The sequence below is a fragment of the Dermacentor andersoni genome, chromosome 1, assembly GCF_023375885.2.
Source record: "Dermacentor andersoni chromosome 1, qqDerAnde1_hic_scaffold, whole genome shotgun sequence".
Classification (NCBI taxonomy): Eukaryota; Metazoa; Arthropoda; class Arachnida; order Ixodida; family Ixodidae; genus Dermacentor; species Dermacentor andersoni.
In genome coordinates, this window is record NC_092814.1 from 131,524,604 (window position 1) to 131,589,340 (window position 64,737).

The 64,737-nt window shown below is 46.0% G+C and overlaps 1 protein-coding gene across 1 annotated transcript; it reads left to right on the forward strand.

Moving 5' to 3' along the window:
• The first annotated feature begins 356 nt into the window (after positions 1–356).
• LOC126545877 (nose resistant to fluoxetine protein 6-like) lies at positions 357–50,081 on the forward strand. The gene is made up of 15 exons (XM_050193905.2): positions 357–989; positions 18,723–18,931; positions 21,063–21,177; positions 21,293–21,377; positions 21,814–21,896; positions 27,503–27,685; positions 31,844–31,937; positions 32,867–32,953; positions 34,992–35,157; positions 37,734–37,816; positions 38,353–38,475; positions 40,822–40,942; positions 46,775–46,964; positions 48,121–48,263; positions 49,826–50,081. The coding sequence occupies exons 1-15, from the start codon at positions 683–685 to the stop codon at positions 50,078–50,080; spliced, it is 2,244 nt and encodes a 747-aa protein (XP_050049862.1). The 5' UTR covers positions 357–682; the 3' UTR covers position 50,081.
• Positions 50,082–64,737: the final 14,656 nt, after the last annotated feature.

Here is a 64,737-nt window from a genome sequence, read left to right on the forward strand (position 1 = left end):
GCCCCGCTCATATCTCTAATAAAACTGTCATGCATTGTGCCTACGCTCCAGTCACCAGCAGCCTTGGAGAGCCCATCTCATGGGGCACACCGCGGTGACGCACATCCTGCGAGTCCTCTGGCCAGAGCACTGTCGCAGCTGGTCACCCATGTCGACTCGGAAGCCGAGGAAGCCAGGCCACCGCAGTGGGGCTTCAAGGACCCTCCGGGGGAAAGAAGGGGCGAGTGCAGCTCTAGGTTTCGACGCAAATCGCCCGGGGCGTCATCATGCATGAAAAACTCTCTCTCACGCAGCTCAGTTGACATTACGCGGACAGCCGTGCCGCATTTGTTCCTGTTGCCCCAGACCTGTGTGACCCGCCCTTTTTTCATGAAGCGCTTTTCTAAGAGGCGTAAAATAACGGACACAAAGGCCGAGGAAAGGTGATGGTTTAGCTCAGTGTCAACGCCACGCCGCCGAAGCGACCACAGATATTCCGTCATCATAGCCCGCCTAAGGCCGCACTCGAAGGCTGGAGAAGGTTGGCTCTTCCCCCCTGGACGCGAGTCAGTGGGGTGCTTAGGTTTGATTCTGGCAGGCTCGTACCACGCGTAGCACAAAGCAGCGCCTAAAACAGCAGTGATAAGACACGTCACGAGAACAGGTGTATCCCATATTCAACTGCAATCGCCTTCAAGCAAAGATGCGTCCATGCCCGAGCGTCCTTATTATTCTTCTCTGCATTGCGGGGGCTACTGTCGCGGCAACATCGGCACTATCCGCGGAAGCTGCGACGTCAACGACTCGGCCCAGCGAAGAACGCCCGCCCGCGGCGCAACCTACGCCCGAGTTAGTGCAGTCACTGAAAAGCGTAGTGGACGACTTCCTGGGCAACCCGCGGAGCCCTCTGGCAAGGAGGCTGATCGGGGCGAAAGTCTCCTCCGGCTGCAGCGTGGGCCTCATGAAGCTGCTGCGGGCTCTCAGGAACATGGAGCCCTGGGCGTACAGGCGTAAGAATTCTTCCTTTTATTGCCTTTTTTTTGCTCCACCTAATGAAATCGTCATGTCGCTGTGTCCACAAAATGAATGCGACGTTGTGCACGCACATCCTTTATTTAAATTTCTATTTATTTATTCTGTGGCATCTTGATTGCGTCTACTCTGCAGATGCAGTCAAGACGCCTTGACTAGCGATGACTACCGTTGGTATTGTGCAAAATTTTCAGCTAGGCTGATCAGCTCCGTATACCGACGTTAAGCTAAGTGCAGACGAATAGACAGTGCCGCATGTACAAAAGGCTATTTGCAGAAACGTATTTTTCACAGAAAAAGAAGTCAAGTGCTAAGAAGTAATCAATAATAATTTGATGCATTAACCAAAATACACAAACTTCTAATTATGTAGATTAAAATCCATGCCAGACTTACGAACTTGTAGCCTGTCCATCTTCAGGGCCTCTCCGTGCGCTAGGAATCCCAATTAATTCCCAAATCAAGCGACGAAAAACGTCGGTCTTCTAAGTAGTATTTTTACCATACCTCTTCCTTTGGTACTGAAAGCAAAACTCTGTTATAAGGGCAATTCCGCTTGCATTGTTGTTGATTTGCGTTCCACATCACATACATAATGTTTGATGTTAGTAACGCAAGAAGTAGAGAATTAATTCGTGCTTTTCAGACCTATACCACGCGAAGAAAACGGCAAATGAACGTTGTTTTGACACTTTCTCTATGTTCAGGATTTTATTTGTTGGTTACAATTTCTTGATACGGCTGCAAGACCAGATAATACGCGAAAAGTTTATGTCAACAGCAACCTTAACTATAACTTCTTCACAGGAATGTACTGCAGAGCTTTGTTACGGTGAAGCTGACTTCGTTTTCTCCCTCCTGAGTCGTTGAACTGTGTTCACTTTGATCAAGTGTTCGTTATTGAAGTATTCCAAAAGTAGTACACTATGACTTGGTAACATTGGGCTCCCGCAAAAGCTTAGAAGGTTGACTGTGTTGGGATTTGTTTTAATTATGTCTGGGAGCCATGACTCTTCTGGTATAGTAAGGAAATTGTGGCAAATACCAAAACAGTTGGAGCTACTTGCGCGTCGAATAGCAGATGCCACACATCAGATATGAGCTACGCCATGTCATTCTTGGCCTAAATAGACATTTTTATGCTACGTTAGTGTAAAGAACACCTTCGCGTGCGCAAGAGGATTTATGAAAAGACGCAGACATGTTAAATGACCAAAGAGGCTAAGAATCTCCTACTTATGTTGCAAGTACAGGGGACGATATTAGTGATGCGAATACGGCCCGACAAGTTGACAACATCGGCAGCACAGAACAATTGTGAGCGCTGTAAAACATTTTGGAAACCAATGTAGTTAGAAATATTTCTCAGTTATTATAACTATATAACTCTTTGTCATTAACACATATGGGCGGTCGATAGGGGTTTACACTGAGGTCTTATATATCACAAATTAATGCAATTGCTAAAACATAATTGAATCAAGTATTAAGTGGGAACAACAAATTTATTAAATGGAGGTGATGCACATGCCCACTGCATACACCTCCTTCAAAATGTTGCTCATACTACGATAAGAATGCAAGATCGAAGAGTTATTAGCTGCTCATATCACGCAGAAACCAGGTAGTATGAGACTACAGAGAGAGAGGAAAGGCAGGGAGGTCAGCCAGATGAGAGTTTCTGCTTTGCTACCCTGCACTGAGCTAAACCACCACTGCATGAAGGCACTGCAAAGCAATTTGTGTTGTGTAATATGCATTGCTTTAAAGGTTATCAGGTATCTTTATCAAACAAAACTTCGACTGCGCGCGTGCTTTTAAGCGTTAGCGGGCGTAAAGCAAGACATTGAGACAGCGTGCAGCACTCATTTATTATAGTCAACAAAACATGATTTGTTCCTATAAATAAATGTTGCGTTAATGAAATCACGCAGCTTATCTGTCCGTACGTGAGTTGATAACCTCGCCAGAGTTAATAGAAAGAAGGCGGAAACATTGGCTCCAGGGGGTAGGCATACCACTTAATTGCTACATTGCTCAGCGAGCCTCGCCTTTAATGATCCTGCTGTCATAGCGAACAAAACATTTGGTAATCCGTCACTGGAACAGCGAACTGGACCTGCGCGTCGAATGAAGTTATGCTTGGCGGCCCCTGATTAGTTATGCATAACGACTCCGAGGAATCAGTGAAGCTTCCTGCTTTCTCCAGAAGGCTGGAAGCGCGTGTGACCACGTATGGCCGTTTTCTGTTTGTTTCACTGGATTGACGTAGCCTTCCTGCAACAAAGGGCCTAATAAATTAACACAAAGACACATTGTGTCGTATTTCTAATCTCGTATACACGTATACACGTATACTTACACCCATAGACGGAGAGTTCTCATTTTCCGGGGGGGGGGGGGGGGGAGGCCCGACCCCGCTTTCGATATATATATATATATATACAACATGAATACAGTAGAAGAGAGCAGCAGGCAACATGTCTCAACCAGAGCAGCTCACGCAATCTCGAGCTCGCGCCTTGCGGACGACTGGCGATGTGGCTGCAGCGCCAGGCATTCCTCTTCACTACAATCGCTCCCCATAGGAAAAGGAGCCATCCTGGTGACTCATGGTGAACATAGACCCATGGGGTCGTAATACAGCTTCAGGTGTTGTACGTGGACGGTTTCACGACCACGACAGCGTTGGTCCGTAGGTGGCGTGACAGGCTCGACAATATAGTTCACAGGCGATGTCTGTGCTCCAACACGGTAGGGTCCTTGAAATTTGGAGACAAGCTTAGATGAGAGTTCGGTAGGAACGGCAGGAACCCAAAGCCACACAAGGGAGTCCGGAAGAAAGTGACAATGCGGGTGATCATCGTCACGTCGAGATTTTTGTTGCCATTGGTCGACGGCTCTAAAGGAACGCGCGAGCTGAAGGCATTCCGCTGCGCGGCGGGCAGCTTCAGAGATGGGCGTACATTCGTATGAGTCGTGTCTGTACGGAAGAATGGTGTCGAGGGTAGTCGAAGGTTCGCGGCCATACAAGAGGAAGAATGGGGAGAAGTTTGTGGTCGCCTGTGGTGCAGTGTTGTAGGCGAACGTGATGAATGGCAAAATGAGGTCCCAATCAGTGTGATCAGAGGCGACGTAATTGGAGAGCATGTCGCCAAGGGTGCGGTTAAATATTTTCTTCAGACCGTTAGTTTGAGGATGGTAGGCGGTGGTGGTGCGATGAACGATGCGACATTCAGCAAGGAGCGCGTTTACGACTTCGGAGAGGAAGACACGTACTCTATCACTCAAAAGTTCGCGAGGTGCACCGTGACGAAGAGTAAAGTTTTCGGGAGGAAGGATGCTATATCACGGACGGTGGCAGCAGGCAGAGCGGCTGTTTTTGCGTATCGCGTCAAATGGTCGATGGCGACGACTATCCACAGCGGTTCCCGGAAGCCGTGCTCGGAAAGGGTCCATACAGGTCAATGCCAATGCGATCGAAGGGCCTGGCAGGACACGAGATTGGCTGGAGTGGACCAGAGACATGCTGAGCAGGAACCTTGCGGCGTTGGCACTGAGGGCACGACCGAATGTACTTGCACACAAAGGTGTACATGCCACACCAATAAAACCTGGAGCGAAGCCGGGTGTACGTCTTGAAGACACCCGCATGTGCACACTACGGGTCGGTATGGAAGGCAGAACATATTTCACCACGAAGATGTCGAGTTATGACCAGCAACCACTTGCGGACGTCAGAGACGCAATTCCGGCGATAGAGAAGTCCATCCCGAATTTCGAAGTGAGATGTTTGGCGGCGCAAAGCTCGAGAAGGGAAAGGAACAGTCGACGGGTTTGAAAGGAAGCGGATAAGAGCACTAATCCAGGCATTCTTGCGTTGCTTCGAAGCAATGTCGCAGCCTGCTGGGAACGAAAGTACTTGGTCAACGGCAGAAAGGCAGGCATCGCTTTCGGTTGACACGGGCGAACGGGAAAGCGCGTCGGCATCGGTGTGGCAGCGGCCACATTTGTGGACAACGCGCACGTTGAAATCTTGCAACCGCAAAGCCCAGCGCGCTAATCGACCTTAGGGGTCCTTCAACGTGGACAGCCAACAAAGTACATGGTGGTCTGTAATCACGTCGAAGGGGCGGTCATAGAGGTAGGGTGGAAATTTACCAAGTGCCCAGATTATGGCCAAACAGTCCTTCTCCGTCACGGAATAATTCTTCTCAGCTTTGGTGAGGGTGTGGCTTGCGTATGCAACGTAGTACTCGTCGAATACCGGTTTGCGCTGCGCGAGCACAGCGCCGAGTCCAACACCGCTGGCGGCGGTATGTACTTCGGTCGGAGCTGTCGGGTCGAAGTGACGCCGTACAGGCGGCGAGGTCAGTAGACGACGCAACTCTTGGAAGGCATCGTCACAAGCGGACGACCAGGCGTAATCATTCAAGTCGCTCCGTAAAAGCTGATTCAAGGGTGCGGTGATGGACGCAAAATTCTGAATGAAGGGGCGAAAGTAAGAGCATAGGCCAAGGAAGCTGCGAAGTTCTCTTACGGCGGAAGGTTTGGGAAAATCAGCAACTGCACGGAACTTGGCGGCGTCAGGAAGATTACCGTGTTTAGATACTACATGGCCAAGGATGGTGAGCTGACTTGCAGCAAAGTGGCATTTCTTCAGGTTGGGCTGAAGGCCGGCGGCAGTTAGCCACTGTAAATGTTCCTCCAGCCTACAGAGATGGGTGGGAAAATCGGGCGAAAAAATAAACACATCATCTAAGTAGCACAGGCACGTTTTCCACTTGAGACCGCGCAAACAGTTGTCCATCATACACTCAAATGTTGCGGGGGAGTTGCAAAGCCCGAAAGGCATGACACGAAATTCATATAGGCCATCTGGTGTTACAAAGGCCGTTTTAGGTTGGTCTTCGGGTGCCATGGGGACTTGCCAATAGCCGCTGCGTAAGTCGATAGAAGAGAAGAATTCCGCGCCTTGGAGACAGTCAAGCACGTCGTCAATTCTCGGAAGAGGGTAAACATCTTTACGAGTTATATTGTTAAGACGATGGTAATCGACACAGAATCCAATCAATCCATCCTTCTTCTTAACAAGAACAACGGGAGACGCCCAGGGGCTATCCGAAGGCTGAATGACGCCACGCTTGAGCATGTCAGCTACTTGGTCGTCGATAACACGGCGCTCTGTCGCGGATACACGATATGGTCTTTGTCGCAGTGGCGCACTGGTACCCGTGTCCATGCGATGACAAACAGTTGACGTGCGGCCCAAGGGAACATGCTAGCAGTCGAAAGACGAACCGAACTTGTCGAGGAGGCGTAGAAGCTGGGCGCGTTGAGAAACAGTCAACGTGTCGGCGATGGAGCTATGTAAAACATCGGGAGAAGTCGGCTCCTGCGCGGGGTTACAGGTCACTCCGGCGACCTCATGAGTAGCGATGGAAACAGTTCGCATGTCAATGATGGCAGCAGGGTCGACACATTGGGCACGTCCAATGCACTCCCCACGAAGCAAAGTTAGAGGACAGGACTATCGGTTGGTGACGAGCAGTCTGCTGATGCCGGCATGAACGTCCAAAAGAGAGAAAGGCAGCGAGGAATATTTGCGACGAGCGAAAATTGCAGATGGCGTAAAAAGTGCGCTGGCATCAGGAACAATGTTGCATGACACTGTGGCAAGGGCAGATTTGTGCGGTGGAATTGTAACGTCGTGTAACGTCTTCGGCAACAAATACTTTATCTTCAGGTTCACGAGCGTCAAGAAGTGAGGCATGACACAGCGTTTGAAATTTCACTTCAGCCTTATTAGCGGAAAGGAAGTCCCAGCCCAAAATAAGATCGTGAGAACAAGAACACAGCACCAAAAACTCGACGATGTAGAGGAGGCCGTTGATCACAACGCGAGCAGTACACGCAGCCGCAGGCGTGATGCGGTCTGCGCTGGCGTCGCAACTTTTCTGAGCGAAGGGCAAAGTTTGGCACTAATAACTGAAAGTGCGGCACCAGTGTCAACGAGGGCGAGGCAGCGACGCCGTCCACATATACGTCAATAACATTAGTCGGAGAAGGGAGAGGCCTTGGTCTGTTCGTGGGTGACGCAGTTTTTGCCTCTGGAACCGCGACGATTAGTTTTCCTGTTCCGGCGTAGAAGGATGACGACGCATAGGCGAAAGCGAGCCGGCGTCGAGGCGATGGCGAACGGTGGTCAACAAGAAGGCGGTGGTCCGTGTAGGAAGACATCTGGCCAGGGTTCTGAGACGCGGAGGATGACGGGTATGGGGAAACGTATGGTTCGGTGTCGAAGCTACGGCTGTAGGATTTTGCGCGGCGACGACAAAATCGTGCAACGTGGCCAGGTAGACCATGCACACGCAAAAAATATTGGCCGGTTGTCAGGAGTGTGCCATTGTCCACTTCTGTGTGGGTATCGCGGCTGAACGAAGTGAGGAGCTGGACGCAGTGGCACGACTGATTGGGATGGGGCAAAGTTCGGAGGTGGTGGCCGTGCGAGAGCCTCGGCATAGCTGAGAGGAGCAGTCACCTCAGGAAAAGTCACCTCAGGCACCAGCGGAGTCGCGCGGGAAGAAGGGAGAGCTGCGCGAACTTGCTCGTGGATGACCTGGCAAAGGCGAAGGTGGTGGCGTGGCTGAGGACAGCAGCGAAAGCTTACGAGCGACTTCAGCACGGACGAACTATTTTGTCTGGCAAAGCAGGGAGTCCATCTCAGGAGCCGCGGTCATGCTCGTGAGGGTTTCGTCGGACGCAGCGGGGCGCTGCGTGAGAAGACGCTGTCTGCAGAGCTCGTCGAAACTCTGGCAAAGCTCAATGACCTGAGAAACAGTGCCTGGGTTTTTGGACAGCAGCATATGAAAGGCATCGTCGGAAATGCCCTTCATGATGTGACGTACCTTGTCCGCCTCCGCCATCATTGGGTTCACACGCCGGCAGAGGTCGACGGTGTCCTCTATGTAGCTGGTGAACGTTTCACCATTTTGCTGGGATCGGCTTCGTAGGCGTTGTTCAGCGCGAAGTTTGCGGACGCCAGGGTGGCCGAAAACTTCTGCGATGCTAAGCTAGCCCACGAGCGGAGATCGGCTTCGTGGTTTTTGAACCACAGCATGGCGATGCCCGATAAATAGAAGATCGCGTTGCTGAGCTTGAGGGGATCGTCCCAATTGTTGGCGTCGCTGGCGCGTTCATACAATTCCAGCCAATCTTCAACATATTTCTCATCGGTACCGCTGAAGATATCAGGATGCCGCTGACTCTGGGCACCGGCACATACGATGGCTGGAGTAACCGGTGAGGATGTAGGGCTGGGGTCGTCAGGCACGACGGATGGTAGAGTTCGGGTGCGCAATTGTGCGCCCACCCTGGTCCAGTACTTGGCCACAACCTACTATATGAATACAACAATCATACCCTGGCCTTCAGTCCCCAGCAGCTGCGAAGAAACTGACCACGGCGGTGGTCAGACCTGTGACGCAGCAGAGGGTGCTAAGAATCTCTGGATCCGGACAGGCTGCCATTGAAATCTGAACCTGGCAATGTTTAACGCTAGAACGTTATCTAGTGAGGCGAGTCTAGCAGTGCTATTGGAGGAATTAGAGGGCAGTAAATGGGATATAATAGGGCTCAGTGAGGTTAGGAGGACAAAATAAGCCTAAACAGTGCTAAAAAGCGGGCATGTCCTGTGCTACCGGGACTTAGCGGAGAGACGAGAACTAGAAGTCCTATTCCTGATAATTAAAAATATAGCTGGTAACATACAGGAATTCTATAACATTAACGAGAGAGTGGCAGGTCTTCTAAAACTTAATAAGAGGTACAAATTGAAGGTCGTACAGGTCTACGCGCCTACACCCAGTCATGATGACCAGTAAGTCGAAAGCTTCTATGAAGACGTGGAATCGGCGTTGGGTAAAGTCAAAACAAAATACACTCTTCTTATGGGCGACTTCAATGCCAGGGTAGGAAGGAGCAGGCTGGAAACAAGTCAGTGGGGCAATATGGCATAGGTTATAGGAATAGCAGGGGAGAGTTATTAGTAGAGTTTACAGAACGGAATAATTTGCGGCTAATGAATACCTTCTTCCGCAAGCGGGCTAACCGAAAGTGGATGTGGAGGAGCCCGAATGGCGAGACTAGAAATGAAATCGACTTTATACTCTGCGCTGACACTGAAACATACAAGATGGGGACGTGCTCGGCAAGGTGCGCTGCAGTGACCATAGGATGGTAGGAACTCGAATTAGGCTAGACTTGAGGAGGGAACGGAAGAAACTGGTACATAAGAAGCCGATCAATGAGTTGGCGGTAAGAGGAAAAATAGAAGAATTCCAGATCAAGCTACCGAACAGGTATTCGGCCTTAACTCAGGAAGAGGACCTTAGTGTTGAAGATATGAACCACAATCTTATGGGCATCATTAAGGAGTGTGCAATATAAGTCGGTAGTAACTCCATTAGACAGGATGCCAGTAAGCTATCGCAGGAGACGAAAGATATGATCAAGAAACGCCAATGTATGAAAGCCTCTAACGCTACAGCTAGAATAGAACTGGCAGAACTTTCCACGTTAATCAACAAGCGTAAGACAGCTGACATATGGAAGTGTAATATGGATAGAATTGAGCATGCTCTCAGGAGCAGAGGAAGCCTAAAAACTGTGAAGACGAAACAAGGAATAGGCAAGAATCAGATGTATGGGCTAAGAGACAAAGCCGGCGATATCATTACTAATATGGATAAGATAGTTCAAGTGGCTGAGGAGTTCTGTAGAGATTTATACAGTACCAGGGGCACCCACGACGATAATGGAAGAGGGAATAATGTAGAGGAATTTGAAATCCCATAAGTAACGCCGGAAGAAGTGAAGAAAGCCTCGGAAGCTATGCAAAGGGGGAAGGCAGCCGGGGAAGATAAGGTAACAGCAGATTTGTTGAAGGATTATGGGCAGATTGTTCTAGAAAAACTGGCCACCCTGTATACGCAATGCCTCATGACCTCGAGCGTACCGGAATCTTGGAAGAACGCTAACATAATCCTAATCCATAAGAAAGGGGACGCCAAAGACTTGAAAAATTATAGACCGATCAGCTTACTGCCCGTTGCCTACAAAGTATTTACTAAGGTAATTGCAAATAGAATCAGGAACACCTTAGACTTCAGTCAAGCAAAGGACCAGGCAGGATTCCGTAAAGGCTACTCAACAATAGACCATATTCACACTATCAATCAGGTGATAGTGAAATGTGCGGAATGTAACCAACCCTTATAGATAGCTTTCATTGATTACGAGAAAGCGTTTGATTCTGTCGAAACCTCAGCAGTCATGGAGGCATTACGGAATCAGGGTGTAGAGGAGCCATATGTAAAAATACTGAAAGATATCTATAGCGGTTCCGCAGCCATCGTAGTCCTCCATAAAGAAAGCAACAAAATCCCAATAAAGAAAGGCGTCAGGCAGGGAGATACGATCTCTCCAATGCTATTCACAGCGTGTTTACAGGAGGTATTCAGAGACCTGGATTGAGAAGAATTGGGGATAAGAGTTAATGGAGAATACCTTAGTAACTTGAGATTCGCTGATGATAGTTCCTTGCTTAGTAACTCAGGGGACCAGTTGCAAGGCATGCTCACTGACCTGGAGAGGCAAAGCAGAAGGGTGGGTCTAAAAATTAATCTGCAGAAAACTAAAGTAATGTTTAACAGTCTCGGAAGGGAACAGCAGTTTACAATAGGTAGTGAGGCACTGGAAGTGGTAAGGGAATACATCTACTTAGGGCAGGTAGTGACCGCGGATCTGGATCATGAGACTGAAATAATCAGAAGAATAAAAATGGGCTGGGGTGCGTTTGGCAGGCATGCTCAGATCATGAACGGCAGGTTGTCATTATCCCTCAAGAGGAAACTGTATAACAGCTGTGTCTTACCAGTACTCACCTACGGGACAGAAACCTGGAGGCTTACGAAAAGGGTTCTACTTAAATTGAGGACGACGCAACGAGCTATGGAAAGAAGAATGATGGGTGTAACGTTAAGGGGTGGGAGGGGGGAATATGAAGAGAGCAGATTGGGTGAGTAAACAAATGCGAGTTAATGACATCTTTGTTGAAATCAAGAAGAAAAAGAAATGGGCATGGGCAGCGCATGTAGTGAGGAGGGAAGATAACCGATGGTCATTAAGGGTTACGGGCTGGATTCCAAGAGAAGGGAAGCGTAGCAGGGAGCGGCAGAAAGTTTGGTGGACGTATGAGATTAATAAGTTTGCAGGGACAACATGGCTACAATTAGCGCATGACCGGGGTACCAGGGTAGTTGGAGTGGGAGAGGCCTTTGCCCTGGTATGGGCGGGCGTAGCCAGGCTGGTGATTATATATATATATATATATATATATATATATATATATATATATATATATATATATATATATATATATATATATATATTTGTTGCATTTGAAAAAAACGTCATGTGACCTCGAAGAATTGAGCGCTGAAGTGACGGCGTTATATAGTGCCTCATATATATAGATATATGTAAGTATGTATATATGTATAGACCTCATAGTAGGAGACAGTTCATTTTCACAGCCTCTCGGTGGTGTAATCTTCCTTCGTGTAATTGTCGCATGCTTGCCTATCACTAATACTGCTTCGACTTCCCGGCGAAACTGTGACCTCTCTCTCTCTCTCTCTCTTTCTGCGAGTCCGGGTACAAGCGCTGCTGCGCGCATCACTGCTGTTGATTCTGGTCTCGAGTGAACCCGGCTTATGCTCATTTTGGTTACTAAGTGAATTATGCAGTGTTCCCCAAGTCAGGCACCAAGACTTAAAAAAAGAGCAGTTCCTTTACTCGAACAAAACCTAGTGCATATTGTTTCCAGTACAGTGGAGAAGCCGCCAGTAATTCTTTAGTTACTGTCATTTAATTCGGTAATTGCAATTAATTATCTAACACAGGAAGTACTGTCCTAATTTTCAAAGTGACAATGTGGCATTTGTAGGCACCCCAAAATGACATCTAACTGCGGTGTTCTCAGCCACATATTAATTGCGTGAATTTTTTTCTGACTGACAAAGAAACCTCACGAAGTATGAAAAATACCACGTGAGTGCGCTCCCATCCACATCATAAAGTAGCGCCCTCAAATAAGTTGATTGAAAGGAACTGCATTGCCTATCGCAAACCCGAAGAGACAGTGCATCACCTTGATAATGGTACGGAAGGAGCACCAACAGCAGGTTTCATGGCTTCGCAGCTATTCCTTCCTCTCCTTTCTACGTCACACTTATTATCCGTCTCACAAGGCCTACTGGTCATATTGATAACAAAAGCCCCTTCATAACGTGGCAGAAGCTCCACTCTGACCACGCACGAAATGCGAAAAGCAATGTAATAGGCATAGAGCCTTTCAAAACCCCGCTTTGCCAACACGGCATCGAAAGTGTGCGCGCGAAGCTATATTTCGCGCCAGAAACTTGCTTCGGACCAAAGCGAAATTAAAGTGAGCGTTTTATTTTTCATGAAAGTGTATACGTGCTGCAAAAACAGGTTCGTGTCAAAAAAAAAAAAAGGACGAAATAAACAGACCGGGAAGCGAACAACGTGTACAGAAAAGGCAAAACCAATGCATTCAAGAAAGTAAATATACCACTTCTAAATGAGCCGAATTGCTAATCATGATGTCTGGCCAAAAAAAAGAAGACCTTCAGATTTCAGTGTGCCCTTATTATCGATGAATTCGTAAGCTCCATTGAACACCAGCTGCTGCCTATAGAGGACGTGTTCGAGTAGGTCTCCTTTTGCAGCGACGGAGTACTGTGTCCGTTTTATCACATTTTCAGTGGCTAACATGCGTTTTCTTTGCCTTGAACTAATCTGACGTCCGTCTCAATAATGTAAGCACGATCTTTCACATAACTTCAAAGAAAGAAATAGAGTGGAGAGAGGTCAGGTGACCTAGCCCGCCAATTTACAGGCCCGTGCTTTCCAATCTATGGTGCATGAAAAGTCACATCCAGCCAGTTTAGAGCTCGACTGCTGCTGTGTGCTGGTGCCCCATCTTGCTGATACAATAGAAGTGAAAGACGTGACAGCGGGACTTCTGAGAAACTCATCCACCACTCCTTCAAGGATTTTGTTCACGTAACGTTGTCCAGTCAGTGTGTGATCGAAAAAGATGGGACCGATTATAGCACCGGCGTAAATTCCGAACCGCACATTGAGCGAACACTCGGACTGGTGCCGATTGCGCTTTACCCAGTGTGGATTGGAGTCCCTCCAATAGTCTGCATTATGCAAATTTACCTAGGCATTTCTGGGAAAATTGGCTTCATCTCTGCACAGTATGTTCCTCAAAAAGTCCGGTGACTCATCGACTTTTGTGAGGACCAAATACCAGAAATCTAGACAGTTCTGCAGGTTCCTATCTTTCAAGCATTGGTGCAGCTTAAGGTGGTACAGGTGGAAGGCCGAGCCATTTAGAATCCTCCAAACTTATGACTTGGAAACTGATACTGCTGTGGCCACATCCCGCGCGGTAGCATGATGATTTGACGCCATAAATGGTAGAACATCCGTGCGTAGGCTAGGACTCAAAGATTGAGTCCTGCGCCGCTGTTTCTGGAAGCTGCCGGTTTGTGTCAGGTTTTCATAATACCTGGTGATAGTTGATGCGTTTGGTCTACCACCACACTTCCATGAGTGATATATATATTTGCGGCCTTCCTCTTGTTGTCATTTGCAGATCCCAAGGCAAGGATCATTTTTACCTTCTGCTCATTAGAGAATGACATGGCGACTAGGACGATACAACATGCACCTTTACACATTTGCACTGACGTTGTCAATTCGCTTTTGTAGGGATAGCTTTTGTTACAAAAAAAAAGGAACCATTCGTGCACTTTATCTACGCTAAGACAACAACTATCACAGCTTGCTTCCAACTAACACCAAACGCAACGTGCTACTTCGGCCGGGGCGCGGCAGTTAAGACACTATAGCTCGATCACGATGTTTTTCTTTATTTGCTTTATTTCGTCCTGAATTACTCATAGGGGCCTGTTTTGTGAGGGCGCTGCTTTGTGATCCGGGTGGGAGCGCAGTCCCGTCGTATTCTACATATTTCGCGGGGTTTATCTATCAGTCGTAAAAACATTAATACGCAATTAGTACCTCGCTGAAGATACCGCAGTTAGATGTCCCTTCGTTGTGCCTCCAAATGTCTCCTTGACGCTTTAAAAATTAGGATAGTACGTCTTGAGTTAGATAATTACGATTACCTAATTAAATCTCAGTAACGGAAAGATTACTGGCAGCCACACCACTGTACTCTAAACAATATGAACTAAGTTTTCTTTGAGTAACGCCTTGCTCTTTTTTTATATCTTGGTGGATGATATAGTTAACTGGGACACCCTGTATAGTATATTTATGACTTTGCATGCAAGTGATGATGTTTTCATCCCTAATAAATGTTATAAATTATTCGAAATGCATTTTTTTTTCATGAGTCGTTAGCAGTGCTTACTGGAAAGAGATGCAATACTGAGACACGCAACATTCACGTGCATTTCACACGCCATTGATAAAAGACTCTGCCGAAGGTGTCACTGAAGTCTGTAGGGTTTTTCATTCATTCATTCATTCATTCAAACATACTGAAGCCCCAAATGCCTATCGCAGCAGTTGGGAGTCCGAGATACAAAGATGGCAAAGAAGAAAAGCAAGATGCAATGCAAAATCAATGGTGCGCAATGTAATAAAAGGAAGCCAGCAGGCCATAAAGATCCAACTAGACCGAGTAACTCATTCCGCAGTTCTATTAGCCCCGAGTTGTTTGAGTAGCGCCCTCTTGCGTGTGACGTCAGAGGAGGAGGGGGGGGGGGGGAACTCCGCTGCTGCGCCGCACACGCACGCGCACGCTCCGTGAAAGCAACTTGGTGCTATCGGCCGACCTGCTCTGCTCGAGTTCTTGAAGTGCAAGTCTGCAGGCTTGTAGAACAGTATATACGGGATGTTCCAGGACACTATTACCTGCGAGATCGCGTGGAGTCGCCGTCGTCACCACGCTCAGGGTGGATTGCTCCTGGCGTCGTCTGTTATAGCCATCAATGCGTACACGCGCGTGGCGTTGGTTACTCGTCATTGCTATTACGTTGTTGCAGGGCAATCATGATGATTTTTTGGTCCTTTTTTCGACGATGAACTGCTGCACTTGCCTCCAGCTACTGCGTCTGCGCTGTAATACTGTGCGTCTGTCCATAGCGGGCTGCGTTTTCGGTCGCCCGCTCCGTTGGCCACAGACATTCCAATTTTGTTGCTGCCCAGCGCGTTAAGCACATCACGAAATACGTTTGATGCCCCGCTCCGGAAACGAGGTGGTCGCTGCGGTGCGTTAATGCATGCACTGCTTTAGCGTCATTGACCCATAATGCGATCTGGAACGTTCGATACAAGGACGGGCAACATTTGTGGGTAAAGCAAAATTACGTATTCTTGTGCTGCTGTGCTGACCTTCGCAAGATAATTTCAATTGAACTCAATTACTTCCATTGTGACACAGCTCGCCCCTGCAAGTTAGTCGGCGCAGCACCACCCTTTCTTCATTCCTGCCATGTGTAGCGAGTTCATTTAGAGGGCGACGTTTGTCCAGCGACGAGAATTAGCGCTATAAAAACAGGTGACAAGCTTTGCCTAGATCACCGTTTTCAATATACTTTGTTGAGTAAGCGCATCATACGTATTTAAAGCTAAAACAATAAAGTTGAAAAGTTCAGGCTGGCTGGTACTGGACCGAATGAGTAGCTGGAGCGCTAAACACACTAAGGAAAAAAAAAGATAAAGTGAGGGTGGGGGGGGGGGGGGGTAGATGTACACAGGCGCAATAAATACGTTCACAGGAGTTCCTGCATTTACTTCTTTTTTATGAGAATCTCTTTATTCATACGCTGAGAAAGTGATGTCTTCCGAGTGGTCTCCGGTAGTCTAAAAGGGTGTTGAACAGAAACAGCACCATGCTAACCTGAACAAACGATATTTTTGCATTAGAAAGCGGTAATGATATGTACTTACAAGTGAATAGTGTGAAGCATGCTTGACAATTGCGAAATATGATAGAGCGTGGTAAAACTAATGTTCGAGGTAAGCCGCTTGTAATTAAAAAAATAAAAAAGACACCTCTCTGATCAGAAAAATGTTTTCTATGTGCAACACCAATTAAATAGAATTATGAGCGAAATTTAAAGTTTGCATTCGTCTACAATGTCACTTAGTCGACGCGAAATGTTGCGAATGAGACCTTTAAAGATGCTTCATTTTGAAGCTTCCATTTACTCGCTCGGCGCGATGTTTTATAACTGAGTCAAGAGATCGTGTCGCTGCCCCGAGGGCGGTGGTTACACGGTCTTTTTTTAATAAAAAAATTACATTCTGGGATGTTACGTGCCAAAACTACCGTATGATTATGAGGCACGCGGCAGTGAAAGACTGCGGATTCATTTTGGCCACCTGTGGTTCTTTAACGTGCACCTAAATGTACGTATACGGGAACGTTTCCGCATTTCGCCCCCATCGAAATGCGGCCGCCGCGGCCGGGGTCAAGTCGGCGACCTTGAGCTTAGCAGCCCAACGCCATAGCCACTGGACTACCACGTCGGCTGATGATATAGAAGATGCATTAAATATACAACGTTTGCTGCCTTTCTAACGCTGTAATTTATAGAAATAAAACTGAACAAAAAAATACAGACAGTAATTGGGGAGAGCCGTGCTACGCGCGACGCAGTCAGAGCACCATAAATCGCGTCAAAATGAAGATAATAGACAGCTTTAGTTACACGTACGTAGAGGCTTTGCGTACGTAGAGCTTCTACGTGTCAGCAGTGCGCATGCGTAAAACGTAGCGGGCGCGCGCGCGTCTCACGGACGTACGTGAGATTCAATTCTTTGCGTGCGTTTCTTGCGCACGTAGACAGCTTCGCGCGGTAGTTCCGCGAGATCACAAACAAGCGATAGCGGGCCGCGCGCGCGCAGACTGCTTGCATCGAAACACGGCGACAGGATTCAATTGGCTACCGCCGTGTCCACATTTCCCGATAGACGTAGCTACGGGGTCACTCTTGGCGTGCGTCGCGTACGTGTAGCTAAAAGCGTTTCAGATGGCGTGCACGTAAGGTACGTAGGCTTTTCACGTTTGCGTACGTGAAGCCTCTACGTACGTGTAACTAAAACTGTCTATTGACGCGTGTACTTATCTTTATCGGGCGACCACATTTCGCCGCCTAACAAATGTAATCGCACAGCGCTGGATGCGCCTGCATGTATCCGATTTTTCTGGAAAGCTTTCGATACTTCTACCCGGCTATCTGTTGTCGCCGAACGTTGTGTTATCTGATTTCATCGTGTGACGCGAATGGTGTAGAACTTTGTGGAAGGTACGCGGGTCCGAACGATTAGTCTGGAACATTCGACGACTGCTGTATAAAAGCCGACGCGCTTGACTCGCTGATCAGATTTTCGACGATCGCCGACTGTGTTCGCCGCTTTCGTTGTGCTATAAGTGTAGCCTGTTTTGTGGGCACAGGTTCGCCCAATAAAATCTAGTTTTGCCTTTCACAGTATTGCCACTGTGTTCTTAACGTCACCACCACGTGACAATATATTCTAGCCGGAGGCTTCCCGACTGACGTCACCGGAGCGCCGTTAACAGCGCCGCCATAGGACGCGCATTACGACAAAAGAAAAAAGAACGTAAAAAAAAATCATTTGTATTTTAATGCCTCGTTGCGCACTCATGATGATGTGTAGTTGGTGTAGGTCTAGCGGGTGTGATGTAACTGCTGAGAAGATGAAATCGTGGAGAGTTAATCGGAGCATTAAAAAAACAACTTAGTGCGAAAGCCTACATAACGGTAAGAGAGAAGAAATACAAGGAAACGCAGAGGCTGGAAGAAAGAGCCCGCAATTACTACTGATAATTAGCAAGTACTTACCAATTGAATTAAAGAAATGATAAATTTATGGAAATGAAAGTGAATGAAAAAACAACTGGCCGCAGGTGGGATATAAACCCACGTTTTCGCATTACGCGTGCGATGCTCTTACCAATGGAGCGACCGCAGAGCTAGCGGTTGGAGCCTAGTCATTTCTTCCTTTTATATATATATATATATATCGTTCCCCACCTGCGGCAACTTGTCTTTTCATCCACTTTCATTTCCTTTTACTTATAATTTCTTTAATTCATTTAGTAAGTACAAGTAATTTCCCCTATGAGTCATTGGTGTCAATATTTGTTGGCTTCTTATGATATGATTAATAAAAATCGGGCCCCTCAGTTCTCTTTCTTCTCCTTCATATATATATTTCGACTTGAGTGAATCCTATTCATCGCTCGATCTCGCAAGTGTGTGGCCATAAGAGGCAAAAAAATTTCCGGCAAGTATAGAATGTGACATATCCGTCGAAATAAACTATGCGGTCCATTGCTGGACCACAGTATATATGTATGATGCGCGCGTAAAAATCATGACACATTGAAGCTAGTAACCATTATGTTCGCTTTATATTTGGAGGCAAATTTTTATGGAGGGATCAAAAAAGGGCACAAGTAAGAAGTAGTAGGCGTGAAGTGAGCGTAAAATTACATGGAAAAGTAGCATAAACCGAGATAGTTGCTATATCACGAAGTGACTTCTTTTTTTCAGTGTTAGATGCCTCAGGAAAGTATCCCACTGGGCTACTCCAAGGCACCCTTTCAGACGTGGGAGCTTTCGACGAGTGCATCGAGACGGTAGTGCGGGATTTCTACGGTAGAGAAACAGCACGAGCCCACTACTGCAACGTGTACCTGGATAGCAACGTCACTGATGTGCTCCGGTACCTGACTCCGGCCATCACAATGTCCCACCCTAGGGTGAGCACCAACCATGGCTTTCGCCGAACAGGCGCCACGCGTTTTGTTGCATGCATTGCCCATGAGAAATGCCGGTGAGAACACATTCTAGTGGTATCGTGAACAATTCATGTGGGAAAACAAAGAACGGTCGCGACAGTATGCCTAACATGCATGCTATGCCAATGCCACCTAGTTGCTCGAATAAACGCCCATTTTGAATGACATCAGGCTTTAAATCTTGCTCCAGCCAAGATAAGCCAGCCTGCGTCAACACCGCCCGCAGTGTACATTAATCGTGAGCCCGAGTCCTGCCTAGCTGACAAATGTGCATCCTGTTGTTGCCGTCTCTATGTGTCAGTAAATGCATCGCGTCTGGCTTGACCCTCTTATACTTGCGGACAGGAAATTGGCTTTGACTGTGGATGAATATGTCGTTTCTCTACCAATGTCTTGTGCCCGCTAGTACAACTTGCATACCCATTCACGGCCTCCCAAGGATGATATAGGCCGTTCACTTAAAATCGGAAGGGACGAGGAATTGGGGATACTCTATGAAGAACTGAGCCGAGCAAGAACGGAAGGCCCTCACCTCCCAAAATATTGCGAAACTGCCAAAGGCCCGCATGAGGTTTAGTAGCCTATATGCTGTTCTCTAGTGACATATACTTCACGTTCATTTCGTCATGCCCAAACAGCAACCTTCTCGCGATTTCGAAATCTTGTGAACCGGCGAGAAATAAAAGTCACGTTTCCTCATACTGCGCTCATTTCAGGGTCCGATTTTTACCATTTACCAAAGTTTGTGGATATCTGATAACTTAAATTATTGTGATGGTGACGGATATACGTGGCGTGTGAGCTTGCACAACGCATTTCAGTCTCAACTTGAGCAGAACGATAGGACTGAAGTGGTGAGGCTGCTTTTCTCCGGGCGTCTCCTCAGCACATGAGATACAAAAGCTGACCGATCGAAGTAGCGGAATTTTTTTTTTTTTCTGCGCGAGAACAGACACCACGCAAAGCACAAGACACGGACAAGCACAACAATGTACGGGGTGATCAATTTAAGTTTTCTCGGAATTTTTAAATGCTTGACTGTTGGAGTTAACATAATGCTAGTCCTTGTGATTGATTATGCAGAGAGGTGGACATTCCTTGCACGAGAAATAGAAAAAATATTCTAATTGACAAAAATTCATTAATTGGCTCATTAATTAATTACTTCATGGTACATATTGCAATTTACGAATTGTAGCCGGGGAGTTTGCAAGGCGTATCCATTTGGAATGGATTTCCAGAATGACCCCAGTTTGGAGATATACGCCATCAATCTCGCCGTAAAAAATTCACTGTTGTTCCACTTACTTTTTTTAGCAAAACGCTCTTTCATGCATTGAAGCATAAAAGTAAATGGAACGCCCATGTATTTCTTCCCACATTTCGAGAAATAATATCACGAAACTGGTGTCATTCTGAAAGTTCGTCCCAAGTGGATGTGTCGCAAACTCACCGGCTACAATTCGTATATTGCAATATGCGCCGTAAAGTAATTAATTAAGAAGTTAATTAGTTGAATATGAGTTTCAATTTATCGTGCTAGTAATGTGCGCCTCTTTAAATAATACAGCTCAAAGACAAGAATTATCCTATCTGCCACAGGCAATCTTCAAGTATTCCGGTAAACCTAAAAATGATCACCCTGTATTGTAAACCACACCAACTTGCCCAGCAACAAACGTTTCTAGAATAGACGTCCTAAAAATATTTAAGTGTAACGTAGTTTTCTGTACGTGTCCGACCATACGGTCTGTCGGGAAGCCCGATTGAAAGAGTAAATTCAAAGGCCATGAATACCACAGGTTCACCAAAATAGCGTATTATTCAACTGCGTACCCAAGTAACCAGAAGCATTACTCACGTGCCTATTTATTTGAAATGACTCTTTAATAACTGCAGATGCTTGGCGCTTATATAGATATTTACGGTGTACTCTTGCCCTTCTCTAAATTTGTCAAAGCGAAAAGTAGCGTTTAATGGGGTTTCGTTAGAGGCATCTTCAACTGATATGAAATGATATCTCCGAAAGTATACTCTAAATAGAATCTATCGAGACGGGCACACACATATTTTTTTTTTTCATTTGATGCAGGCCATCGATTTCGCTTTAGAAAGTGGAAACAACAAGTTCGTCGAAGGCGTACGCATTGGATTTTGCTTCATTAGCGACTGCACTGAAACCGATATTCAAAGCCTTCTGGACGCACGTAAGTATGCATCAAAGAGCCGTCAACGGGCTCTTGTTACCCGAATGCACATGCAGCTTGTCTGCACTGCGACACGAAGGCAGTGACCGCCTTTTTTTCTCTATCTTTCCTGCAGTGGTGCAAGGAATGATCAATCTCGTCGTGACGGACTGTGTAACCGACCTGAAGCCTCCAATGACCAAGACGCAAAGTTCGATCGTGTGGGCAAGAATATAATTATTATGCAGTTTGTCGAGTTGCCTCTACAAACTAAATTCACTTTCGGCAAACAAGCTTTAATTGCAGCCAACAAGCGTAGTGATTGAACCAAGTGAAGAAATGCTCGCGAGTAATTTGTTGATAGTGAAGTTTAGTACGTTAAATTTAACAACTTATAAATCGCTATGTTATCATGATTTTCAGAAACTCTTGTAACGCGATACTTCCTTGTTTAAAATCTCAGGTACCGACACGTTCTCGATCGTTAACTTCATCCTAAAAAAGTAAAAGCTAAGAAGAAAATTAAATTATTCGTACAGCGGCACTACGTGGCGCGTGTGTAAAAAATTATATATCTCGCTGATCAAAAAAAAAAAAAAAAACGAAAGAAGTTCGAGCTCTCTCATAAACATCACTGTGTGATATCTTATCGTGCAGGGCCGCCCTAGGAGTCCTTGCAGTGGGCATCTGCCTGAGCACCGGCGTTGACCTTTATCTGAGACGCACCAATGCGAACCAGAGTGAGTCTCACAGGTGTACATACTATACACAAATAGTAAAAAGGCTACAATATACGTAATATGCGGTATTTGCATGCAACATAATATTTCGAAACTCATACACTATTCTTCGCTGCGAACAGCAGTTATGAACTATAGGGAACGGACTCGACTGGTCCGTCCGTTCTCAAGAAGTTGGAAAGATTGTCATAAAACAAAAAGATAGTGTAATAGTGTGAGGAATTGAGCCAGCGCGCAAACTGGGCTCTTTTTTTTTTCAGCTCCTTCATGATGCCATCCGTTCAAAAAGGATGTGTTTATTTTTGTTATCTTGTTTATTTTTTATGTTAAGAAATTACAATATAAGCGCATTGCAGGCAGTCCCGTGGAATGCATCAGATTGGACGCGAGATCGCGGAGTGCACTTAGAGCACTGTCCGCGACGACTCCAGGCAATATCGACGTCCGTTTGTTTATGTTGAGTTCACTATGTTATTTATTTTGATTGGACGTTAGACACGGTTTTTAGAATGTTCTGGTCTTGAAGGGGCGTTGCTCCAAGAATCTCGTCTAGCGTTTTTTTTTTTGTTAATGTTCCTTATATCAGTACTATTACTAAGAGAACGAATCATCATCATCACCATCATCATCATTTATATATTTATTTATTTACATTACCCCTAAGGGCCCTCACACGAGGGTATATGAGGGTATCAGCCTGGTTAAGCCCACTGCAGGGCAAAGGCCTCTCCCATACTTTTCCAACTACCCCGGTCATTACTTTAGTTGTCTGCACATTAATTTTTAGACCCACCCTTCTGCTTTGCCTCTCCAAGTCAGTGAGCATGCCTTGCAACTGGTCCCCTGAGTTACTAAGCAAGGCAATATCATCAGCGAATCGCAAGTTACTAAGGTGTTTTCCATTAACTCTTATCCCCAATTCTTCCCAATACCGATCTCTGAATACCTCCTGTAAACAAGCTGTGAATAGCATTGCAGAGATCGTATCTCCCTGCCTGACGCCTTCTTTATTGGCATCTTGTTGCTTTCTTTATGGAGGACTACGGTGGCTGTGGAGCCGCTATAGATATCTTTCAGTATTTTTAAATACGGCTCGTCTACACCCTGATTCCGTAATGCCTCTATGACTGCTGAGGTTTCCACTGCATCAAACACTTTCTCGTAATCAATGAAAGCTATATATAAGGGTTGGTTATATTCCGCACATTTCTCTATCAACTGATTGATAGTCTGAATATGGTCTACTGTTGAGCAGCCTTTACGGAATCCTGCCTGGTCCTTTGATTGACAGAAGTCTAAGGTGTTCCTGATTCTATTTGCGATTACCTTATTAAATACTTTGTAGGCAACGGACAGTAAGCTGATCGGTCTATAATTTTCAAGTCTTTGGCGTCCTCTTATGGATTAGAATTATGTTAGCGTTCTACCAAGATTCCGGTACGCTCGAGGTCATGAGGCATTGCGTATACCGGGTGGCCAGTTTTTCTAGAACAATCTGCCCACCATCCTTCAACAAATTTGCTGTTACCTGATCCTCCCCAGCTGCCTTCCCCCTTTGCATAGCTCCCAAAGATTTCTTTACTTCTTCCGGCGTTACTTGTGGGATTTCCAATTCCTCTGGACTATTCTCTCTTCCATTATCGTCGTGGGTGCCACTGCTACTGTATAAATCTCTATAGAACGCCTCAGCCACCTGAACTATCTCATCCATATTAGTAATGATATTGCCGGCTTTGTCTCTTGACGCATACATCTGATTCTTGCCAATTCCTAGTTTCTTCTTCACTGCTTTTAGGCTTCCTTCGTTCCTGACAGCATGTTGAATTCTATCCATATTATAGTTCCTTATGTCCGCTGTCTTACGCTTGTTGATTAACTTCGAAAGTTCTGCCAGTTCTATTCTAGCTGTGGGGTTGCCGAGCACGTCCACATCTTGTATGATGCCAGAGTTAGCGCAGAGTATAAGGTCTATTTCATTTCTAGTCTCGTCATTCGGGCTCCTCCACGTCCACTTTCGGCTATCCCGCTTGCGGAAGAAGTTATTCATTATCCGCATATTATTCTGTTCTGCAAAGTCTACTAATAACTCTCCCCTGCTATTCCTATACCCTATGCCATATTCCCCCACTGACTTGTCTCCCGCCTGCTCCTTGCCTACCCTGGCATTGAAGTCGCCCATCAGTAGAGTGTATTTTGTTTTGACTTTACCCATCGCCGATTCCACGTCTTCATACAAGCTTTCGACTTCTTGGTCATCATGACTCAATGTAGGGGCGTACACCTGTACGACCTTCAATTTGTACCTCTTATTATGGTTCACAACAAGACCTGCCACCCTCTCGTTAATGCTATAGAATTCATTTACGTTACCAGCTATATTCTTATTAATCAGGAATCCGACTCCTAGTTCTTGTCTCTCCGCTAAGCCCCGGTAGTACAGGACGTGCCTGCGTTTTAGCACTGTATATGTTTCATTTGTCCTCTTAACTTCACTGAGCCCTATTATATCCCATTTACTGCCCTCTAAATCCTCCAATAGCACTGCTACACTCGCCTCACTAGATAACGTTCTAGCGTTAAACGTAGCCAGGTTCAGATTCCAATGGCGGCCTGTCCGGATACAGGGATTATTAGCACCCTCTGCTGCGTCACAGGCCTGACCGCCGCCGTGGGCAGTTGCTTCTCAGCTGCTGGGGACTGAGGGCCGGGGTTTGATTGTTGTATTCATATAGGAGATTGTGGCCAAGTACTGCACCAGGGTGGCCAATCCTGCTCTGGTGAGGGAGAGCGTTACCGGTTCTGGTCACCGGGATCAGGCCGCACTCCAGGCTTGTTTGTGCAATTTTATGATGAACACGCGGGTTTTTTTTTTAATCCGGTGGAAAATTGCGCGGCCCCGCGATTCGAACCACGGTCCTCTTGCACGCGAGGCGGATGCTCTGCCTCTACGCCACCGCCGCCATAAGAAAACGAAATGTCCCATTAAATAGTTCTTTACCTTTACATTGCTTGTTTTTTTCTAATATGCTCGAAGCTAGCACGACTTGTAGGGAAAGTAATGCTCCTTCCATTGCCACTTTAATGCGGCCCTTTCTTTTGCGTCAAAACGCCTCGCTGCTGTGTCACTAAAACAATGCATGAAACGATGCACCGGTAGAGCTGACCGCAGCAGAACAATGGAGCAAGCTCGCTCTGAAGAACCGGGTCACCTGTGCAAACTTTAGAGCCACGTACTTTTGCTGTTGAATAGACATAGTTTACTAGACTTGGACCAGAAGAGCGATCTTAAAGCCTCGCGTTTCGACGCCATTAGGAGTCGTTAATGTGCCACGATCCCAGCGCACTGTTGACTTCAGCACGTCTGGCAGCTTTCACAGCCGACGCAAGGTTTTCTCGAGAACATGGACGCGTTTGAACGCGGCTGCTCGCTCTCTTTCTCTCGTCTCTCGGCCCGACAGTTGCGGCATGTACTTGTGGCTGGCGTATGTTCTTGCTTTCCCCTTTAACGTGCGTTTCATTTTACCAAATTTACTTGCTTTGCGTGGATCCAACTGCTCGTGGACTAGGTATGCTAAATGGCTATGGGCTTTGCAGGAGTCGGGATTGTTCAGCCCATGTACATTGTCTCCTCAGGTTATATCATGAGAGCTCGCGAAAGGTGGTGGGTATTTAATAAATCCTGAGGAAAAATTAACAGTTCTTTAGACCAATATTGTAGGGCTTCTGCTGCTTTTTGGCAAGTAATATTTGGCTCAGGTGGTCAAGGAAGCGTTTACATTGAGGATACGACAGGGCCTCGTCTAGTCGGAAAATATCATAGTTATTGCTAGAGACAGTGCGAACCAACGAAGGATCTTGCCTTGTCCAGCGCTGAATCTATTAATTAATACCACGGCAGCATTCTTTAGCGACCGGGAGGATTTATTCAGTATTAAAAAAGTGTTTCAGACATACTTGAATGACGGAGTTTGACAGTGATATTAATTAATTTTTGCCTGGATTGATGAAAAACTGGTAATTCCCAAGTTCCTGAAGACTTTGATGTTATCCATGGCGTTTCACGTAATCAGAACCAAACTAAGGAAAACTGGCGCGTAACATCAAAGACTAATATCATTACCGGTATGTTGCTTGCAGTCCTTTATAGCTACTGTGAATAGTTGCGTTGTGTCCCATGTTAGCTAATTTAATTAGTTAACATCAAAGACACCATAAATTGGAGTATGCAGCCATATATTATGTATATATGTCTTCTGAAAGTAAGGCCAGTAAATCTTTCTGTTTTCACAACGAAGTTGCTGACGCGGCTTTCAGGCTTAAGCTGGATGCCGGAACGCGCCGCTCCTATGCGTACCTCATGCAAGTTTCGTATTATGAGAACGCTTGATAGCACTACGTTTCCAGGAACTAAAATGTGCAGTGACATTATTTCTTCATATTTAACGGACATTCATTGAATCCTGGAAAGAAGATAACTACCTAAAAGTAAACTTCATGGAAGCAACTTCCTCGGATGTTTCGGGGCATGCCCTATAGCTTCTTGAAGTACAAGTTGTCCCTTAAAAAACAAATATTTTACCTTCTTGTGTAATTGACCGTAATTTATTATCTTTTTTTATCAATCAAAACTATCTACAATTTTGCTGAAAAGCTTAAGACAACTACCCTGTAAAAAGGCCTACATCTTAAAGGGTGTTTTCTTGTCGCACTGGTCGCACATGGAATTTCACATGGAGAGATATGAAATTCTCCTGTCGGATATTTCAGTGTCCCCAAGGCTGTCAGAATAATTACGTAGTTTTCAACTACGTCTTTTGTCATCTCACGTCTAGTTGGAACTCCGTTGTCGTCTTTTATAAATGTGTGTAGGGCCCTAACGGTAAGGGTGTGTGACCAGTGCGACAAGAAAACACCCTTAAGGGTGTAAACATTTTTACGGTGTAAAAACTATTGGTCTTAAATTTGTATGATGGAGGACTTTTTTTTTCATTTCGGCGCTATTTACGTGGAACACTCAGCATGTTTGTTGAAAGAGTTATATAGGCATCCTAGAAGTGTTCACCATCGTACAATCAGTTATACAGTGTTAAGAAACCTTTCACGTTGTGTATATGGCTGCTTGTTTGAGATTACTCAAATAATGTGCCCGACATAAACTGCTGCCTTCCTCAGCCGCACTTACAAAGGAGGTATTACCGCAGATTTTGTAATACCTCCTACAAAGCGATAGCACTCATATGACGTATGCCAGAACTATCTGGGGAACCACGTCTGCGTATTTGCAGAAAAACATGGCCAAGTAGTGTACATTCTTACTTTCTTTTTGTCAAGTATGAACGCCTGTGTATGTTATATGTGTTTCGTTGCCATGTGCTTTGCGTTCTAAATGGAATACTTTTGTAAGAACTAACAGCACTCTACAAAGGAAACGTACCTTAACCATACCTTAAAAAGTTCATAAACTCGAACGTTTCTACAAATTATTTCAGGAAAAGTCGATGTCATATATTACAGAAAGTTTTGTGCATTGATCAATCAATAAAGTTGCCATACTTTTAAATACTGATTGGCAAGCTTCTGTAAATGTCCTTTTTGTGTTCTTGCAGATCTTATTACCAAACTTTTGACAGCATTCTCTCTGCGAGCAAACTTACATACTCTGCTCACTGGGGTCAAGGACAAAGAAAGTGATGCCTACATGTACAGATTCTTTCATGGTCTGCGATTTTTCAGCATGTTTATGATAGTCTTCGGTCATTCGTACAACATATTCGATTTCATCAATACCTGTAAGTATTCGTGAGATGTTTTTCATGACATATTGGTACTGGTCACATATTGTTAAATGTGTGCGTATAGGAGACGTTGGAACCATGGGGGATAATTAATATGGTGGGTTTCCGAATGTTTCGTTGGGCAACATGAAACCTCTTTTACGTAGTGATCGATAATAACCGAGACTAACGCCATGGCAGCCTCCATCCACTTTCTATGAATGGAACCGGGCTGAGGTGAACCATAATGATGGGCGAGAAATGCGGCTGCCTTCTTTCGTTTGAAAAATACCTTCGCTACCTCCGGGCCCTGTGTTGAGCAGTGCGCTATAAAAGAAAGAAAGAAAGAAAGAAAGAAAGAAAGAAAGAAAGAAACACGCAGATAGACAGAATGGCAAGAAACAAGGTATTGGCGAGAGCGGGGAAACCCACAACAATTGGATGGTTGTTCCTTGACTTTTATTCACGCACGAGCGGCGGACTCAACACATTCTACCTCCCCCCCCCCCCCCCCTCCTACATCTTCTCCAAAGCACCACTGCAAAGTTCAGAAATGAAATATATTTGAACGAGGCGACGTGATAACGGTTAAAAATATTAAACTTTTTCGGACTTAAAGAAAAAATATTGTTTTGGGGCCCATGACGACTATCGTCTATCTTACGTTCCTGAATTTACGACGACTTTCTTGATTGCATCGTTTGCTGTGACGACTAGTAATGTTAATGACGTCAAGGTGATCAATGGCAATGGCAATCAAGGCAATGTAGAAGCATCTTTTATTAATAGAAAAGTACCAGATACGTACTTTTCCTTTAATAAAAGATGCTTCTAAATTGTCTCTTGTAATAATTTTTTTCGCATCATTCGATATTTCAACTGTTTAAATTGTCTTGCTGAATGCCATTTCATACGAATAGCACTTCACTCTTCGGTGTAACACCGCGCAGCTAAAGCGACATTCGGTCAGGCGCAGCGCCCTCGCTACAGATGACTGAGCTTTGCGCTCGTAAGATAGATGCATTATGTGTTCCCTGCAGCAAGCCTCAAATAAGTACACATTTGGATGTATGAAACCTACATGAATGAGCTGTTTACACTTGCTACTGAGCATAGACGCACATTAGGTGACTAGTCATTGAGCGGAAGGACAATTTTATAGGATGATATTATTAGTACGAAAATCAATACATGTCATGGGGATTACTAATTACACCCTCCTCCAAGGCGCCTAAAAGTTTATACGACTGATTTACCCACACAGTCATTTATTTAAAACAACCAGAAAAACGTGCACTTTCCCTCAACCATCTCAAGACCCGCAGCCCTCAACCTCATCATCCTCTTATTCATAGGCGTGTCGTATCGCGGCTCTGCCAGGCTACGTTCATTAAAGCATGAAAGTAGCTTGACCCTTCTGCGCACCGCCGTGATATTTTTTTTTTTTTTACTGCGGCGAAATAGTCAACGCCGTCATCGCCTCTTTTTCTTATACCGAACGTAACCACAGTTTTCTTCAAAAAAAGAAAGAAGGATGGGGTTGGGGAGAGGGGCAGGGGAAGCAGAGCTAGCTTTGATTAAAAAGAAAGGATGAGATTGCAGTATTATCGACAGCACTCCTAACAACGTAACCTGCATAAATGCCCCCTTTAGGAGGCAACTTGTAGAGCGGAGCACTAACTGCCCTGTCGCTACGGCAAAAGTCAGCAGCGCCAAAAGATAACAAATTAGGGGCAGCCATCGACAGCGCAAAATGACAAAGAGGTACTTCGAGGATAGTTCTGCGCAAGGAGGTGAAGCGCCGACAATAAAGGAGAAAATTATTAATCGTTACTTCATTACACAAGGAGCAATTTGAAGCTGGAAGGTTCTCTGGGACTGGACATTACGCTTCCTGTTATACTCTCTCTCTCTTGATCCATTGGCACTAGGATACCGTAATAGGAACGTGTGTGAGGTCATATTTATTTTTAAGCGAAACAAAGAGACTAACAAGAGTTAGAACTAACAAAGAGTTAATTTTCTCAGTGCTTTTTTTCCAAACCATGAATGCCAAAAATATTAATATTACATATTTTATATGATAGTCCTAACATTGATATGAACAATTATTATCCATTTACTATATTATCCTTAATTTACAGAATTCCTTTTAAGCTTTCTTTTTTTTCCTACTACCACCCTATTCAGGGCCGATCCCCCGTAGTGGGTCCACTCATACCGTCAGGCACCAAACCAAATCAAACCGGTAAAGGTAACAATTTAGGAATGACGTTCTACAGCGCCAGCTCGTCAAACTCACCTCACATTGAAGAAAAGGGCATCGATCCGGGTGTCACAGAAAACTTAAATGCTGGAAATTGACTTTAGACATTAGCGTTGATGACCAAGAGTAGTTTAAAGATAAGAGCTGCCTGAAACAAGCCTTCGCCGAAAGAGCAACATACGGAAGAACACAGTGAACATACCCAACCAGAGACCACAAAACTAGACAATCGACACGCTGTTCTCGGCGATTCATTCCTAATCACCCCATGGTTCCGTTTCTTCGTCAGGACTTGTTCCTCTTACAAGCGCTGCACCTTTCGCGAGTAGTAGTAGCTAGTCCGAACACTATGTTACTGATGAAATCGCAGCCGCTTTCTTTCTTTTTTACAAATAAATTTTTAAATGAAGTTATGCCTCGTGAATAGAGCGTAGTGCCAAGCGACCAAAGCAGCACACTTCCTTTCAGCAAAGTTTATTCTAGCAGTACGTAAATTCGCGTCAACCTCTCACAACGCGGATACTCAAGTCCGCTTACGAAGCTGCTCCTTTCCTTCGCCTACTGGCTTGAACAGTGACCTGAAAACTACGTTCAAGAACTGATGCCATCTCTTTGAAGTGCAGTCGAAACTTCAGTCGAATGTGTACCTGTAATGTTTTCGACCATGCTCTATCCGACAATATCCGCACAGCGGAGTCATATCTTCGAGAAGTGTAAACCGACCGGAAGAAGCGAATGTGTGCTTGCAATGCATTCTTTCTCGGCGTGTTTATCAGTGTCCTACTTGGCCTATAAGCTTACGTGTAAGCTACCGTGGATGTGTTGCATGACAAGCATAGGAGGCACGCGCCGCAGCTCTCGAGTGCAGAGGATGTCGGCTCGTTGCCCGCCTACTGAGCATGTCAGGAACAAATATTCGCGTTGGTAGCATTGGTTGCAGCCATAATGCCGCCTCACTCACTTTATTCCGCAAAAAGAATTTCTTTCTGCATGATGACTCTTCTATGCACGACGGTGTTGCATCTTGAAATTTCCCTCGCCCGTAGCAGTGGTTTCGTCTTCTCCCACAGCCTTTGTTCAGTCTCGGCGTAATAGCGCTGCATTTCCATGCCCCTGTGGAGGCCCAACTCAATGACGTGAACTTCCTGTTAAAGCTACTTCGTCGTCGCGAGTGAATGCGTTCGATCACGCCGTCTGTCCAGGCCTGTTGGTCGGACAAGGAACAACGGGCTTATCTCAAGCGTCCGAAAACATGTCCTTCACTGCTAATGCCCCTGCATGGGTAAAGGGACACGGTCAAGTGAACTTAAATTTTGGGTGTATGATGTAAACCAAAGTGTAAACGCCACTACCGCCACATTCTCACGCAAGCGCCTACTAAAAGATGAATCATGGCGCACTCAGGTGCGAAAACGCGAGAGCCATTTCGCGCTTGAGTGTCTCGTTGTCGACATCTGTCACCTCCATCTTGTGGACCTAAAAACCTAAACTAGCCATCCTCAGCCACCCAATTATAGTCATATCCAAATAGGCAAAATGACGTTCATAACCCAGCCGAGCCAAACCAAAGGCATCGTGGGACTCCAGTAGCGGCTTTTATAGTGAATGCAACCAATAGCCTGACGGATACTGAGTCGAGCTGGATACGTCACCAGCTCGACAACTTTTTGAACGCTCGTTTTCGACAAGAATGCCTAAAGTGCATCAAATCCTGGGCACGTTGTAGAGACAGTTTCGATTCCGAATTTAGGACGTAAATTAATACTACAATCGTCTTTTGCTTCCCTTTAAATGGCGGAAGCACGCAAATGGTCGGCTGAGCGGTCGTGCACGGTATATTCTGCTGCAACAGCCATATTACGAAAACGTTAAGCACTTACAGACATCTTGATGTGTTCTCCTAACAGCTCGCATGGTGAATGCTCTGCATTATGCTGACAACGTCAGTTTTTCTCTTGTTATGACTGGGTACTTGAGCGTAGACGTTTTCTTCTTTCTGAGGTAAGTGACATTCCGTTAACTCAGGTTTCGGACTGCTCTTACCATCTGATTCTCTGCCATACTTCCTGAATAGGTTGCGCCATTAGACAACAAAACAACTAACTACATCTTTCTGCGGCTCGTGACAAGATTAACCCTATCTATAAGGGCACGGGCTATAATTCAATCTGAATGTAAGAAACGTAACTGGGCTTGGGATTCATATTTTATTTGGAATGTGAATGGGGTCGGCAATATTTGAAACCCTCTTTTCCCTAAAAATAGGTGTGAAGCGCGAACGATATAAAGTAACAAAAAAGGTTTCCATTTGGGTTTGTTCGACGCAAACCCATGGCGCTAGCTCACCACCTTGTTTGGAAATTGGCGCTGTTTGCGTCCAGTACATAATCCGTGTGCGTGGGTTAGTTGCACCATATCAAACCCTTTCGTAAACACTTTAGTAACGGTTAGTGTTACTAAGGGATACGTGAATGCATAATATATTCGTATAAAGTAGATGAGGCCTCCACAGGTTTAGTAGGAAGCAAGGTAAGTTTGCAAAAAAGAGCTCAGGAATGTCTAATGCCATTTTTAACACACATATATATATATATATATATATATATATATATATATATATATATATATATATATATATATATATATATATATATATATATATATATATATATATATATATATTCATTCTTATTCTATGCGTTGTAGTTTATTCAAGAAGCATGAGCAATGGTCACTCTAAACTGGCCGCGATACTCCCTTAACTATCATGCATGGCAGACATCGTTAACATTTCCACAGCAATAAAGCTCAAATTTAATACTTCTGGCCATGTCTAATTATTTACAGAGTTGGGAACAGCACTTATACCGACGACCGTCGAACACTTGAACCCTTGAGTGGCTGCTTTAATACGTGTTTTTGGCTTTCAGTGGCTTCCTTCTCGCTTACAATATTGAACCAAAGTGTGACAACAGACTACTGACAGGACTCATTGCCATCGTACGGCGTCATATCAGGTAAGTTAAACTACTCTGCACTGTATAAGCTCGCAAATTAACTTAAATTGTCCCAAAAGCACTGACACATAGAATCTTTTCCACGCAACAAAATCTGAGGTTTCGTAAGCAAAACCACAATTTCAAAAACGAACATATAAGGGCAGGTAATATAATCGTACTGATAATCATCGTCCAACGTGGCTGTACGTATAGCATTTTGTTTGTCTCGTATTTTGTTAGCGTCACGTTATTTGGTCTGAGTTATTTACGATGTATGACAACCCATGCTCAATTTCCTTTCTTGTGCATGTGAGGTATTATAAATAAATAAACAAATAAATAAATAAATGAATACACAAATTGAAGAACACATCAACTGTTGTTTTTCAGAACATATTGGAAAATTATAATGAAAAGTGTAATTGGTCGCACTATGGGGATTGCATTGCGCTACCTTTTCGACGCCTACCTTTGATTTCCTATTAAATATACATGCACGGATCGTTTTCTGCACGCCAATGTAGTGAGCTGCACCCCATATTTTCTTGTGCACTGTGCGGGATTTCACTTTTCGTCATCATTATAAGTGGTTCATGGAAGTTCAACGCCAACACTTCCGTCTGTTGCGTCTCGAGATATATGCGAATAAATTCGGGCTGGTTAGTTGGCGTTTACAGGTTCCTTAGTAATCGTGTAAAAAAACAAGAACCTTACACCACATTGCCCAGAAAAAAATCCTTAGGGACAAATAAACAGAAAAGTGAAGAAGGCAAATGGCAAGGACACTTTTAAATACACAGCAAGCGCTGTCGCAAAAGGCGAGGTAAACCCCTCGGTGCGCACTGTTCAATGTGGGAGCCGGCGTTTGGCTTTTTCTCCACATTTACAGCAGCCTTATGCTTGAGACACGAACAAGTAAAAAGTAGTTACGAAAAAGTAACACCATCTTCTCGCTCACGCAGCTTTGGAGCCGCGCAGTAGGTTCAGTCCTCCGTTACACTTTCAACGTCGTGTTCACATTTAGCTCGCACGGTATATAGACGGAGAACACAGGTACGCAGCCGGTGTGTCGAGCACTGTTGTCACACTACGGTTGCAAATCATTCGAGCAGATAATACCACAGACTAACACTGTTTGCGCTTCCATGGCACTAAGGGACCGAGAATGCAAAAGACGGCACAGAGACCATCCGTTGAGCCTCGTACGTTACATGAGCGATGTACTATATTACGGTTTAACTTACAACGCGTCTAGTTTGGTTTAGCAACAATGCTCTCCCTTCACTGGAGCTTGTTGTGGCATACTTGTATGGGGCATACGAATGGCATACTTCCCTAAATACTAGGCCGAAAAATTAGTTCAAATCCTGAAGAATAACATCAGAGATTTTCAGCTAAATAGCAACTATGCATGGGTAAAGTAAACATTCTTTAACGACTATGTGCTGACATTAATGAAATCCTATGAAGAAAAATATACCATGTTAAAAGCTACCTCCTAGATTACCGATGCCGCATTGGTGATGCTGCATTGCCGACGTTAAGGACACATGTAATGGCATAGGCACAGCATAGGCCACTGAACAAGTAAACGATATCGGTCAACGAGTAACTAGAACGCTGTATAGAGCGCTTGTGCCTCCGAAGATAATTTCTGATAAAAACCAATTAGGTTATGGTAATTTCTCAGTATGTTTAGACGCCATCACAACTATATAGGTATAGCATTTCTTGAGTGGCTACATGGTTAGTGTGATCACGTGGACTGATTGTGTGCTTACCACAGGTTATTTGCTTAGTGTGCCTACCAATGCGCCCAGCTGTGACTCTTGGTGCTTGGTATCAGGGCCGTGTCCATTATGCGAAAAAAACTTTTCACGTAACGGCAAATACTAGTATCAGCACCGACTTTTCCTAACCCTATGTGCCGGGAAGAATTACCAATACCTTAATTGAAAAATCTAAATGATTCTGCTAGAGCTTGACAAACCCACTGTTCCTTAAGTAAAATAATTGTGTTGGCACAAAATTTTCGCTTTCTTTTTGTTTCCTTCAGGACAACAGCCCCTGTCCTTTTTGCCATGGTGTGTTGCTTATTGGTGCCACAAGTCGCATCCGGCCCTAATCTGAAGCCACTCATGGAAAAGTTTTACTATGAATTTCGTAATCAATGGTGCCATATTTTGCTCCAAATACGGAACCTATACAGCGAAACCGAAATTGTGAGTATTGAACTCTTTGTTTATCATACGCCGTGCTGTTACTCAGTTACGCGACGGCTATCGTTAACAAACTTTGCATGAAAGGGCCGAGGCAAAAAATGAAAGGAAGGGGAGGGGGCATATAAAGTTTTACATTTTCTTGCACACGCCTACAATGCTGTCGAAATGAAACTCTTTGTACTTACCAGGGCGCAAAAAAAAAAACATGTTCAGTTTTTCGAGAGTACGCGGAAACGATTCGCCCCGTTGGTGCTTATAATCTGTCCTCTGCGCAAGAAAAAAAAAGAGTGCGCAATATTCTGAGAAGTTGCCACCTACGTCCTTCGCGTAAAAAGGACACGCCCATTGGTGTTTACTGCAAGCCGCCAATAAGGGTGTCGGCTCCTCCGTGCATCTCGAGGCACGGCATATGCGTACTAGCGACGACATGCCCAAACGTGTTCCAGAAGGATATAATTAACGCACAATATACAAGTGCATGAGAAATAAGGGAACCTTTTTGAAGAGCTGCAGCATTACACTTTTTTTTTCTGATTCGTTGTATTATAGGTGGAATTTTAGCGCTTTACTAAAGTTGGATTTTGTGACTAGATATTTAGTTTTTGTTGACTGATGCTCATTCGCGTATATGAACACACGATACTTTATTTTGCATGACCACTCGACCTCCTTTAGCTTTTTTTTTTTATTTACGCATGACGTCCTAGCTCAAAATTAAGCACCCGTCTATTGTAAGCAATTCCTTGACATTTATTATACGCATTCCTCTGACCCTTCCCTAGTTTATGAGTTCAAGATCGAAATAAGGAGAGCCTAAATTTGAGTTATTTGAGCACTACTTCAATTGATTGATTGATTGATTCAAATTAGTGCCCCAAATTACCGAACACAGGTTATATGAGAGGTGCCATAATGGTAGGCTACGGAATAGTTTTGACCATTATTACATCCTTATATGTGAAACGAAAGCTTGCCAACACGAGTGTTTCCGCATTGGTGCAATGTGCCGGAGAATCAAGAAAGAAAAAATAACCATCCCCCCGCAGGCAGCCTGAAGCTACCAAGGAACCTAAGACGGGTATCTCATCCTGGTAATTTCCGCGCAACTTATTTGCTTATTTAATGTTCACGTGCTTAGAGTTGTCAATTCTGTTTCGTCATACCATCGGCTAGTCTGCGGTTATCTTGTTTGGTAGAGTGTCATTTCCGGAAAAAGTAGCGGTACCTTGTTCGATACCCATTCAGGGGGAGGGGGTACTTGCTCAGGTGGACATCTATGACATTATTTTCAGTTTTTTTCGCCATTTCATAGATGAGAAGTGCAGGCAACAAAAACAAAATGCTTGTCAATCGACATTTTGACGGGATCCCTGTACCCCTACAGGCGATCGCTAGCAATGCGACAGTTATTACTAATATAAGTTAAAGGTATCAGAAAGCCCGAAAACTTTGATACTAACAGAGCAGACGGCTAAAACACCACCGACGAAATGCAATTGTGCACACGTAAGGAGCATACACTGTGAAGTATCAAAAGCGTGCCATAGTTTACTACTTTAACGTAAATCAGCAACAGTACGCCATAATATTACATTTTAAGTGCAAAATAGATCATGCTCTCTCTGTAGTAGAAAAATGTATCGCAGTTTTCTGTTCTTCGCATATGCAGAAGTAGGCTAAATTGCGCATGCGGAGAATAGAGACTGCACTACTTCACATCCTCCGATTTTCCTCAATTTACTGGCGAAATCGCAGGGCAACTTAAATGACAACGACGGTTGCACAAGAGAGCATGTAAAGAGCCGGCTTCTGCACGATAGCTCAGTGGGTATCGTCCAACGGCCACAAAGTCATCTATTCCCACGGCTCTACACGGGCCCATACTGACTCGAAAGATTGTATTCGGCTCAGGACGACCTCTGATCAAAGTACCGTCATGTTGGTCAGGCAGGTCCCATAAAAGTTTAAAATCAGGTGGTGCTCTTATTGTTTGTGTGTGCCGCTGTGAATGTTTTCGCCAATGGATACTACAAAGTGCAGTGGGAGTATCACTGCTAGGGAAAGTGCCCTATCTATCACTCTCACTGCTTCGAACTTTAGACACAACTGTATTTTTTTTTCTATACACTTTAATTCGTCCACAAGAGCGTTAAATCTGCAGTTTTTTTTTCTATATGTTTGTTGCCACTTTTGTATAACAAAATAGCACTGCATGTTCGTAGCTCCCTGTTTATTTCGCGAGCGTTGAATGCCCACTCACGAACTTGCCGTAATAAATCTTACAGCGAGCTTTACTACAATAGAACCGAAACGCTTGAGATAATTGAGCAATGCAGTGTGATATCCCCTATTTCTGCGAACACAAATCACGCACTGCGTTCGAGCCAATGAAAAATGACGTTTTACGTCTGCAGATGCAAAGGCGAAATACTCGAACTTTCTCCATCTCATATATCGTTGGCGCAGTTTCGTTTCTGAAATACTGAAGTACTTTATCACATATATTTATTTCTGAAATATTATTTAGCACAAGGAAGAAAAATATTTATGAGCGCGTGCTTTTTTTCCCCGTGCAGGGAATGTTCGGCCACCTGTGGTTCATTTCAGCAGACTTCCAACTATTTCTTTTGGCTTTGCCTACTATACTCATACTTAAAAAGTAAGTAAATGAACGAGAGAGACTTCTCTATATGGTAGTGGTCACGCAAAAGAAATATTTTATGGCTTCATAGCTCAGATTTTACGTTATCATAAATTTCCAAAAGCTAGATGCAGTTAGTGCAGTTAGTTGTAACATGAAATCAATCAATAAACCTGAAGCCTGCACCTGAAATACCTGGACAGGTCACAGCAAGTGTTAATTTTCTTTCACTGAAAGTACGCAATACACCTCTTCATGCTTATAATTCATTGTTTTTTTTTCGACGGCACTAATGCCTAGTCAATATTTTATCAAGTAAACGCAGAAATATTCACGCCAGTGCGGCCATTATACCAAAATAGCAGGCTTCAATGTTACTTAGCATTTCACAGTATTTCTTTTTGTCTCGAATAGAGGCTTGCTGTAAAATAAGTGACCAGGCAATTAAAGAAAGTAACGCCAACCTCTCCTTAAATACATTTAATAAAGAAAAGCGTAACAACTGCCAAAGAAGACCAGGGCGGCTCGCTCATGTGCTTCGCATTTCGTTTCAGATACTACTGGGCCTTAATTTCTGCTTTTTTCAGCTTCAGTCTGCTGTGTTGCTCAGTGACAGCATGGCAAGTGTACAATACACCTTGCCCTCCTTTTATGACTCCGATTGTGGCAGACATCAGGTAAATTCCCATTCAGTACAAAAACGCAATAAGAATTCTATTCCGGTTTGGAAGAATCAGCACAGGTACCGGACATTCAATGTTCTCGAGCAAGACACAAGGCTTAGCTTTCAGAACAATAAAGAAAGAAAGAAAAAAAAATAGCTAGCACGAAATGCAGCCTCATAGTTTAGGATCTGAAGGTTTTGCTTTTGCTATATCGCACACACATCCAAACTAAGGTTAGCAAGAAATTGAAAACGTTCAGAATTATTGGTTGACTCTGGTTCAGGTCTGAAATTTTTAAAGAAACAATGTGATTGCAGCTTTTAATAAAATAATAAATACCCGACCGCTTGGCTCGTATAAGAGAGATGGCTGGTAATTGTACAACAACTGCTTAGGCAATTTTTCAGTGTGCTCTATAATCGCGAATGTCCATTGACACCTACGGCTTGCGAAGGATGCGGTCTATGCTTGCACAGCGCTAGTTACTTCAGGATGTGTAACATTCGGAGCAGGCATCTTGGAACTTCTAGGACTAGGTTGAGTACACATACACAAATAACCAAGAAGGTGGACGGGGGGACAGCCCCCACCGGGACCCTTGACATGCGGAGGTTGCAGGTTCGGCTCGCACCGGCGACAAGTTGTGTGCCCTTCCACTTGCATTGGCCTTTTTCATTATTAAGAATACAAAGCTTGCCCCAAATGTAACACTTCATCATATGTAGTTACACACTTGAATTTAGGAACCAATAAATGTGCCCTATCTTTTCCTTTGCTTCATTGTCCGTTGGCTTCACATGCATGGTAATCATTTAAGAAAATTTACCGACGATTACGATACTCCCAATTGCGAAATTTAAATGCAGCTCTATGCATATTTTCATTTCGCGATATTTTGGCTGGCGCGGATAATCTGTCTCGTGAGCTACGTTTCAAATGGAGCGAAGTATGGCTCGTTTGCCTCGCTAATCGGTAGATCGCGAGAGGAGCGCGTGGGTGACGCGTAGGTACGATTCGCAGCAGCCGCCTCAGACAGACCTCTGCTCATGCAGCGCTTTGTTTCCATACAGACGACGCGCGCTACTCTGGCGCCATACCGTAGCCATCGTCGCCGCACAGCCCGCCTTGCGCGGCACTACGTTTTTTTTTTTCTCACGCTTTCGTTCCACCAACGACGAGAGCGGCTCTTCGTCGCGGGGAAGCAGTGCCACCAGTGTCAGCGGCGACAACACCCACGGGAGCGTCAAGCCTTACGCGTAGCCGCTCGCCATCCACACATGCAGGAGCAGTGATCCACGTCACACGCGCTTGTACCACGGACTGGCCTCAGCAGCTGACGCCGCTGACGAGCGTAGCGCTCCCCAGCTCACGACACCCTGGCTCCCCCTCGGAAACGCAGATGAAATCGCCCACGCGGCTGCGGATGCTGTGGCCGCCGAAATTCAGCGAATGTGCAGGCCGTCCCCCCTCCGCTCCTCCTCCGTTTTCCGCCTCATGGTTCCGCTGCAACCTTTTCCTGCGCTATCGCTTGTCTTTCATACCCCGCTGCGCTCCGCGTTCGCTTTCATTCTTCGCAGCGCTCGTTCTCTTGGTTTCGCTGACGCCGTCAGACAACGCCGTTGCTCGCTGCAGGAACAGGCGCCTAAGAGCTGCGCTCTAAGAAAAACCTCGGTTCTCTAATTAACTGGAACATTGGAAATAGTTTCACAGTCGAAGATGTAACGGCACCTCATTACTCTTGAGGAAATTAAGACTAAAAGTTTTCTTCCGTGTTTCTGTCGCTGACTGTAAATAGAGGATATACATGAATATTATCAGGACATTTAGCGACACAACCTCAGAAATCGGGCTTACGTTTGCTAACATTACATTGAAATCATTACCATTTTGTCAGGATGAAATGAAATGGAATGTATGTGTTTACGTCCATCGTTTGTAGCCAACCTTTCCCTTAGCTGGGTGCTTTCCCTTAGCTGGGTGACACACATATTATGATATTGCGTATCACAGTGCGAAGAGCGTTATGCTATATTTCTCGACGCCGCATAACAACTTTTGAGGATTTTTACATTACTTATGCCACCGTTCTATAATTAGCAAAATTCTTCCGTTTTGCACGCAAAATTTGCGTCATTATTGAAGTGTAATATTTATTATATGCCGAAGTCTGCAGACGAAGTATATCTTCAATCAGCTTGACTACGTAATATAACCGCTGCTATTTCACTACACTTTGCACACTTCTGAGGCAAAAGAAGAAAAATCTCGTTTTTTATGTGTAGTAACTCATAGAAATACTGTGTATTTCGTGCATGTTCAAAGTGCATCCAGTCTATAACAAAATGTGTTCTTCCTCAGCATCGTCCTTGACACATTGAACTACGTGTACGTTTTGCCCTTTTATCATGGGATGTGCTACTTCTCAGGATGTGTGACGTACTTGTTGTTGAAGAAATATGGGCAAGTGAAGATATCACAGGTAAATCATTATACGAGCTCTTATGTGCTCTGCTTCTAAACTTTCAACACTTCGTTTTCATTATTTAATATAGGCCCACAGCAAATAGCGCTTCCGCCTATCGTTTTTACCTTCGCCTGAAATATAAAGACACGAGAGAGAGAGAGATGCAAATGCGAGAAAGGCAGGAAGGTTAACCAGACTTAAAACCTCCGGTTTGCTACCCTGCACTAGGGGAAGGGAAAGGGGAAGTAAAGACGGAAAGAAGAGCGTGACAAAAATAAAAGCGTGAGAAAAAAATATGAAAAGGGACGGAATGGGGTCATTATAGTCTTTCTAATAGGCCACTGTCACGTAAAAAGGTCAACAAATCCTTGACCGACTTTCGCTGCGACGACAGTTCATGTCGGCATTTCAAAACTGACTGTCTGAAAGTGGCCTGTCGTCAAGGCGTGCCAACGCGGCCGCTAGTGACAGCCGGTGCGCGCTGTATTGAGGACAGTGGCAAAGTACGTGTTCGATAGTCTCCTGGTCACCGCAGTGAGTGCAAGCCGCGCTGTCGTCCATACCGACTTGGAAGGCGAAAAATCGTGTGTAGGTGACACCAAGCTACAGTCGGCAAAGTACTGCTGTTTCGAGTCGAGATACTTCAGATGGGGGTCGAAGTCAAAGGGATGGGTCCAGTCGATGTAGACGTGTATGCTTCAAGCTTGGTGTGTTCCATAAAGTTTTGATGGCTTCATTTGCAAGCACACTAATTTTCATTGCAGCGTCTGTTCTTGAGAATGGAATGGAGTCTTGCAATTGAGCCCTCCTCATGTGCAGATCGTGCTGCTGTGTCGGCATGTTCATTGCCCATTATGCCACAGTGGCTTCGAATCCATTGTAACATGATGCCGTGTCCTTGCTCGACGAGGTGGTGAAGCAGCAGTCTGATTTCTAGAACTACTTTTTCATGGGGTCCTCGGTGTAAGGCAGAAACCAAACAATGAAGAGCAGCCTTGGAGTAAGGGAACACGCTCCATTTCTTGGGTAGTTCTTCAGAAATTACATGAAGTGCACAACGAATAGCAGCAAGCTCCGCAGCAGTCGATGTAGTCTGGTGAGATAGTCGAATCTTTATGGTGGAAGGTTTTGCAGGAAAGATCACCGATCCTGCAAACCCATTCACCGTGGTTGAAACATCAGTATATAGATGATGATGCTCGTTGTGCATCTCGCACAGCAAGAGCAGTAAAAGCTGCTTGAGTGCTGGAGACGAGAGTTGGGCTTTTGTTCGTATTCCTGGTACCATTAGTCGAACCTTTGCTTGAGCCAAGCACCATGGTGGAAACGCGGAACTTTCGCTGGAGCTGTATAACCTGATGGAAGGTATGCACAATAGGGCAAGACTGTTTCACAAAAGGAAGTACGTGGTCGATCCTCTGGCAGTGAGGCTAGATGATGGGCAGGGGCTCGAGCAAGGTGTCTGACGTGTGCTCTGAGCGCTTCCATGACTATATGGGTCTTGACTGGGAAATCGTGTGCAATGGCAATTGTTTCAGCCGTTGACGAGCACCGCGGCAATCCGAGACATACTCTAAGTGCCCGGGCCTGGACGCTTTCGAGTGTACGGATATTACTTCTGCAGGTGTTGGTCAGCACAGGCAAGCTGTGTCGCAAATACCCAAGAAAGAGCGTCCTGTACAGTTGCATCGTTGCATGTACTGAAGTACCCCAGACATTTCCTCCAAGAAACTTAAACACATTAGAGATATCCGTCAGACGATTCTTTAAGTAGGCCACATGAGGACTCCAGCAGAGGTCACGATCAATGATTACGCCTAAGAATCGGTGCGTCCTGACAAAAGGTATGCTTTGACCGTCGATAGAGACATCGTATGATCTCATTGGCTTTCGGCTAAACGCGACCAATGCGCATTTTTTTGGCGAGATCTTGAGGCCTTGTTCATTTAAGTACGCCGATGTTGACGTGGCAGCTTTTAGAAGCCTGGCGCGTACTTGCGGCCGTGTCACACCAGAGGCCCAGACGCAGATGTCGTCGGCATGCATTGATGTTTTAACTGTGTTCGTAAGTCGTTCCACGAGACCAATGAGTACAAGGTCGAAAAGCGTGGGACTCAAGGCACCGCCTTGTGGAACTCCATGGTGCGTGTAATATTGCGAGGTTGGGCCAGCTTCAGTGTTAAGAAATAGAGACCGCCTATGTAAATAACTTCGTGTCCAACGATATAATGGACCGCCTAGGCCCACCGATTCCAATGCTTCAAATATGGCGACATGAAGAACGTTGTCGTAGGTTCCCTTTATATCTAAGAACATTGCGACAGATAACCTCTTACACGTCTTTTGGTGTTGAACATAGGTTACCAGATCGATAATGTTGTCGATAGAACATCGGTGACGTCGAAAACCAGCCGTGGCATCCGGGTAGATTTCGTAATGTTCAAGGTACCACTCAAGTCTGGCGAGAATCATTCGCTCCATTACCTTCCCAATGCAACTTGCCAGCGCAATTGGTCGGTATGAAGTAATCTCTAAAAGAGACTTGCCAGGCTTAAGAAGCGGTACCAGGCGGCTGATCTTCCAATCTTGAGGAACTTTGCCCTCCTGCGAGGACTCGTTATAGATATTAAGGAACGCACTTCGTGCCCGTTCACCAAGGTGACATAGCATACGGTAAGATATGGCATCCGGACCAGGTGACGACGACCGATTACATAAGGCGAGCGCCACGTCAAGCTCTTGCGTCGCGAAAGGCAGATCCATGCGTGAATCTCGTGAACCTGGAATACGGTTCAATGTAAGCGAACCTATGCGAGTTGGCTGGCCCGCAATCATAGCACAGAAGTCTTCCGCCACATCAATGTCTTGTCGGCGCTGGGAAAGTGCTAGGGCCTTAAACGGGAAACGCTGTTTCGGAACAGAACGTAGACCTCGCACAGTTCTCCATATTTGAGATAGCGGTATGCGGGGATCTAGCGACGCACAAAATTTCGACCACCGCTGAGCCTCTAGTTTATCCATGCGGCGTTGTATATTCTTTTGCATTCGCCGAGCTGTTCTTAGATCCTGAATTGACTTAGTGCGTCGATATCTTCTTTCGGCACGAAGGCGAATCGCACGAAACCGCTCCAATTCAAGGTCGAATTCAGAATACCTTGGAGAACACGTGGGTGTGCGCGTGGCTGTCTGTGCCGTTTTCTTGATAGCTTGTTGAAGTCCACAAGAGAGGCCTTTGTGACAAGCGTCCTCAATCTGGGATTTAAAGACAGTCCAATCTATTCTTCGTATCGTGGCGGACGTATACGTGTTAGACATTCCCTTGATCTTGAGGTAAGTGGGAGGTGGTCACTTCCGTACGTTTCAATGTCCAAAAACCACTTAACATGTGTGGCGAGGCGGTGGGAGACGAAAGTCAAATCGAAGCAGCTGCTGTACGTTATTCCCCGCAGAAATGTTGGACTCGCGTCATTCAGCAGGTAGAGACCATTGTTGGAACCTAATGAAGCTAGTCGTCTTCCCGTCGCGTTAACCTTTGAGCTTCCCCAAATGGTATGGTGTGCGTTGAAGCCCCCGGTGATAATCCATGGACCAGGTTGTGTTTTTAAGATGTTTTCTAGTCTTGTGGTGTCAAATCGACTTGATGAAGACAGATACACCCCCAAGGGTGCAAAGGTGACTTTTCTATTTTTAACAGTCATGCACACATACTGATTGTCGTCATGAGGTTGCACCGGTTGGACGACGTGAGTGAGTTCACTGTGAATAAACACGACGACCTTGCTACTTTTGATGTCGCTTGATGAGAATATTGTCTCGTAGCTGGATAGTCTTATTGGATGGGATAATATTGGTTCACAGATGACAATGATTGGAAATCGGTTAGTGAGAACAAATTGACGAAAATAGGCGATGCGAGATCTTAGACCTCTCGCGTTCCACTGAAAGATCGACGCTTCTCTGATCTCCTTACGAAATGACTGGTGATTGTCAGTCATGGCTTCACTCAAGGCTTGCTAGGACGGGGCTCAGCGCGTCGAGCACTTGTAGCCCACTTCGAGCAGATGGAGTGTGAATGCTTGTCAGCATGGCCCTGATGACATTCACAATGGATCCAGCACCGGAATCATTTGGCAGTCGACTGTTGAAGCCTCACCAACAGAAGTGGGCTTCGATGGGAGCATCAAACGTGGAGGCTCTTTAGACGACTGAGAGCTTGGAAGCGCCGGCCACTCTTCCACGGGAGCAGCCTTTTCCGTCTGGGGCCTCCTTGTGCTCTCGGGCGTTCTATTTGAAGATGATGGCGTTGGCGCAAGCGGTGCACGAACTCCACCCTGTCTTGAGCGTTTCCGTCGATGACGACGTTGACGCCGGATCTTTTCTGAGGCTTCTCTATGGGTTGAGGTATCCCTGACCATTTGCTTCAGAACTTTGAACTCTTTTTTGATTCTTGGGCATTCTTTAGATGTCGCTTCATGGGTGCCTTCACAGTTGCCACACCTAAAGTTTGTTGCACGGCAGACATCTACCGTGTGTGACTCCGCGCACCGGGGGCACATTGTGGAGTTTGCGCAGGCGCCCTTACATGCCCGATCTTGAAGCACTTGTGGCATTGAAGCGGCTTTGGGACAAACCGCCGTACGACATGTCGGAAGTGACCGACCTTTACGTGCGAAGGGATGGAATTCCCCTTGAACACAATCTTCACACAACGGCTGTTGCCGAGTCGGCATACATGCGTGATGACCACTCCTTCGTATACCGATTTGATCAGAATTGGCAGGTCCGAGTTCAAAATAGCCAAGTCAACATCGCAGATCACACCTGCAGTGCAGGCCTCATCCATAGGTATGATCGGTTGTACTTTTATGTTGCCTAAATCTGTTAGCTGTCGTAGCGTATCGAGCGTGGTTCCACGGGTTGTGTCGACAGCTAGAACATTCTTTCGTGTATTCAGCCGGACTTCCTTGATTTCGTTTGGCGCCTTTCCCTCAAGAAAAACAGAGAGAGCTTGCCTGTTCAATACTCGAAGGTTGAAGGAAGAATCCACTGGCATGAAGAGGATGGTGTGCGGCCAGTGTTCACTGCCTGCCTGCATGGTTGACGTACTCGCTGGTGACGACGCCTTGATAAGCCTCCTTTTAGCCCTTCAGCTCCTCACCGACACGAAGCTGTCATCGGATGAGTCGTCACCTGTGATTGAGCAGACCTCTGTGTCTTCGCTGGTCCTGGAGCAGGTGCCTCGTTTCCTTGAGGAACTTGTCAATGTAGTGCTCTGGCCAGACGGGCCGGCAATAGGCTCTGCATTCATGGCCACAGGAGTAGGAGTCTCTCTTGAGCGTTCACTGGTGGTTGACCAGGTGCTTTGACTCATAGAAGAGCTTGCGGTTGCAGACTGGCAGCACGAGCCTGCGGAACGTTCCGCGTGCATCGCCTATAGCCAGGACGCGGAAAGCGCCCCAGAGACTGATGAAAATTTGACGAAAACTGGCTAGCTGGGACAGGTGCGTTCTAGCACTGAGTAACTTCCATAAAGACACGAAAAGACCATCGTGGCACATAGGTACGAATATGTCGCACTGGAGCCCGTTAGGAATCCTCACAGAGGAAGGCTGGATTTCTTTCTTTTTTTTTTCACCTCAAACAAACTGGCCGCTCCCTTATGTGTCTATTGAAGTCGCACGAAATAAGGTTTTTCAGCCGCGAAGTGTGAATGATTTATTTATTTATTTATTTATTTATTTATTTATTTATTTTGTTGTTTGTTGTCGTTGGTGTTTAGCAAAGAAAACATTACTGAGTATACTGGTGGTGTACCTTAAATGCTGCGATGTCGTTTTCCTCCTTAAGACGAAGCAGGTTGGAATGTGGTGCCTGACGCTGACCTGTGCCCTCGCAACTTTGTTCCTAAAATATGACTGGAACCGTGGACATGGTCCCCGCGGGGAATGGATAAAAGTTCCACTAGCGTTCATCGACAGGTTGATGTGGTCGTTTTGCATTGGCTGGACAGTATTCGCTTGCTCAACGAGAAGAGGAGGTGAGAACGTAGCGCGCATTCCTGAATACTGATTTTTTTTTAAGTAATAACGCATTTAATGTTCACGAGAGCTCGCTGATCATACTAGTTTTCATAACAACGTATTACCTTTTTCGGAAAAGTGCTGAAAGCAACAGAAGGTTCGACTATTGCGCGATAGCTCAGTGGTTAGGGCATCCGCTTCCTAACTGCACACTTTCGCAAGAACGCGAGTTAGATAGAGATGGACAGCAAAGTTTCGTTTTTCTTGGCCGTATTGGACTAACCATCAAACTGAGAGGAGGTGGTCTGATGATGACGACGACGTAAGCGACAGGGCGGACACAACAAGCCCAGTTTTGCGCGTTTAACTGCCATCGTAGTAAAGAGGTACTTCAGGTTGCTTTCCTTGGTATGGGACTTTCAGTAGGTTTACTTATGATTAACAAAAGCAGCTTCTGTTCACGGGGCTAGTCTATAACAACAGATATCTGCGCCGCAAACATTACCAGTACCCACTGACTATACTAAGTAAAGCAATATAAGCACAATAATCGTTTACGGCGCGAGTGTTAGTTCTTAAGCTCTACGACACCAAGAGGCGATATGAAATTTTGCATCATATGGAAGGAAATGATGGGAGCACCACACAGATGTTGACCCAAAAAAGCCATAACCGCTACACTGTAGAAGAAGAGTTGGTTTCAGGGGTCCATTGCGAGAGGCCTTTCGCAGTGTCAAGTGTGCTAGAGCGTGCAAAAAGCAAAGTATTTTGCGCCCTGTTGCCCAAATAATAAGAAATAAGCACACACAACCGCGTCATAAAACACGACACCGCAAACATCACGTTGGTAGTCGTAATATTGTATCAGGATGCCAAAATAGCGAGTTCTTACACGGAGAAACTCGTGGTCCCATGAATGCGCAAATCAGCTTTACAAGTATACCGCTGCGGTTCGTGGCTACATCTGGGCATGGCGCCAACGCGTCATACTGGCTCAAGCTCTCAAATTACTTCAGTAAGAGGCTGTGGTGGGTGGGTCATTGAGAAAGTCAATTCGCAGGTTGTTTTGTTGGATGCTTTAAAGGATGCAAATTTGCTTGGGAGGCACATTACAATAATTGCGGAAGTTGCAGCCATTTTCATAATCAGTCTTTTTCTTTTCTTTCCTTGCAGGTTTCCTGGGGAGTTTCCTCTCTTGGAGAGTATTCGTTCCACTGAGTCGCCTATGCTTTGGAATATATATCGTTCATGTACCGTTGTTCTTTATCAAGTCAAACATAGCCCGAGAGCGGATATTCTATTCGCACTTTACCTTGGTGAGCTGCAGTTCTTGTCCATTCACTCAAGCACGACGTAAATATTGAATTTCCCTTGAGCGTTGAAGCTTTCTACGGTAATTCAATGGCAGATGATTTCAAATCACTTTATATGCGATACTTGAAAGGAGTTAAGACACTGTGTATCAGTGGCAAACAAACTCTGATTCGGTCTATCTCACGACGAGAATATATCTGAGAGGAGTGCTCTAACTGAATAACGGCCAATGTTTACCGGCAGCGCAAGTTCTTGCCATATGCGAGGTATAACTCAAGTAATGCGGAGAACGTCAACTACGGTATTGTCCTTCAAGACAGAATATGTTATCTCTATGCAGAAGCCAATGTTGCTTGAGTTCATCCGCCTCATTTTACAACGAACTCATCCGAAGCCCTTCTTCTTGCACGCGATTATGTTTTGCAAGAACAAATGGAAATGCGCTTAATAAAACTGAGCAGGTCGTACAGAACGTTCCATAGGAGGGATGAATGGTGAACAAAACACCAACACTTCTAAATTATTCCAGAGTGCCTACCGCCAAGTGTACAGCTAGAATTCGAATTTATTTATGCGAACAGCAACTAGTTTGTAATATATAAAGAAAGGGAGAAGAATGGGTCATCAATTAATCAATAAATAAATGAAAGTAGCACAAAAAACAAAGTAGAGACTAGAATAAACATTAGAGGCAACTTAGGTTATTTGCCAAATGCAATAGCTCATTACAGCAGAATGATGAATTGAACAGGTTACTGGAACTTTATCCAGACAAACACGCGCGCGCGCGCGCGCATACACACACACACACAAAGACGGCGAACTACACAGGACAGGCACTGACTCAGGAGAGGCAGCAGACCCAGCGCCTGTCCTCCGGTTATTTTTTTTCGTCTATTTTGCGAGGTTTTGTCTGCAGTAATAAATTACTACAATGCAATAATATTCTGTTCCTGCTCGAGCCATAAGATGCAACCAAATAGTTTGTTTATGTGCTGATTTCTGAGGCCTTGAAATTATATTAAAATGTTAAACCTTAACTTATATAACGTAAGAATTCCTGTTTTCTTATTATGTACCACTCACGACCGACCGATCGTGCTGATAACGTAGGCAAAGTGCCACTCAGACGACTCGGGATTGCGTAACGGATAAGAATGTTAATGGGTTCGCTATGGTATCCTCACTCTAGGCACGAAAGTTTCTGTAAAATGCCACCTTTTTAATTAGTTGAGTCTAGTGCGGCCAGCGTCTGTGGCAAGCAAATTTCAAGATTTGCCGAATGTTTCGCACATGGAAAGTTTCTCCCGTTTCAAGTAATGCTGCTAAATTACTGCGGTACTCAAGCTGCGCATTCTCCCGCCGAGACTGTTCGTTTAGGCCTTCCATCGTTTGTTTGAAATACCAATGCGAGAAACGCACGCTGTAAATCACGCAATTCGGCAGTCTTAGATACTGTAATACGTTAGTAACACTGATTGCTTTCAAGAAAGGGGGCAAGAAACTTCATTACTCTTTTTTTCGTGTTTGAATTCTTCAGTGAATGTTCCTTTTTTTTTTCTAGGTGCTGCAAACATTTGCTGTGTTTGTGGCATCGTCACTTCTAAGTCTGGCGATGTATCTTGCCTGCGAAGCACCAGTGGGCCGTCTCGAGAAGATGTTTTTGATGTCAAATCGCACCGAAGAAAAAGCTCACCACATTTGTGCAGGAAAACAAATCAACGTTATGCGAAAACTTCCCTGTACAATAAAGGACACGGAGAGCGGGCACACGAAGGAACTAAAACAGAACATTAAACAATACTCGAGTCGTTTGTAAAGGACTGAACCAGCGTCGTGTGTTGACTACGCAGTTACTCTAGGTACAGTGCCATGCACCTTAGCTTCCTTTTGGACGTTTTCGGCGCTTTGAGTACTTTACCCTCACACTTTGTTGACTATGAGCAAGGCAACACGCACTGTGAGCATCGCGGGCTGTTCTTAGCACGTCCTGCTAAATCATGCCGCGGACATTATTGGTTTCGTGCACTACCGATGGCGGCGCTGCTAACGGAGCTCCGGTGCTGCCGGGGATGTCAGCTCGCCTTTGTCGCCTGCTACGCTCAGGCTACAATAGCTTCACTTAGATTCTTTTGCTCGCGCTCCGAGTGCCAGCTCGTGTAGCACGGCGCCTCTATTTACAAGTTTTGTTTTCCAGTAGTCATTTTATAAATGTCAGCATTAGAAGGCGGAGAAACGTTATATATTTTGTGCATTTTTCATATAACCCCACCGGTCACCGTAAGAGACACAATCTCATGACTCAGACAAAAAGTGTCCCGCCGAGTGAGTCAACTACTATAGAGTCTACGCAACATTGGAAACTAAGCACGGTCTCAGGGCTCATTCGCAAAACTAAGCGTCGACTAAGCGGCCGTGTAGTTGAACACAAGTTTTACATTTCGCTTATTATTCTAGTCTTTCGATGTTGCATGTGTGAAGTTTTTGCAGACAAGAAACATCTGATGAACTGAGTGGCCAGTACTCGCCCCGGTGGCTTAGCGGCTATGGTGTTGCGCTGCGTAGCACGAGGGCGGCCGCATTTCGATGGGGGCGAAATGCAAAAACGCCCGCGTCCCGTGCATTGAGGGCACGATGAAGATGATGGTCAGAATTAATCCGGAGACCTCTAATACGCTGTACCTCGTAATCAATTCGTGGTTTTAGCACGTAAAAACCCAGAATTCATTCATTAATTCATTGACCAGTGGTTTATCTTGAAGAGTATAGCTGCGCCACGCTCGACGACATGATTTACGATTTATAGCAAATAAATTTCGTTACGAAATGTGCGAAAACTTTATGTTCATTTAGGTGAGCATGATTATAGTATTTTTGAGCACCTTTACGCGACCAGAAACCATTCGGGAAAAAAAAAACACCCTAACGGAACAAAATATATGGAACAAAATATATTGAGAAGAATGGTCGAAACATGTTTGGCCAAGGTTGGTCGCCGGTTTTCATCACGCGATGGCAATAGATCGCATCGCCAGAGGAATCTCGCCTGCACGCGCCGTGGTTGCTCAGTCGCTATGGTGTTGGGCTGCTGAGCACGAGGTCGCGGGATCGAATCCCGGCCACGGCGGCCGCATGTCGATGGGGGCGAAATGCGAAAGCACCCGTGTACTTAGATTTAGGTGCACGTTAAAGAACCCCAGGCGGTAGAAATTTCCGGAGTCTTCCACTGCGGCGTGCCTCAGAATCAGAAAGTGGTTTTGGCACGTAAAACCCGATAATTTAATCTCGCCTGCGAACTATGTCCGCTACACATGTCAGGAGCAAAAAAAAAAGAACAGTCGGGTTAAGCTAAGCAAACTAACGTGCAGGGACTCCGCTGAGTCATGATGGAAGTAATCAATTTTCTTGTGCAGATGAGCACTAGAGCACTTCACTACGTAACTTTGTCTGCTTTTCCCACCAATTTTGTCCGCCCTTGTAGCAAACGTTCTAACCACAGCGAACTTCTGGATGGGCGATAGGCGACGCGCATTAACATATAGACCAAGCTTGCTTCGATGCGACTTTGGCCGATTTTCTGGTATTGAAACCAACCCTCTAAGTAGGTATACTCTCCTCAAACATGACTTAACCTTAGTAAAACTGTAGCGCGCGCAAAGAACGAAGGCCACTGGTAGTTCACGAACAAGCCCAACCAGCTGTGTCCTTCGTTCATTGTGCATGCTACAGTTTTACGATGAATAAATACCAACTCATTCAGCTTTTAGTTTTTCTGCAATCACTTTTCCTTTCCTTTTTCTTGTTTCTTTTCGTGTTACGAAAAGCAGCGACAGAAAGAGAGAGAGAAGGGGGAAGGAAGGGCAGGGAGGTTATCTAGATTTCGGGTGTTCTAGACTTCGGGTGCTCACTCGAATGTCCGATATTTCGTTTGGCACCAGGGCTTCCAGTGACATCGACACAGATTGTCTGTTAAGTAGCTTCATGTTGACGGTATATGAAGCAGGGGCCTAAATATGATGGTATTGGCGTCCGGCCTCTGCGTCTGTCTCACTGTTTGCGTGCTTGACGATGAGGACGTCCTGGTGTTCCTTCTCTTCGCTCTGCGGCTCTGCACAAGCTGGAAGTCGCCATCGGAAGGGTCTTCACTGCTGAGAGAGTAAATATGGGTGTCCTCGCTGTCGCTCTGTTGACCGATCCGCTTGCTGGAGGCGGCCGCCACTGACGCCGCCGTCGCCGGCAGACGTGCGGGGTGGTCTACTTCCATCACGACCGAGCAGGGAGCGAGGACCAGCGGATGTGCTTATATTTTCACAACAATAGCCGGAGCTAGAATGAACAGCCATGTATCAAAAAACACTTCGTCCTGTACACAAGCAAACCTTTTATTATAGCTGCCTTGTCTGCAGACACGACAGACGAAGGCCAAAAGCTGCACTTAATTCGCAGTCGTAATGCATTGTCGGTACGACAATACATTATGAACACTCGACAAATACAGGACGGTGTTTCCACACCATGCATAGTAAAAAATTGTTGCGCTTCTGGTACTGGATATCTCAAGCATGTTCCTGCGGTGCGCATCACGATAAACAAAAAAGATTTGTGAAAAAGGTAAGAACAGGCAGGAACTGTAAGACGCAGAGGCAGAGTTGCCCTTTAAAACACAGAGGTAGAGTTGCCCTTTTTAGTTCATGACAACTTGCTCAAAGAAATAATAGCATAACATCGCGACCGTCTAAAAGTAATCGCGCTGGTTACGTATTGAAGGGTGCCTCGTTACGTGTACGTAACGAGGCACCCTTCAATACGCTCATGAAAGCAGAAACAAGAAATACTTGACGTGACTCAGACAGAATAAAAAAAACAGCTTCTTGTTCTTTTTCCAACTTAGAAGCGAGGAGAAGCCGCTAGGTAGATTGACTGTGCAGAAACTATAAATACAGCATACGGCAGCTCTTCATTGCACACTATCTTTCATCCGATCATCATCGAGCACTTTCAGAAAATTCAGTTAGCTCGTTATACCTCAATTGGAATGTCGTTTGAAAGGGCATCTTCTTGAATGTGGACATGCGAAGAGGTTTTCTACGTGTCGCAGGACACTGAACTCTTCACATTACTTCTTGCCTGGCAAAAACTTGATCTCAAGTCTTGGAAGGTAGAAAAAAAAATTGAAAGAAACGTGCTCATCGCGATAGATGCAAACGCGGAAAGGAAACCAGCCATTTCGATTGACTACAAGAGCTCTGAGCATGCGTAAACATGCCAGTCCCGCCTAGTATCTTCTACAAATAGGCAAAAGGAATGCTGCAGTGGTGTGTCTCTTAATCACAAATATTCTCGTAACCAAGTGTTCACCGTGATTGGCCAACTATCACCTCGTTATCACAGCGATCACTGCTGCTATGAGCGACCAACACGGGAACTCCAGCCAATGATCAAACGCTCGAATCTGCGAGAAGCTTTGCTGCTATGAAACGGCATCTGAGTAGGTTGCCACGTCTAGCTGACGCCACGTTTAACATAGAGACGGTAGATGCACACCGCTTTGGTCGTGCTGAGGTCCACGTTGCAAAAAATGCCAGCGGATACTTTGTGGCTTCCTCTCATTGTGCACACAGCGAGCTTCGCACTTTTTGTTCGGACAGTTGATTGCGCCGAAAAGACATTTCCCGCAGGCAACGTAAGTCTTGCAGCAGCATCTGACGATGAAAAGCGTAAGGTCACTGCAACGTGGGCGCATAATGCTAGCCTGGTTACTATAACACACGGAACACCAAAGCCCAAGTTCATAGACCCTGCGCGCGATTTCATCAAGACGCAGATGGTCAAGTGCAGGAGATGAGATCGCTCGCAACTTGCTTCAAGCAGACATATCGGTTGGATGTACCCTTGGAATCTTCGAGTTCATGAAATCTCTTCAAAATTTGGAACCGTGCGCAATAAGGCGTGAGTAAGCGTTCTGAATGAAATCGTTTATAAAAGTGGTTTTGCGGATTTAGAACGCCAAAGCAGTGAGAAGCCTTACGTGCGCGCTGCCGCTTCCCACCTTAGAGTAAGAGAGAGAGATAGAGGAAAGGGGAAAGGCAGGGAGGTTAACCAGAGGGGAATATCCGGTTTGCTACCCTACACTGGGGAGAGAGGGAAGGGGGAAGTAAAGTGATAACAAAGTAGAGATAAAGAAAGAAAGGAGCATAGACATACAATCACAGTCGGTTGCTGTCGCCGCACACTGTCATCGCACAGCGCAGTAGCACTTGCAGCACTATAAACATCTGTTCAGGCTAACAGCCGCTTTCCACTTCTGTTGCCTTTAAAAACTGCAACAGTGCCCTCGTCGCCCTCCGCTACGATGGCCCCCCTTGTGATGGCGGCATTTTAAAATAAGTTCCTCTGTTAGAGGTCTTCGGTCAAAGCGCGCTATCGCGATTGCGAGCGATCGTCTCTGTAAATTGGAGCGAGGGCAGTCACAGAGAATGTGTTGAAGAGTCGCCTCGTTACCACAGTCATCACACGAGGCGTCGTCGGCCCATCCGATTCGGAAAGAAAAAGACTTGGTGAAGGCCACCCCTATAGCCATATTCGACAAAGCAGGGTAGCTTCGAGACGGCAGAGTCCAGCTGGAATGCAAAGGCGTAGAGAGGAGTCTAGGTTGTGCGGCCGGTTGTATTGAAAACTTCCTGCGTTTCACAAGGAGAAAGTGATATCACGGCTGAGCATTCCAAGTTTTCTAGCGGCATCTGTCCTTGGTAATGGTATCGGCTCCTCTTCGTCGCCTTGAAAAGCCGACCGAGCAGCATTATCGGCGTGTTCGTTCCCAATGACGCCGCAGTGACTTGGAAGCCACTGAAATGTCACGTTGTGTCCTTTCTCAGTCAAAGTATGGATTAGTTCTCTAATCTCGAATACCAGTTGTTCATGTGGTCCACGGCGCAGGGCTGATAGCAATATTGAATATTGACTATCTGAATATTGAATATTGACCATCTTCGGGAGGTTGTTCTTGGCTGACGAGATGGAGTGCAGCGCGAAGAGCTGCAAGTTCCGCAGCCATCGATGTCGTTGGGTGACATGTCTTGCAACTGATGGTGGTGACTTTCGCTGGGGAAACCACGGCTCCAGAGGAACACTGGAGATTTGCCGATCCATCAGGATAACTATTCCCACTTTAGAGTTTCCTACAATATACTAGAAGTAACTCTGGCGCTGCAATCATTGAGCCACCATGGGAATGATGGGAAGTACATAGATTTGTCTGATCTTCGTGCTTGTGTATTGAGACGTTCTTGTGCATTTGTTTATTGCGCTTTGTATGCCTTCAGTGTCGTAAATTTCAGAGCGATCTATACTTTTCTAAGTGCAGAAGGCGCTGCGAACACGCACAATCGCTACTAATGGCAACGGTTCAGCTTGTCGAGGTGGCCAAATCGAAACGCGCCAAGCGTCTCAAGACACCGGCTCGCCCGCGATAAATCCATAAGGGCGTTATATGTCGCTTGTCGATGCATGCGTCCGTGGCGTAATGGTTTCAATATCAGATGTCTGTGCTATAGACGCCCTGTGTTCGAATCCTGCCGTCGGATGATTTTAATAATGTTTATTTAATTACGTATTACGCAGTACATAGTTGAAGATGACGCGTTTACAAAGGTAAATCCATGCACTTTATCTAATTCCCGTGCTGGCTCAACCGCTCCGATCGCAGTTCCCGTAGACACTAGCGCGAGAGTTCCCTCTAGTAATTATTGTATGAAACCCTATGCTTTCCATTATTCAGAAAACCGCACGAGCGAAACTCGAGCGACTGAACAGGAACGGGCTCACCCGCGTTTCAACGTGCTGCGCTAGTCACTCCGGTGCTTCGCGACGTTTGCCAAGTCCGGCGCATAGGGAATCGAGTTGCAAAAGAAATAGCATGCACCTCATAATATGCACCTGTTGTATACATGTCCCAAATTGCCGAGCTAGTAGATCTCGATCTACCACGGCGGCGCCTGCATGGAACGCGGAGGCCGATCGCCCTGCGGTGCGCCACCACGCAAAAGCTCCAAACGAGCAAATGCATCATGACCGCGAACAAAGCACGCGAAGCGATTCGGGCCCAACTTGTTACGTGAAGGCGAAAGCCTGCTGCACACTTGATAATGCATTAAGTTATACAATCGGGTCTTGCAAGACATATAACGAGCAGCAGTGTGAAGTGCACATGAGGTGCTTTTACGGTCGACCTCCTCAACGACCCATTAGAGCCCTTAATGCACCAGCTAAAGGTGCAGCATGCTTGTGGCCAGTAAGTGTTACAAATGTGGAACACAAACCGAACAGAATTATGTTGCATCCTCTCAGCAGGCGAAAGCAGCACTCGCGGTTGAACTCCTTGCTCCCGCCTCTTCTCACGTCGCCTCTCGTTTCTCACTTGGCGAGCATACGAGGCCGTAGCGTACTCCTGAGGCCTACCGCGCAATCCGCTAGGCGCCGGGCGAGCGTCCTCCATCGCCGTCTCTCGCGGTTCGCGCATGGTTCGCATTCGACTATTGCTACAACCGCCACCGCCATCGCGTGACGTCAGCGACGCAACACCTGTTTCTCTGTGCACGCCGCTCGTCCCCCTCTCCAACCGCCACTCGCTCGGAGAAGGTCACGCGTTTATTATTATTATTATTTTGCACCACTTGACTAGACACCGTTTTTTTTTTTTTTCAAGGCCATCGCGAAGAGCCACTTTAGGCTTTCGCCTTAAAGACAGCTTTTGAAATCCCTGCAACATAAAGCAGAAGGCAGCTGTAAGTTTTTTTAACTAATACATTGCGTGTTTGTTCATAACTTTCGAGCCCTGTTGGCGTTATTTCGCACCGTATCCGTAACTTTGCTGAAAATTGCGAAATTGGGATTATTCTCTGCGGTCGCGTTTCTGAAAGCTTTCTTACGCATTGTCAAGGGGGGGGGGGAATCTGTATTTAAACGAAAAGAATATAGGACCGGAAGGACTAATGGTGACCGTATGTTTAATATAAAAACAATGACATTCAAAAGTAATTGTACATGCATCTGCTTGTTTTGGTTTCGCAATCATAAGCGAGCGCCTTTTATCGGTTTGCTTTCCCTTTCAGTACATTCTGGTAGCTGCATTTCATTCACATCGTTGCACGGTTGTACTCGTTGCATTCACCACCAAAAAGACTTTCGCGTTCTCATCCAGATCCTTCGACAAGCATTGATCCAAACTGTGCACACGTACGGTAGCGAGAATGCAGTTGGCAGTGTGCGGGAAGATTCGAAAGGAAACACGCAACTACTCGCCTTCTACAAACATGTTGGTCTACCTGGTAACGCTTTGCAGGACTCCAAGCAATGCTGGATAGTCAGCGACCTGCAACATTTTTCGCATGCAATTGATTCCTATAGTGCGTGGTATCTGCATAACTTTTATACCACTCGTTAATATCCTAGTACCACTGTTTTTCAGAGAACAAACCATTTTTATTTAGCCAGAGTCAACAAATACGTTTGTAGTAACAGCTTCAAATATCTATGTTGTTTTTCAACTTCCGGCAAAAGGAGATTCTGGAGTACCATTCAGTGCGTGCAATTAGTTCAAGATTTTTTCTGTGTTTGCATGCGGCCGGGACAAATGTGTTTCCTTTTTTCATGTTGTTTATTTGTTTCTAATAACAACTTGTGTACTACAAGTTATACCCATGGTCAATTGCGGGTACTGTCAAAATGCAGTGGCGCGCTTCTTCTTCAGCTCAAAGTCCTCACTCGCCGCGGGGGTTCAGCCGCTATCGTGTTGCGCTGGTAAGCACGAGGTCGCGCGATCGAATCGGCGCTGTGGAAGCCTGATTTCGATGGGGACGAAATGCAAAGAACGCCCGTTTTCCATGCACTGGGGGCACGTTAAAGATCCCCTGGTGGTCAAAATTAATCTGAAGTCTCCTATACTACGGGTAACCTTATAATCAAATCGTGGTTTTGGCACGTAAGACCCCAGAATTCAATTAAATTATTGCGTTGACAGCCCAAATTGAAGTTCGCATTGACATAAACCCGTTTCACATTGAGCAGAAGAGTGCTGAAGCGGGCCAGTTGGATGTCATCCATTGTAAGCATCGCGCAAACAGCCGAGCACGACGAGAGACGATGCACGGAACAGTGCTCGCCCACTGCATTCGCCCTTGTCATCGTCGTCTGTTTGAGAACTGCTTACAGTGGATCGTATTCAACGCTCAGCGGTTTCCTTACGAGTGCATGAATTACAGGAAAATAGGTTAGGATCTTGCATGTAATAAATCCTAATGTTCAAGTTTAAAAGCGCCATCTGATTTGATGCAACGTGTCTGTCTCTTCGTTACATTTAGATAATGAATTTCACAGCGTATCTGACCGACAAAAAGCTTCCTGGCATTCGTCTTGGCGCGTGTGTTATAAGTGAATGCACAGAGCATGACCTTCAAAATATTGTCGACACATGTAAGTATATTCCATGTTATTGTGACTTTCACCTTAAGCATGTGTCCTTACGTAAGATACTCCTGTGATTGGTCTGTGAACATTGCGTAATGGTTACCACCTAATGGAAAGGATTAGGACACGTAACAAAAGCAAAAACATGTTTTGTTTTTAGCCCTCTCTTTCGATTTTGCAAAAGCCTGGTATGCCTTTTCAAATATATTTTGTGATCTAACATTGAATATTGCATCTTGTGTCCTTTTGAAATGTTATTTCGCCACTGTCTGCTGGCATTAATTGTGTCTGCGTGCCGCCCCTGTATGTTATATGCCTGCATGTTTTATTTATCCTAGATATCCCCAAGTTACTCTTTTGCAGCTTTTTGTCTGGGGTCCATTCCCTAATTGACTGGGACGAATAAATCATTCATTCATATATATACTTCATACTAAACACCAAAACTCAGCAAGACTTTTTTTTGTATTTTACTAGTAGGCCACAGTCATCCATAAATGGTCAAGGGGTGAGTATTTAAGCCCAAATACACCTGTTCATCCGGTTTGCTTGATTGGATCACTATCATGTTCATATCGTTCCAGGCTGCGTTAGAAAGAGAACACGCGCAAGTGAATTTTGCTGCAGAAGCATTGCGCTAGTGGCATGCTATCGCGTTAAAATGACCAACATTTCTGCTAGGGGTTGCTAACTTTTAATAGAACTTTCCCGAGTAAGACGAGAGTAAAGTTCACTAGTCAGCCAGAAGATATGGGCTTCATGCCTTGGTTGATGTCGAATTCAACGTGAATATTACGCTTCAGAAAACCTCATCCGGGTTTACCGCAATCGTGTGAAGCACGATCATTCTTTCCAATTTTGTCTCTTGAGGGATGCCCTATTTCTCATCTGATTAGGTGCTGTTGCGGACGGTCCATTTCTTCGGGCAGCATAAACTGATGGAAATCTTTGATGGATGGATGGAAAAACTTTATTTTCGTCAGAACGCATGTGCGGACGATTCCGTGCTAGATGGCCATCTACTCATGGCTGATGGTGACCTGGGTGGCCCACTCCACGGCCCTGGTCTGGACGACCGGGTCTGAGCTGGCCAACACGGCCTCCCACTGCTCGAGAGAAGGATCACGCATAATATCCGCCGGTGGCGGCGTTGTGCTGCAGCTCCATAATATGTGGTAATAGGTGGCCAGTTCCTGGCACCATTTGTATTCCGGCTAAACGTCCGGGTAGATTTTCTTTAACACGTATGGGTTATAGAAAGATCTCGTCTGCAATCTTCGCCAAACGCTTTCCAGCGCCTTCACCAATTGCTTGTCCGGGGGCGGGTAAATTCTCCGCTCAAGTTTTCAATGGTTAGTAATGTCGTGAAAGGAGACCAGCCCATCTCTCGTGGACTTCCCCGGAACGTCCGGCTCACCTGCTCGGCTGACGAAACCTCGAGCATTCATGTGAGCCGCCTCGTTCGCAGGGTCCCCAGAGTGTGCCGGTACCCAGACAATTTACACCTCCGTAGTCCCTCGCCCCGTGGCCCGATTTATCAATCCTGCCGCTGTGACAGATATTCTGCCCCTCGCCAAATTTCGGATGGCTGTTTTAGAGTCGCTGAAAATCAGGTCAGCTTTAGTATTACCTATTGCTAGCGCTATCGCCGCCTCCTCTGCAGTTTCTGAGGAGCGGGTTTTGACTGATCCAGAGGTGACCAAGCGTCCCCGCCCGTCCACTACCGCGACCGCAAATGCGTCCTTGTTCTTATACTCGGCAGTATTTACGTAGACTGCCCCGTTGTACTTCCCGTACTCAGCATGTAAAGCTCTGGCTCTTTCCTTCCTGCGGTTCTCGTGATGTATCGGATGCATATTTTTGGGCAAAGGTTTTATGTACAAGCCCTTGTGCATTTCTCGCTTCACCTGAATTTTCATGTCCCCGGCTGGAGGATCAACTCCAATGCCGATCCTCTCCAATGTATCCCTCCCTGCTCTCGTTTTGGAAAGTCTACTGAGCTGCATCACCAAGTGTGCCTCCCGCAGTTCCTCCAGGGTGTTGTGCACCCCTAATCCCAGCAGCCTTTCAGTAGACGCATTGTTAGGCAGCCCAAGAGCCGCCTTATATGCCTGCCTAATCATAGCCTCTACCTATTGCCTTTCTACGTCGCGTCCATCTTCATATAAGGCGTCGCATACACTATTCTACTGAGCACAAACGCCTGTACCAGCTTACACAATTCCTTTTCCTTGACCCCTCGCTTCCGACTGGCGATTCTCCTGATTAGTCTCAAGGTAGCATTGACCGTATTTTTAAACCTTTCCAAGGCCTCCCTATTCTTCCTGTTAGTCTGCAGATACAGACCCAGGATCCTGATCGTTTGGACCTCAGCGACCGGTGAGGCCCCCACTTTCACCTCCAGCGGTGGTGGCGGCACATAGTGCCTCGCATGTATCCCTCTTGGTTTATCCCTAAGCACAAAAAGCTCGGACTTGGGCTGAGAGCACGAGAGTCCTGCCTCCCCCGCTAGCTCCTCCACAATATTCACTGCTTGTTGTAGAGTTTCCTCCAACTGTGTGTCGCTTCCCCTTGTTATCCATAGAGTATGTCATCCGCATAAAATGTATGTTTAAGTCTCGATATCCTTGCCAGCCTCGGCGGTACCTTGATCAAGGCGAGATTAAACAAGAACGGCGATAAAACCGACCCTTGTGGTGTCCCCCTGCCCCCCAACGGGAAGGGATCCGATTTAACTTCCCCGACTACAATTTCCGCAGTCCTACCCTCCAGAAATGATCTGATGTATCGGAAGGTTCTCCCCCCCAAGTCCTATGTCCGATAGGTTCCTTAATATTGCCTCATGGGTGACATTGTCAAAGGCCTTTGTGAGGTCGAGCCCCAAGATAGCCTTGGTGCCCGTGCCGTACCCAAGATCAGCGACGTCCTTTTTTAGGTGTATCATGACGTCCTGCGTTGAAAAATTAGCCCTGAAGCCAATCATCGTTTTAGGTATCAACTTCTTGTCCTCCACATAACCGTGAAGCCTGTTGAGGACCACATGCTCCATCAATTTCGCCAAGCAGGACGTCAGCGATATGGGACGAAGATTCTCAATACAGATCTTCTTCCCTGGTTTAGGAATAAATGTAATCCTAGCATGCTTCCACTCTGCCGGGATCTCCTCGGCCGCCCAATATTTGTTCATCAAGTCCGTGAGCGCCCCCACTGACTTGAAATCCAGGTTCCTCAGCATTTTATTCGTAACCCCGTCCGGACCCGCTGCCGACGTAGTACGAAACTGCCCCATTGCAAACTCCACCTCCGCCACCGTAAAGTCCGCATCAAATTCAAGGTTTTTCTCTCCCGAGTAAACCGGCAAGCAACCGCCCGCCTCGCCGTTTATGTAACGACATCGGAGTTCTTGAATGAACTCCCCAGTCGTGCCTTGATACTGATGAACTAACCTAGCCATTTGACCGTTCTGCGTCGATTTGGTTGCCGCCGGATCTAAAAGGTGCCGCAACAACTGCCATGTTTTTTGCATCCGAATTGCCCATTCATCCGGTCACAAATCTGCCCCCATTGTTTGCATTGCAAGTCCAACGTGTAGGTTTCGATTTCTCGTTCTAGCTTGGCCACCTTACTATGGAGGACCCCATTATGCTTTTGTTCTTTCACCTCCGGAGACTCGCATGCGCTTCCCGCATGTGTAACAGTCTAGAGTCCGCCGTAAAACCCTCCTCCGCCGTCGGAACCTCTTCTGTGGTACCCTACACGTCCTGCTTGAGCGCCTCAACCCAGGCTCCCAAGTCCTCGATTTCCCCGCTCACTGTGTCTTTCCTGACTTTCTAAAATCTGTCCCAGTCCGTCACTCTAGTTCCTTTCACCTTGTCTTTGTGCTTAGCAGCACTAAATACCGTGGAAAGGATATAGTGATCACTGCCCAGTGGCTGTCCCGTGTTTACCCGCTTTGCATCCCTAATGCCGTTCACAAATGTGATGTTCGGAGAGGTGCCTATGCTCACGCTGTTGCCTATCCTCGTATGATCTAGCGGGTTGTTCAAGATTGTCCATCGCAGGTCCTGAGCTACCCGCCAAAGCCTATTTCCCTTTGGAGTGGCTCGGATGTAGCCCCACTCCGGATGAGGCACGTTGAAATCCCCAACCACGATGAGTTGAGCCCTAGGCGCTAGCCGTTTCGTCTTTATCAAGAGGTTTGGCAAGCCCAGCCCATTATCTTTTAGAGAACAATATACATTAATAACAAAGAGTCTCTTATCGTCGTTTCTTTTGGGCAGAACCTCTAGCAGGACGTAGTCCTCTCTGCTGCTATCTATGGTATGCTGAATCGCTGTGGTGTTGCGATGGACTGGCACGGCCATGAAAACGCTCGATACGCCCCCCCCCCCCCCCCCCGATCAATCTCTGGCGGTGTAAATGCCTTAAATCTCGGTAATTTCACCGAGCCACTAGCCTCTTGCAAAGCTATCATGTCCGGCTTACTGTCCAGATTTTGTATGTGCAACTGCAGGTTCCCCCGCTTGCGACGGAAGCCCCTGCAGTTCCACTGCCAAACCTCAATTTGCTGTCGAGGGGCCATGATTAGGCACTAGGTTCACTAACATCGGCGCTTGGCCGACTACGGGAGGCAATGTAGCCTGTAGCGTAGCATTGAGCTGTTGAAACATGCCCTAAACCTGCGTTTGGAAAGCCCGCATGTCATTGCTGAAGACGTCAAGACGCTCCTGAATCTTGTCTAGTCTGGCTTCGATCCTGTCGACCCGAGCTTCCAACCTATCCTGTCTTTCCTCCAGTTTTCCTATTCTGTCCGCAAGGGCAGACATGTCCCCCTTAAGACTAGCAACTTTAATGACTGGCTGCCGCGTGTCCGCCGTCGAAGTTTCTGCCACTCGTTTTGTATTAGCTCCCTCATCCGCCGACGGCGGCCTCTTAACCGTCCCCCGATTCTCCACCTCCATAGCTGTGCTCTCGCTCTCGCGAGAAGCGGTCGCCTGCGCCGCTTTCAGTGGGGCCTGGACCACCGGCGTCTGTACCCTTCGTCCTTTGTCGCTTTTAAGCGCGCGTTCCATCTCTGCCATCCTGGATTCCATCTCTTTAATCGTCTAAGCTTGCTGCTGCACCTGCCTTTGCAGCTCCTTCTCTCGAGCAGTCTCACTCTAGGAGGCCGCGTTGGGCCAGCTCACCTTTTTCCTCGTGGCACTTGTACTTCTCCGTACGATTCAGAGTATTCAAGCCCAAGCCCTTAAGATATGTCTTGGCTTACCACGCAGTGCATCAACGGCTGAAACCATTGCCCTTGCGCAGGATTACCCAATCGCGACGCACATTACCGTTGAGACAATGCGTATGCATCTCAGGCATTATGCTAGGACCCCTTCCCACCACTTGGCGAGCCTCACTGCTGCAAGGCCCTGCTCGACATTTAGCGGTATTGTCAGTGCACATTGTGCGTCGTTTACTTCAGGGTACGCACCTGCGGCCAAGCCAACGTTTCCTCCGTGGTGTTTGAGCCGTCCACATGTACATCTAATGATTCCATGACTACAGAAGACGACAGATCTACCGGCCCCTGCTCTAAAACAGTTGAGCTTACTTCTTTTGCATGAAAAGTACAGCAACCACGTGCACATCTATACCGATGGATCGACTACGTCGTGCAGTTCTGGTGGTGCCGTAGTTATACCAACGCGAGGAATGACACTGCGCTTCAACACATCGCATGTCACGACCTCAACGGCGGCAGAACTAACGGCCCTGCGTCGAGCACTGGAATTCATTGAATCTGAAAGAGCTAGAAAATGGGCTGTGTTCTGTGATTCAAAACTGGCATTACAGTGCACGCAGTCAGTCCTCCGACACGGATGCCATGACCAATCGACATACGAAATCGCGAAACTTTACCATCATGTCCAACAAAAAGGTCACGAGGTCGTTTTTCAATGGATACCTGGCCATTGTGGAATCAGTGGCAATGATTCCGCCGATAACGCTGCTCGCACAGCACATCAT

Coding starts and splice junctions, on each gene's coding strand:
- LOC126545877 (XM_050193905.2), top strand. CDS start 683: ATGCGTCCATGCCCGAGCGTCCTTATTATTCTTCTCTGCATTGCGGGG. Junction 990..18,722: donor GGAGCCCTGGGCGTACAGGC/GTAAGAATTCTT, acceptor TCTTTTTTTCAG/TGTTAGATGCCTCAGGAAAG. Junction 46,965..48,120: donor TTGCTCAACGAGAAGAGGAG/GTGAGAACGTAG, acceptor CTTTCCTTGCAG/GTTTCCTGGGGAGTTTCCTC.